This window comes from Coptis chinensis, chromosome 8, assembly GCF_015680905.1.
Source record: "Coptis chinensis isolate HL-2020 chromosome 8, ASM1568090v1, whole genome shotgun sequence".
In the NCBI taxonomy this organism is placed as follows: Eukaryota; Viridiplantae; Streptophyta; class Magnoliopsida; order Ranunculales; family Ranunculaceae; genus Coptis; species Coptis chinensis.
In genome coordinates, this window is record NC_141463.1 from 58,096,852 (window position 1) to 58,150,168 (window position 53,317).

At 35.2% G+C, this 53,317-nt stretch overlaps 4 protein-coding genes and 1 long non-coding RNA gene across 54 annotated transcripts; 3 read left to right on the plus strand and 2 right to left on the minus strand.

Moving 5' to 3' along the window:
- The first annotated feature begins 3,607 nt into the window (after positions 1-3,607).
- On the plus strand, positions 3,608-18,645 carry LOC147482128 (uncharacterized). 50 transcript variants are annotated; one of them, XM_086581064.1, is made up of 16 exons: positions 3,617-3,918; positions 4,744-4,962; positions 5,064-5,145; positions 5,383-5,951; positions 6,515-6,555; positions 7,478-7,643; positions 7,749-9,992; positions 14,452-14,532; positions 14,614-14,674; positions 15,450-15,544; positions 16,317-16,805; positions 16,939-17,013; positions 17,111-17,183; positions 17,286-17,362; positions 17,752-17,830; positions 17,989-18,645. In XM_086581064.1, exons 7-11 carry the CDS (start codon positions 9,032-9,034, stop codon positions 16,343-16,345), a joined length of 1,227 nt encoding a protein of 408 aa, XP_086437190.1. In that variant the 5' UTR covers positions 3,617-3,918; positions 4,744-4,962; positions 5,064-5,145; positions 5,383-5,951; positions 6,515-6,555; positions 7,478-7,643; positions 7,749-9,031; the 3' UTR covers positions 16,346-16,805; positions 16,939-17,013; positions 17,111-17,183; positions 17,286-17,362; positions 17,752-17,830; positions 17,989-18,645. The 50 variants fall into 50 exon arrangements, 27 of the variants coding, with proteins under 27 accessions (XP_086437180.1, XP_086437175.1, XP_086437176.1 ...); XM_086581065.1 differs by having other exon boundaries at positions 16,317-16,411; XM_086581060.1 differs by having other exon boundaries at positions 3,618-3,918; positions 16,342-16,411.
- Positions 18,646-32,909: 14,264 nt separating this feature from the next.
- LOC147482129 (protein FAR1-RELATED SEQUENCE 5-like) lies at positions 32,910-34,583 on the minus strand. Its single transcript, XM_086579209.1, has 4 exons — positions 34,287-34,583; positions 34,074-34,172; positions 33,465-34,013; positions 32,910-32,981 (listed from the first exon to the last, which is right to left on the minus strand). Exons 1-4 carry the CDS (start codon positions 34,581-34,583, stop codon positions 32,910-32,912), a joined length of 1,017 nt encoding a protein of 338 aa, XP_086435335.1.
- A 9-nt stretch (positions 34,584-34,592) lies between these two features.
- On the minus strand, positions 34,593-35,057 carry LOC147482130 (protein FAR1-RELATED SEQUENCE 5-like). Its single transcript, XM_086579210.1, has one exon. The coding sequence runs from the start codon at positions 35,055-35,057 to the stop codon at positions 34,593-34,595; it is 465 nt and encodes a 154-aa protein (XP_086435336.1).
- Positions 35,058-39,258: 4,201 nt separating this feature from the next.
- LOC147482131 (uncharacterized) lies at positions 39,259-40,980 on the plus strand. The gene is made up of 3 exons (XR_015206708.1): positions 39,259-39,622; positions 40,042-40,301; positions 40,537-40,980. It is a non-coding gene; the product is annotated as an uncharacterized LOC147482131 (long non-coding RNA).
- A 10,060-nt stretch (positions 40,981-51,040) lies between these two features.
- Positions 51,041-51,514, plus strand: LOC147482132 (protein S40-4-like). The gene has a single exon (XM_086579211.1). The coding sequence runs from the start codon at positions 51,041-51,043 to the stop codon at positions 51,512-51,514; it is 474 nt and encodes a 157-aa protein (XP_086435337.1).
- The last annotated feature ends 1,803 nt before the right edge of the window (positions 51,515-53,317 follow it).

The window sequence follows — 53,317 nt, forward strand, 5'->3', positions numbered from 1 at the left end:
AAATGGGACAATGTTAGTTGGCAAGGATCTAGAGGTAAATTTTTGCATAAAGGAAATCGGAAGGCAAGTGCATAATTTTTTCTGGCTCTCGGGTTGTATGTTCAACAGCACAACCAACCCTATGATATTAAGAGGTGGCGATTGCAAGACAGACATGGTGCTGCAGCAGTCAGAGTCAAAGAGATTAAACGGGAATCATCGGACCATGAGATAATAAAATAAATCAGTATAGATGGGTCATCAAATGCCAATATAGGCTTAGTAGGTTTTGGAGTGATATATAGAGATCATATCTCTGCAAGAAATGTGAATCAGATTGTTGCAAGTTTTTCTGCCATTGTTTAAAGGCTTTCTATAGCGGGTGGCAGTAATGAAACGTTATACAAAAAGGTTGTCTACGAATGATGATCAACTTTGTTTCATTTCATCACTATTAATCTGTCTAATGGTGAATGCATGTATTTCTGTACATATTTTAGAATGTGCATATGGTTTTATGTTTGGGAGTTTCTTTATTTTTAAGTTTGACAAATCCTCACCATTCACCTGTTCTGTGTTTTTCCACAGATGAAAGAAAACGGTGTCGTCATAGTATACAGGTTTGACTTGATGAGGCATGCAATAAAGTTCTTATTTCCAATGAAGACAAATTCCAGGTCAACAAGCCATTTTAACTATATATGACTACATTTACAAAACTCACCTAAAAATGACAGTCGCTATTGGAAAACACAATAAAGAAAATGTGTCAACTTAACCAAAATGCCTATGTGGTTTTGGCAAACCAAACTAATTTGAGTATTCTAACAATTTACAATTGATAGTGAGCATTGATTAAGTGCTATTTTAAATTCAGAAGATTAGTAAGACAATAATAAAATGTGTTATCGACAATTTCTAGCTTGATGTTACACAAATAATGATTGACATTAATCTTATTGTCTTTATATTGTTTGTAAACAATGATTAAATGTGAACTATTCATTCGTGAGAGTATATTGGATGAAATTGCGTTCAATTCATGATTTCAAATTGGGTTTTTGCATTCATTACCACATATTGTCATCCACAAAATAAACAACAATAGGGAAGTATTCATTACCACATAGGATGTTTGCTACACATATGAAAATACTATGGTGTACCAAGATTAATGCCACAAACAACGTAATAAGTAACTCATAACTGACTGTGTCATAGGCACGGGTAATACCTAGTATATAATAAAGCAGCTTGGTTTTTTATGCTGTTATATCAAGCGGTCTGGAAGAAAGCAGCTTTGGGATGATCCTACGGTGATAAATCAATTTCTTTTAAGAGTCATACTTACTCTAAACTAAAGAGTCATACTTTCTTTTAAGAACCCTACTTACTCGAAACTAAAGAGTCATACTTACTCTAAAAAAACAAATCACCACTCGAAATAAATGAGTCCTACTTACTCTAACTCTAAACTAAAGAGTCGTACTTACTCTAAAAAAACAAATCACCACCCGAAATAAAAACCCTGCCTTTTTTTCCCATCTTCACGGCAAGAAAACCCCTTCCTCTTCACACCCAAAAAAAAAAGAGCTCTCTAGCAAGCTCCACTCAATTCTTCTTTAGTAACCTTCTTCAAACAATAGAGCAAAAAAAAAAAAAAGGCACTCTCTAGCAAGCTTCAATCAATTCTTCTTCGGTAACCTTCTTCAAACAGTGAAGATAATAGGTAGGGAGAAAACAATTTTGGGATTATCCTACAGTGATAAATCAATTTCTTTTAAGAATCCTACTTATTCTAAAAAACTCACCAAAATCACCACCGAAATAAAACTCCTGTTTTTTCCCTCTTCACGACGAGAAAAAACCCCACCTTCCTCTTCTCGCCCAAAAAAAACTGCGCTCTCTAGCAAGCTCCAGGTTCAATTCTTTTTCATTAACCATCTTCAAATAGTGGAGATAAATAGGTACCATCTTTGTTCTTTTTTAATTATAATGGTCCTGAATTATAGATAATTTTTAATGCTTAAGTACTATTTACATGATTTGTTAAGTGCTGAATTGGTTAGATTAGTTTTCTAGAAGTCCCATATATACTACATTGGAAAATCATCTTGGTGAATATGGCATATTCGGGATGTCTAAGAGTATTAATGAATCTATTATTAAATATTTGGATTGGAGAGGGAAAATTAGCATGCATAGACACTTCGATTCCCTTTCAATTCCTAAGATGTGTGCATACTAATCGGTTAATTGTTTTGATAGCAGTAGATATTCATGGGAATTAATTGATAACATGCTTCCACTTCAACTGTCTCTTTTAATTTTCTCTTTGTTTAATCCCTTGGAATTGAAGTAATTGGAATTTAGAGTTTGGTTAGTTGTTATTTCAATATTTTTGACTTAATAAAGTGGACTCGAGAATTAGATTATGGTGTTTACTCAACATGTAGTATGTTGATAATACATACTATAATAGAGGTGTTTCAGTGTCTTTGCTTTAGGAACTTTAAAAACAGTGTTAGACATGTTAGTACTTCAAGCCAGCACATGTATATGACTATGTACATTGATATGCCATAGTGCTTAATCATTTCATATTTACTCTCTCATTAGTCTTTACTCAACGAAGTGCATGTTGATAATACGTACTATAATAGAAGTGTTGATAATAAAGCATTACTTAAAAACATCAGATGGTTCATGTAATAGCATTTTAGTAAGTTGGGAAAGAACCATTTGAATAATTCTTTCTCATTCTTTAGGCTATAGTTTGCATTATGCTTAGTCTCAAAAATTTCTTAATCCCATACTATATTACTTCAATTTACGAAGGGTTTTTTATGAACTGCCTCATAGCCCATATTTGCCTGAGCATGACACGACTTGTAGAATTATATTTGTGACATTTAATTCTTTGTTAGTGTGAGTCCTCTGCGTACACATTGCTGTCCCAGTAGTCAAGCTATTGTTTTCATTCATGGACATTAACACGTAAAGTTTTTTCCAAGTCATTTGTTGTTGATGTTACTGCTTTTGGATGGAAGATCATGATTATCAATGTAGTTGTTTTTCGGCCTAATGATATACTACTTTTAAATTCATATACAAGTTAGAAACATTTTAATTTAGGAATATAAGCATTTAACGCTTTGCATGATGCTGATTACAAGATTTATGAGTGGCTAATAGCTAGGGCGAAGACAAGTGCAAGTATTGGGTGCTTCATAAAAGTTGATGAGATTTCCAAATATTTTGTTGCCACAAGTTAAATCTATACTGCTACTGAACTTCCTTGACATGCTATGGTGAATAAATTATGTAGTAAGACTTAAGAGACTTGAGATGCGCGCTTTAGAGGGAAACCTGAAAGTTATGGTAGGTTTATATTGTAATATTAGTTTTGGTTGTTTAGCATTGAGCGTAGGCTTTCCTATGTATTAGTATAACTCTCTACTTCAATGATATAACTCAAGAAAAAGATCTCTACAATATCATTATCAAAAGAACCAAGGGAAAAATAAAAAGTGTGATATTTGTTGTCTCTAGTGAAGAAATGACACTTTGTGTGTAGTCACAGAAATTTGGGTTTAGAAAGTTAATAATTTGTAGTTGGTCTCCGACGTATACATGCTAAACCAAGATGATTTTTTTATGGGATATTTAGTTAATGCTAAGGTATGATAAGGACAAATAGGTTAAATTTAAATGTAAAAAAATAGTTGGAAAAGTGAGTGCAGAATACTAAATTTACATGTTTCAAATTCTAGTATATCTATATAAAAAGGAATAACTATTGTTGGGTACCGATCCCAAAGTGGGTGCGCCCCCGCCCCAAACAGTTATGCTCGTCTCTCTCGAGTGTTGATGCATCCATCAAACACTATCCCTTGTCTCCTCTGTCACACCCTCACCGACGAAGATGAAATGAACCAGGTACGATACCTCTCTCAATCTCTTGACTTGTTTCTCTCTATTCTACCCAAACCCTAGCTATCGAATTTTTGAGTTTTTTTTTTGTTTTAATTGTGCTCCAAATTAGGTTTATTTAATTGTCTCCCTGATAAATTTTCCGAAATTACGTGTTGTGTGGGAACTGTAACATTAGAATTTGAATTCATGCTCCCATTTGGGATTTGGTTGTCTAGTGAAAATGAAATGGATTTCTTTATTAATTTAATAGCTCTAGTGCAAAGCTTCAGTTTTCCTTGTTTTTATTTCAGTGAAAACCATCTTCAGATTTGGGATATTTTTTTTTTTTGTTAAGAGAACTCTTCAGGACCTTATAAAAAAAGCTTCTGCTTTGAGCCTTGGGCTCTTGGCTGGAAGGATCCCACTCATCTTTCATATATGACGAAGGCAAGCTTTTGAATGCATTTGACTAGTCTGATGTTTAATATTCGGCTTAGTTCATTTTTTGCTCTTCTTTGTTTTTATTATCTTCTGTTCTATTTCTAAGTTTGTTCATACGCGTGCTTATGTCTCACTTCGGTTTTTGGGTCCAGAACATGCTAGAAAGCAACTTGATATATGTATTTTTTGTTCATTTATTTTCTCAGTTAAACTTTGTTAGTTTTTAACATAAAGGGAAGTCCAACAGAAGGTGCACGATCCATTTCTATAAAATGGCTTAATGGTATAGTTGCTCATCTCCTATAAATAACAGATTATATAACTCGTCTCCTCGTCCTTAATTTTGTTAGTGTTGGTCTGATATGTTCATGTGTTCCTTACTGGTCTTGACTTAGTTCCATTTTTTAGTTGATTTAGGTGGCATCATCACCATTTCAAGCAAAATATCGGACTTGATCTGTCTGACGATGATGTGTCCCATCATTAGCCAAATCTGGAGATGACATCCCACCCTCAAGGGACTGTGGTGGCTCCTATATAGGTTTGGTGGTTAAGGTTTTGGCAAAAAATGGAATGAAGATGGTAGAGGGGCAGTCTATCTTGGTGTTGGAAGCCATGACAATGGAGGTTTGTTTTAATTTGGATTTCTCTTCTTCCATTTGTTTGTCACTATAAAAAAAATGTTTCTTAATGGTATATCTCTCTTCCTGTTCAACATGTCGTAAAAGCACCTTCTGTTGGATATGTACGTGGGCTTGAAGTCACTAGAGGCAGCAAGTTTTTGACAACAACATTCTCTTTAGCATCAAGGTGAATCTCGGGTGCTTTTTGTTTGCTGGAGTTTATAATAGATCCTATGATCATTTATAGTAAGCTTTATCTAACAACTATTGCCTTCACACCCAAGAAAACAATGGCTATTACCAATTCCTTGACAAAATGTTAAGATCATGGTTTGATGTAATTTGTTTTAAATGTTTCTTCTGCAAAATTTGCCATGTCCATGCATATACTAACAATATATATCGGAAATTGTGGATATATTAGGTCTTCATAGTGGAGCCACATTTAGAAGTGATGGTTTGGCGCAAAGGTAAGGTTGCTATTGTGATGGGTTCAAATATAAACCATGGAAACATCCTCTCTCTATGCGGGGACAACACTACGTAGATCTGGCCTTTCCCTCGGCCCGAAATTGTGGGAGGCCTTGTTCATTGGGTTTCACCTTTTGATAATAGCCACATTGAGGTCTAGTTTAGGTCCATGCGGCTTGTGAAGGAACAAAAGAAAGATATGTACCATATGCAGAATCCTTATGCAGGAGTAGTTTACTACACTGGTGTGGACAAATGTGTGTTTTTTATAAATACTGTGTTGGTAAGAAATTCAAGCAAAGTCTTCTCCTAGGCACTTCCCATCATACTGTTTTCATCTGTGTAAACCTCCAAGATGTATTGTCAAACCTCCAGGGTACAGAACTGTAGTTGCTTTGATCACACATTACTATTCTGAAGTAGGATCTCAGTTACCTTATTTCTTTTGAGTCCGATTTGCATAACCCATGGGCAGTTGAGCAAAACATCTACTCTAGTTCTTTGAGCGACACGTACAATGAGGTATATACTCCCTCGCCCCCTTTTCATTTTTATGATTTTTAACATATGGCATGTAATTGGCTGTGTTTCTTTTGTGTAATTGGCTTTAATACTTTTGTTTTTTGTCTTGGTACACTTGTCAAATAATTGGTACACTCTATTATTATCATAGAGTTGTTCTCTGGATCCAAAGCATCTAGTTGTGTATCCCTTATACTTTTTATTAGTGTTTGTAACTCATATCCTCTTCAAGAAAGACTTCAGCAAGAAGAAAAGAATAAAAAATTGAGTGTCTAAAAGATTAAAAAAAAATCATCATCAGAATGTTAGTTTTATCATTACTTAGTTATTATTGAATTCTATTGTTTTGCTATATATGGTGTCATTGATTAGTTCTAATTTTAGTCAACTATTAAGTTAAACATGAAAATATACAACTTTAGCTTATTAAAGTGCAAGTGTGCCAGGTTTGTTGTTCCTTTTTAATGGCAACATGGTAGTGTCATTGTGCTAAGTTTTTCAACTTTTTCTATGTCCTTCATTGTCAATTCCATCAAATGCTAACCCGATTCCAATTGATGCAGATTAACCAAAGTGATTAAGCAAGGAGCTAGACCTAACACAGGTATGTGAATCGTATTCTTTATGTGTGAACGTTCATACATATAGTATGTGAATCTAATGAGACAAGTGGGCTTGCATGGCATAAGATACAATATACATATAGACTTTATACATTTGTTTGATACAGTTTTTAGATTTTACGCACCTTACACTAAAAATAAGTTAGAAATGTTTCGCCATGGTGTGGTACCTCTAATATTATAAAATTAATCAAGTTAAACTGAATAGCTTTAGATTTTCATATAATATGTAAGTTTTATTGTGCATTTTCTTTATTGATGAAGGGATTCTCTGATTGTTACTTCTGCGACCCACTTCCATTACAAAGCTACAAGAAGCTATTATCTACAAATCAAAGCTTTGTACTTGAGTTAGGAGATCGACCTGTTTTTTTTAGGTATACTTTGCATATTATATATATTTCATGTAGGACTGTAGTTGCTACCCTGTATACGCACCATTTCTGTTTTGGGTTTTCTTTTTCTAGCAGATCAACTTATTTTTATTGGTTTTTTCTTTTTCTAGTATAGCTAGACTTATTTTTACTACATGATGGTAGTGTCAATTGTAATAACTTTCTCGTTCTTTTGATACCATTTCACTACTAGAAAAAAGACAATAGATAGCTTTTATTTGATTGCTTTTGTAAAAAAACGCTATTAATTTTTTTGACATAGCATTTCAGTCCTCCCCGCAATTGTTTCCACCACGTTTAATTGCGTTTTTAGACATGTACGCAATAATGTGGTACCAAGTAAGTTAACATGTGTGAGTTTTGGTGCTAACACGTGTGAGTGAGGTGTATATTGTTAACATGTGAAACGCATAAAACAAGATCTAAAATAAAACGTAACGTGTTGCCTCTTCTAGTCGGCAGGTATTCCACTTCCAATTATTCAATTTTTGTGGTTTTATTTTTGTAGATAGATTATGAATCAAAAGTTTGGAAATTGGAGTTTAAAATCGTGTGAACCCATCAAAGTGGAGGGATTTGGAATTAGATAAGAAAGTGTTTGGGCTAATAAGCCTACAAACAATGAAGCAAAGTATGAAAGAATATGAACCCTCTGAAAGAAGTATTGATCACAGGTTTGTTTTTTTGTTGATTTGAACCAACTTTTCTATTGAAGATTTATTTTTATCATGTTTTTTTAATTGGGGATTTGCTCCTCTCTTTGTTGGTGTGGAAAACAGTTATCTATTCATCATAAACTTGTTTTGACATTTGAGTGGTGTTTGGTTTCTTTTAGATCAGCTAAGGTAATTCTTTTTGATGGGGTGTCTGATTTACCTGCTTCAGAACATTTTCTTTCTTCTCATTTCTTGTTCAACCTAAGATATGTTTACTTGACAATTTTTATTAATTTTTAGTAAGCATCTTGGTGAGACATCTCCAATGTTTAGTTAATTTATTTGTTTAGTTTAGTAGATTTTAACTTGCCACAATGGAGAATGTGGTGGTAATTGAAGCAAAGAAATTTGTCTTTCGAACCTTGATCAATGGGTGCTCTTTTAGAGTTAGTGAAGAAGGAAGAAGATGGAATACATCGATGGTGTTTAGATTGGATGAAGCTACGTGGATAATACGGTGCCTTCGACATCTAGCTGATGTAGGCACAAACAGTGGTGGGTGGTTCAAAAAGGTGTTTAGGAGAAGGACAATCACCATACAAGAGAAGGAAAATGGGGCTGGGAAGTATGTGGTGATCGTTGGTTTCTTTAAACGGGAGACAGCAAAGAGGGTGGTTGTTCCTGGTGGCAATCAAGGGACTGGCTGGCAGGATTTTGCAGATATCTTTGCAAGAACTACTGCTGGGATTGGGCGACGGGATGAGGATGTAGCGCAAGATCAGCGTTGTCAACAGTTTGTGAGGCCAGATAGATCCTTCGTGGAGGTGGTGACTGAGTGCAGAGCCAATAATTGCTCAGTGGAAGGTGGGTCTGGTGCTTCTTTGAGGTGGATATTGTTATGGGGTCTCAGGTCGGATCTGTGGAACTACCCAATCCTTGCAAAACTCAAGGAAGCCATTAAAGCTTGCTGTGTGGTACCTATTATTTCAAACCAGGTTGGGCTCTTGGCGGCGGTGGAGAGAAACAGTTCAGACCTACCCAGATCTATCATGTTTCAGGTCGGAAATCAAGCTTTTAAGATTTTCTTGGACCTTGATCCTCCTAGTTTCTTCACTAATCTGCTAGATGGTATTGATTGGAATAGAGAAGAAAGAAATGGAGCCGCCGCCAGTGGTGGTGGGGTGGAGACTCAACAAGGCGTTGCCAATCAGAGACCTCGGATAGATGTGGTGGAGAGGAGACCACGCGGCCCAATCAGTGGGAGACAGGTGGATGGTGGAGATAATGCTAGTAGGGGTGGACTGGTTAATAGATCTGGTTCAAATTTGAATCTCACTACTGACAACAACAGACAAAATGAGATAACAGATAACAGGGGTGGATTTGATGTACCGTAGGACAATGGGATGGTGTTGCACAACTCTTTTGAGTCTCTAACTCAACCGTTGGATGGAAGAATCTGTACTGAAAGATCAGATGCTGAAGACCCAAGTTTCTTACCTAGGATGAGGGCCATCAGAGAGAGGAGGCACCAAAGACATGAGGAGAGGAGTGCACTGGATCCAGCTAATGAGAACAGCCAAATTTGTGATGGATCTGCACGACTAAATATGATTGAGACGGCCACTTCCAACATCTTACGTTTTCAAGATTTGGCCCAGAGAATGGAGAGAACCTTAAGAGAGTCTAATAGTGGGCAGGGCCAAGCCCAAACAAGCACTGGGCAAATCCAAATCCATATTCAGCATAATGCACAGGTCCAAGCTCAATCAACAAGTGACGGGCAGGTACAAAATCAAGCCCAAACCCAATTTGGGCTTGCTAGACAGGCCCAAGCCCATAACTCAGGCAGCCAAATTTTTGTATCTCACGGGACTCAAAATCAGGCCCAGGTTAGACTCGGACTTATAGCTAATTTGGGGCAAAACACGAGTAACTCAACTTCTCTTCCTTTAGTCGAACCAGGCGAAATATTTCATCAACAAAGAACAAACTCTCCTCTGTGTCAATCTTATGTGGAGCACAGAAGCAGCTCAGGTTGTACAACCCCCTCAACGATGCGACTGGACGATGTTGAAGGAAGTATACCAACTCAAGCAGTGACGGAAATCAGGGAGGATGCTCAAGTTGATGACGGTGCTAAAATGCCAATGGAGGGTGCAACTAATGGCAGACCTGATGGTCCCTTAACAAACATGGGATCTGCAGAATGTTCTATTGAAAGGAATAATGAGAGGGAGGTGACTGCAAGCAGAACTATAAACCGACATAGCTTGATGACATCGGAAATACTGGTTGAAATTATATGGAAGCGGATAATGGTGGATCTAGATGCAGCTGCTGACAATTTAAGAGAGTCTGGACAAGGTACTCATGACAGTAATAGTCTTTCACTGACAAGGGAACATGGGAGAGTGGAACACAGGAGGATTGTATTCCGAACCATTTCTTTATGTTTCTTCTGGTCCAGGGGTGACAATCTATTTGTTGTGGGTGAGGATAGTCTCCAAAACCAGCATGATACTCTAGTTTGCTTACCACCTTCAGTGGGTGAGGTTTCCTATTCAAGCACGTCTTCGGCCGACAATCTTTTGCCGGTTAATTCAGCGAGGGAGCATCCTTTTGATATGTGCGCAGGGGTCGACATTCTCCCAATGTTTCAAACAGTCGGTAACATCAATACTCCTTCCCTTACAAATTCCTTTATTTATCCGCATGAAATTCCTTTTAATGGGTGTACTTCCTTGACTATATGTGATAGATTTTTACAAATTGAGATGGCAGAAAATGAGGGAAGGAATGAGCTAAGTCTTGTAGTGATTAATGGGGAGACGAGAGAAAGCGAAAGGGGGAGAGATGGGGGCAGTACTAGTTCCCCTAGTAGTCCTAGGATTATTCAGCCTGTAGCTGAGAATCCTGAAGTCATAGCCCTCACAAAGGAGACTTCAAAGTGGTTTAATGATAATGCCAGTACTCTGATGATGGTGGCGGGCCTGAATTGTGCAGGTAGAAAAGAGGAGGCCTTAGAGCTGTTAAGGCCTATCTTTGGGGCAATTGGCAGCTCTCATAAGGGCCACCAAAAGGGTAAAGGAAAGAAAGGTATTAAGAATGGAAAATCAGTTGGGAAAAACGCAATGCAAGGGCATGAAGCTAATAAAAAAGGTAATAGGGAACTATTGAGGCTGGTATCCAATATCAACTTTGGTGAGGAGATTGTGGAAGGGAGTTCTAGGAGAGGGGGAAGAAACCAAATTGTTATACATGGGGCATAAAATCATGTTGTGGAATGTTAGGGGGGCTAGGTAGCAATAAGAAGAGATCTGTTGTTAAAAAGGTCATTAGGAATGAGAAACCTTCAGTTGTGCTACTCCAAGAGACTAAGTTAGATTGTTTTGATCTTAAGGTCTCCCAAGATATTTGGGGAATCAATGAGATGGAGTGGATAGACATACCGGCAGTTGAGTCAGCCGGAGGGATTTGTGTTATATGAGATAAAGAGAGGGTTGAGGCAGTTGACCAACTCATTGGATCCTCTTCCGTGTCCATTTCTTGTACCTTTGACGGTGAGAAAACTCATAAGCTTGTTACTTGCGTTGATGGTCCTTCTAAGAGGGCCGGTTTTCCGAGTTTCTGGGCTGAACTTGACGACATTTATGTTTTTAGTAGAGGGGGTTCTTGGTGTGTGGGTGGTGATTTTAACGTGGTTAGGTTTTCCCACGAGCGGAAAAAGGGAGCTCCTAGTCCCACTATCAGTAGGAGATTTGATGATTTTATTAAGAGATGTGAGTTGGTGGATTTACCTCTTATCGGGGGTAAATTAACGTGGTCCGATAGAAAGGTTGAGCTGATTCTATCTCGTTTGGATCGGTTTCTAGTGAGTACGAAGTGGGAAAAGAGTTGGCCTTCTCTTACCCAGTCGGTTGTTGCTAGCTCAGCTTCTGATCATCACCCTATCTTGTTAACTAGCGAGGTTGAGAGGAGACGCCCGACTCCTTTTCGTTTTGAGAACATGTGGCTAAAGGACAACTAATTTGTGGAGAATGTGAAGCAGTGGTGGAATTGCGAGATTGATGGAGATAAAGCGAGTATTAGACTCGCAAAAAAGCTTCAAATTGTGAAAAATAAAATTAAGGAGTGGAACAAGAATGTTTTTGGGCGCGTGGACAGGAAAAAAGAGAAACTTTTAGAGGATATTAGGAAAGTCGATCTCAAAGAGGAAGAAGGAAACCTCGAGTTAGATGAGAGGATACAAAGCCAAGATTGGAGGGCGGAGTTTGAGAGGGTGGTTTATTTGGAGATGTCCTGGAGACAAAAGGCTAAGGTCAAAGATATCAGGGAGGGGCACTCTAATACAAAAAAAATTCATCAAAGAGCAAGGGCTAGAAATAGAGAGAATATGTTAGAGAGTTTAAGGATTGATGGTGAGGTTATTTGGGGAGAGGATAGCTTGAGAGAGGAGGTGGTTTCTTTTTACTCTAGGCTTTACACCGAGCATGTAGGTAGACGCCCACTTGTAGATGATCTCTTCCTTCCTAGCATTTTGAGAGAGGAGAGTGTGGACATAGAAAGAGAGTTTGAGGAGGAGGAGGTTTGGAGGGCAATTGTCGATCTGGGGAATGATAAGTCTCCGGGACCGGATGGGGATGGGTTCAATACTGAGTTTTTTCGGAAGTTTTGGGATACAGTGAGAGATGATGTCATGGAGACAGTTCGGGAGTTTTGGGAGACATCTTTTCTTTCGAATATCATGAATAACACCTTCATCAAGCTTATCCCTAAAAAGAGAGGAGTTGAGGACATTAGTGATTTGCGTTCTATCAGCTTGGTTGGTAGTGTATATAAGATCATATCCAAGATGCTTTCGATGAGATTGAAAGGGGTGATTTGTAACCTCATTGTGGAGGAGCAATGGTCTTTTGTGAGTGGTTGTCAAATCCTTGATGCGGTATTGGTCACTAATGAGGCGATTGAGGATAGCAACGTTAGTGGGATATCAGGTCTGATTTGTAAGATTGATCTTATCAAAGCTTATGACCATGTGAGTTGGGAGTTTTTGGACTATGTGATGAGACGTATGAGGTTTGGTTGGAAGTGGCGGAAATGGATTAGGCGATGTATCTCATCGTGCTCCTTCTCGATCCTTATTAATGGGTCGCCAGCAGGTTTCTTTAGGAGTTCTAGAGGCATTAGACAGGGTGACACCTTGTCTCCACCTCTTTTTTTGTTAGTAGTGGAGGTTTTGGGTAGAATGATTAGTAGAGTTAATGAGCTCAGGCTTATCGAGGGCTTTAGGGTGGGCCAAGACCGAGTTCTTGTCTCTCATTTGCAATATGCAGATGATATCAGGGTGTTCTTGCGTAGGGACCTCTCACAGCTTAGATTTCTTCATGGGATTCTTTGTTGCTTTGAGGTGATCTCAGGGCTTAGGGTGAATATGGCTAAGAGTAAAGTGTATGGGGTGGTTGACATGAGCGATATTGATAGGATGGCTGGAGCCATTGGGTGCTCTGCTGGATCTTTGCCCTCGAGGTATCTTGGGCTTCCTCTTGGTGCTTGATATAGGTCTGCTACTATGTGGGAACCTGTAGAGCAAAACCTCCGTCAGAAACTTGAAGGGTGGCATGGGCGGTACCTATCAAGAGGGGCGAGAGTGATTTTGATTAAGAGCTCTCTTTCGAGCCTTCCGATTTATGTTGTCTCTTTTTAGGATGCCACAAAGCGTGGTCAAAAGGGTTGAAAGGATCATTAGGAATTTTTTATGGGATGACAAGGAGGAGAATCATAGGTATCATCTTGTTAATTGGAAGATTGTCTATATGTCGAAAAAGAACGGGGGTCTGGGATTGCGAAGGATTTGTGAGTTTAATTCTGCCCTTATGGGCAGATGGCTTTGGAGATTTGGGGAAGAAAGTGAGAGGCTTTGGAGGCGTGTGGTCAAATCTAGATTTGGTGAGTCCAATCTTGGGTGGTATAGCGGGGGGAATTCTAGTCCCTACGGGTGTGGGGTTTGGAAGAGTATTCAGAGAGGTCTCGTGGAGTTTCAGAGAGAGATTACATATGTATTAGGTGACGGGGGTAGAATTAGGTTTTGGGAGGATAGATGGGTAGCAGAGAGACCGTTATTCTTGTCTTTCCTGAGACTTTATGCCATCTCAGTTTTTAAAAATCGCACCATTTGTGATTTCATGCGTCTAAATAATGGTAATGTTGGGTGGGATTTGGGGATTCATGTTCACTTGACTGATCGGGATATTGCGAGCATTGCCACCCTCACGCTTATGCTAGAGGCGATTCCTACTGTGAGACCGGATAGGGATCGTCAGCACTGGACTATAGAAAAGAATGGGAAATTCTCAGCCAAGTCTTTCTACTTTTCTTTGTGTTCTCATCTACCGGTTAACAACCGAGGGGTCATGATTCCAGACTTTCCTAGTTCTTTTATTTGGTCAGCAAAGATTCCTTGTTTTGTTTCTTTTTTCATTTGGTGTGCGACCCATAATAAGATTTTGACCATAGACAATCTTATTAGGAGAAAGAAAATAATCATTAACTTTTGTCCCTTGTGTATGGCTGATGGGGAGTCAGTGAATCACACTCACTACACCAAATTGGCCAAAGAACAACACCCACATGAGGTGATAAACGACGGTTAATAGCTGTTGTAATAGAACAACGGCCAATGGCTGTCATGGTGTAACTCAAAGGCTGTCGAATATCTAAGAAATTCGGCCCATTCGCGCTTAAGACTTAAGTGAAATATTGAGTTGTCCCGCTCGATTTTTCGAGGGCATCTGAAAATTATGGTGAAAACTTCTCAAAATTTCAGTTCTCTCTCTTCACCTCGCATCAAGAGCTACGGTTTTAAGTTCTTTCTCTTCTCCTTCAACATCAAGAACTAGGATTTCAAGTAAGTAATTTCGCGTTCTCTTTGTCTCAAGAACTTGGGTTTCAGGTAATTTATCGTTCTCCTCTCTTTTTATGCTTTCAGTTCTTCACTTGGATTCTGGATCTGGCGGATTTCTCTTTATAATAGTGCGTCCAATTAATAGGTAATTTTTGTCTTATTATTTTATTAATGGCTGTTATTAGTCAAATAATTAATTTTTGTTGTTGTTATGTTTTACTCCGTTGCATGGTTTTTTCAAAAAGGTTGAATTTTTCCTAATAGCTGATAAATTTGATGTTAGATTCATTGTTAGTTTCACAAACAAAATTTTTAGCTTGGTCATAAAACCACATTAGTGTGTTTTAGCTTGAAAAATATTTTGCACCACAAAATTCTGTATAATAGATTTTGATTTCACGTGTTTTATTGTTGTTGGGTTGCATATACATGATTAGTATATTTAGTTTTATTTATCAGCTGAAGGCTATTTGGTGGCTTGTTTTTTGTTCACTGGTTTTTTGTTGGCTCAGTTTGTGTGATGTTTGTGGCTTGAATTTCACTGTTGTTTATCTATTCCTATGTAGTCTATTGCAAGTGATAAGTTTTATATTGGCTCAATTGGTAGCTCAGTTTCACTTCTGTTGTGTAATAATTCACTTTAACATGCTATTGAATGACATGCTATCCATATAAATTAACTTTAGACCTCCTCACTATGAAGTTAAGTAGACCACAACTAGATTTCATCATCTTGGATCTGTATGTAATTTTGTTGGGACTACTTATGAGTATCGAAATTTAGAAAATCCTTAAGTGTTTGTGTTGATATGGGTTATAGCTATTACCACTTAGTTGTGCACTTGTGCATTATTCAATGAATGGGTCATGTTAGTTAAAATATTTAATTTTATTGATGTTAGTAAGACTTATTATCCCAGTTTGTACATGTTCATACAAGTCCATTGTACAAGTCCGTTGAAGAAGAACCACACGCGAAAGGCACGCCGGATCAACTGGGGTAGCAGAAATACGGGTAAGTATGGCGCATTTATTTATGTGAATCTTTGAATATTAACGCATGGACTTGTGCTCTTTTTGTTGTTAGACTTAGTGTGTGCATATGCTAAAATTGTTTATAGATTCTATTGGTCCTGTATATTGAAGTTGTGATGGTTTTGAACTCTCTTGTAGATGTTTGTTTTGTTAAGAGTCCATGTGTCGTTGATACTGAGGGACATGTCAAGTCTTAAATTCTCGCTAAGAGTAATTTGGTAAATTACGCTCGAAACCGGACACATACGTAATTAGCAAGTTGGGTTAACGTTTTAACCTTATGTAACTTAAATAAACTTAACACCAACTTAGAAGCTAAGTTAGTTGAGCAACACACTGACGGAAATTTTAATTTACATATCATTGGTTCCTTAGAATTAATAATTGTCGCATAGTGAAATAAATATATAAATGAATAAATAAGTCTTTGGTCTTTATGCCTTTAGAAACTGGTGTTGATAAGTTAAGGATTTGTCATGTAAATTTCTTAAAGTTAGAACTAGAACTAAAGGACAAAATAAGAGAACTAAAGGACATATTATCAACTGGTTTAGTGTGATATGATTACCTGGGAGAATTTCTGGTATCGACATGGATCAAAATGTGTGGATCTTGTAATTAGTATCAGTGAATGGTGATGACTTGAATGGACAAGATGACCCATGTAATATTGGAACTTTGGGTTCAAAAGCATAATATTATAGAACTGGTCTACTATTATGTGTTGCTAGGCTACTGAAAATTCTGAACAGTTTGCATTGCCTCCATCTCCCAAAGATGATGTCAGACATGACCGATCCAATGGTGGTACATATAAGGAAAGGGTTATTCAAGTTCCCAGGGCCAGGTATTAACATCAGTTCTTTGTTGGGAAAACTCTCTTTATGTGATTTTATTTACAAATATTCAATTTTTATCTGCTATGGACTTGAGCCAGTGATTTAAAGATTGGCTAATGTACAATGTCGCCCCACTTGGTATGTTGGAAACCTGCAAGATTAGTGTGGTTGTCTGAACCAAGTCTTAGTTAATTTGTCTGTGAAAATACCCTGTTATGTCTTGATTCTTCTGTTGAATGAATTGTTGGGTTTCAGAAAAGAAACAAGAACACCGTAGTCACGTAGTACAGGGTTTTTGGGCAGAAAGTGTTGTCTGTGAGTTTGTAGTGGTGCCCTAGGCTTAGGCCTTGTATTCTTTCTTAGGCTTTGAACAAGGACTTGACTTTGGTTCAAGAAAATCAGGTGCTTCTATATCACTTGGTACTTTTTCTTATTATTTTGTTTCTTTTGCTACACATGGCCAGTATCTTATTTCACTGTTTTGTGTTTATATGATTATTCTACTGTAGAATGTTGTTTTATTGTCTTATTTCAGTGGACATCGCCACTAAGCTGATTTTATTAGTCTATCTCAATTCTAGAGTAGGAAGTTACTGGTGCTATTATAGATGTAAGTGATTCTTTTTCTTACTTGTACGATTTTTGCTTGTTTCTATTTATGGCGAGAAACTCATTTTATACTCCATCCTTATATTGTTTTTGTGTAGGATTATTTTATGCGTTGTTTCCATTGTGGTGTTTTGGCGTGGTGGTTAGATATGGGATACTTTTTCTTGTTAGGTGAGACCATATTTACTTTGGAATTAAAATTGTCATTGCTCCTGGAATGAAATATGTATTTTTAAATAGATAGTTCTTATTTTAAGTTTGTTTTGGTTGCAGGAGACATGGAGTTAAAACAGAACAAGTTTTTACCTGCAGAAAACTAGATTATAACTACCAACCCAGATCTAAACATTGTATGTACCATATGTTTGTTTTTTTCTGTAAATGAGGTGGTTCATGATAGGTTTAGTTTATGTTGCTTTTTTCCTTGGGTATATCTTACATTAATAAGAGCTTGTAGCTCATATATTTTCATTTTCATAGCTTCAAATCCTCCATAGCTTGTGCATATACTCGACTTTCTCCTAACCATTTGTCCAAGGGATTCCAATACTTGATATTCTCGTAAGCTTCTGTTTGTTTAATAAATATTTGTAAGTGTGGATGAGTTAAGCACTTAAGCATCAGCCACATGTTGGTAGAGTGAACATGAAGTTGTTTATAAAACACTATTATTGCGTGCCTAATTTCTTATTTCTACCATATGATTCTAACTACATTCTGTTTACACATAAAATTGCAGCAAAAACTAGCACATATGTTCTCCTGCTTAACAAAGATAACTGAGGAGTTCAATGTTGCAGTCTACATGACTAACCAAGGTAACACTATTAATATGAAACTTGAATGTCCATTGGTCTTCAGTGCTTAAATCTTTACTGTCTTTTTGAAGGTTTAAAGTGTTAGTTATCCGGTTACTCCATAACAAGAAACTTAGTTGTAGGAATTCATACTGACTGTTACATGTTTGAATGGTCAGTCATTGCTGATCCAAGTGGTGGTGTGTTCATATCCCGCTGGGAGGGATCCAGGTGGTGGTGTGTTCAGGGAGCTCATGCTGCCACAATTAGGTTAATGCTTAGAAATGGCAAAGGTGAACAACATGTCTGCAAGGTGTTCGACTCTCCAAATCTGCCCGAGTCCGAAGCTATATCCAGACTAACAGGAACACCAAGTGAAACTATTGATAGAAATCATAGTACTCCGTGGCGGTGGCCTTGGTGATCCTTTCTCTCTTGTTATTTGAATATTTGAAGGCTTATATTAAATGTTGCTTTGCTGAAATTGGAGTTAGGCAGTTTGTTTTACATCGTATGGGAGTTCTCTTGTTGGGTTCCCTCGAGTCCATCTCTATATCACGTGAGTCGCAAAGTGTTTGTTGTATAATTCTTGCGTTTTGGAAGACTGCTTGGTGATCGTGAGTGGGTACTGCAAAATGCATACTGGAACCTGGTGGATGAGATTCAAGACCTTAGTGACGTTGAAGCAGATGGTATCGTTCGATGGTTCAAAGCTTATACTCATGTAATTTAAATTTAATTTTCTGTTGTATAAAAGACTTGTATACAAAAATTTTACTTGAGATTGACTTTGGTAGAAGTTAAAGTATTAAATGAAAAATTTTGGTTTTGGTTCAGTAGTACTTGTGTTCTATTTAATTTTATAAAGTTACAATGCACAGTTCGTATTATTGTTAAAAAGACTATCAAGTGGGCACGAGGTACTAAAATGAGCAACTAAAATGAGCAACCAAAAACCTACGAATATAATTATTAATAAATGACGGCCATAGGATGTCGTTAAGGGATTTTAAAATGGGACCATGGACTTGCAAAAAAAAGTGCCAATGACCTTATTTAATAAACAAGTGTTAAAGGTCGTCGTTTTTTTATTTGAAATACAAGTGTGTCGGGCCGTCGTTTTTCAAAAACTACCGTTCTTTTTATGACGGCCCTAACAACAAATGGAAGCACACGTTTTCATCTTAAAATGACAGATAATGGCTGTCGTTTATTGGTTGTTTTTTTTGTAGTGACTCATTCATTGTCCTTTCTCTTGGGAGATATGGAGTTACTTTGTGGGCCACTCTGGGGTGTATTGGGTTGTTCCTCGGTCAGTGAAAGATTTGTTGAGCTCTTGGGTGTTTAATGTCTATTCCTCAAAGGGATGTAGAGTGTGGAACATCTTACTTTTTGTTATCATGTGGCTTTGTGGCTGGAAAAGAACAGGAGAGACTTTGATGGATGTGCGATGACTAGGGAACAGGTGATTGTAGCAATCAAGGGATTCGTCTTTCTCTGGTCAAAGTTCTAGGAAGAGTGGACAGATACATCGTTCGGGGACCTTATATTCAGTTGGCAGTCTTTGCTTGGCCATGCATGATTGCATCCCTTTGTTTGAATTTTCTCTAATAGTCGTAGTTTTTTTTTTCTAGTAGTGATTTTGTATTTGTCTTTTCCTTTGTTGTATCTGAGTGGGATATCTCATCCTACGAATTTTGACTTTATGACTATATATACACATCACATTTTACCGATAAAAAAAAAAAAAAGAAGGTAATGTTTCCATCTCTTTAATTTCAGTCCTTAGTTTACTTATATTTATTAGAATTTCTACGGTATTCATCTCTCTTAAGACCTACAAAAAACTGCTTCAACTAACATCTAACCAGTCCTTAGTGATGGTTGGGCAGTACGTACGTTAGTGTCACCTATCAACTCCATTCATTATTTTTGTCCAAACATTCATGAATCAATCCCAAAGTTCACATTGTTTTGATGCCCTTATTTTTAGTCATTGAAAAACTCTTAGGTTTGATATGTATGCGACTTGGATGTAGTTTTGTTGTAGAAGAGAAACTGAAGTAGTGAGTGCAGATTCTTGTGTCAACTTGGGGCTCTCTCTTTTCTCTATAGGTCGGGTAAATTATCTTATGTTTTGAGTTTAGTATTGTTTTATGAAATGGGTAGCTCCTAATTTATATATTTGGTTAATTTTTGAGCATTTAATTAACATATAGTTGATTTTAGTTCAGTTATTCATAGGTTGCTTTGTACTGAGGTTCATGCATTAGTTTTTTCATTTGATGCTCAATGGTATGAATTATTGATACTACCCAGTTTATGATTTAAGCCTTATTATCGTCAATTTTTTTCATTTTGATATTTTCTGTGATTCCATGGATTATAAATTTATACCTATTTGCAAAAATACCTCGACGATTACCGACCGTTAATACATAGAATCCCATAAGCGCATCTTGAGTTGGTACGGAAATGGGATCTCCAATAGCTAGAGACAAGAGATCCATATGAGAAAATATAAGTAAACAAGCCTCCGCTTTAGCCTCCAAAGATAAGGGTATATAAACAACAGCTTGTTTGTTTTTCCACCTGCCACTAAGCATCTTGTATAAGTTCATGGAAGTGTCTGCAATGGTATACTTCCTTTGATATTCGATAGTTTTAGGTGTTTGGGAATGTGGCAAGCCATTTAATCGATAGTATGAATTACTGAATTCTAACACACTTGAGGTTTATTGTGCTTCTTGAGAGCACGGTTACAAGTGTAAAAAACAAGTTGTCAGTTTATTCTGAGGAACATAGTTCACTTATGCCCAAACTAAGCACATAACAATTAGGTGTACGTATAAAAACTTTCAGGCTTATTGATTTTAGTCATTCGTAAGTACTAGACACATCTTTTGTTATGCTTTGTGGTCTGCCTTTACAGTCCCCTCCTCCACATAGCATCTTGAAACTATCCTCAAATTATGGAGGGACTTAATAAGAAAAATGAGTACAAATCTATGGGAATAGTTGAACACAACCTTCAATTTTATTTTATTTTTTTGGTCCTTTTCCCCTCTCTTGCCTGACAAGTGTTAAAGGGGAACTGAAATGGGAATTCATATTAAGGCAAACTAGACGTGGGTCTGTCCTCTCTAGGTGCAACACTTGTTAATGTTTCTTATTTTCAGGAATATCTTTGGACTAGTTTGTGTTTGAGGTACCCACTACTACAATAAAGTAAAGAATCTTTCTCTGTCGTCATTGGTGGTGATGAAGTGACTTTGGGGAATCCATTTCCAAAAATGTGAGATGCACTACAAAATAATTCTAATTTTTAATATATGAGCTAGGTTCCTTTTCTTATAGAAATGTGAGATGCACTACAAAAGATCTAATTTTGTGTGATTTGTATCTTTGGACTCAAACCTCGAAATTGGGCCTACCTTATGTCAAAATGACCAGATTGGAAAGAGATTTCCAATGGTCTAAGTTGTGACCCAATCAGAGGAGCAAAAGTGAACAAAAAGGCTGTTGATGTCATTTCTAGTTGAAAATCCCTTTGTGGACTGAAGTAATGAGGTTTTAAGCTCGATTTTCTGGCCCAAAACATAGCTCCTCAGCCCATGCACGAATTTGTGGATCTTGTCTCCTCCATATCAAGAGACAAAAGCTTAGCTCTTAAGTTACTTAGTTTTTAATTAGTTTTACTTAGTCTAGATCCAATAGTTAGTTTTAGATCTAGTTAATTAGCATCAAATTAGTGTTTAGAACAAGATTTAGTTTTTAGAATCAATAATTAGTTTGTATTTCAAGTTTTAGTTTCTAATTCAATATTGAATTCATAGATTTAGTTTGTCTTAAATTTATAATTAGTTATTCATAATCTTAGTTCTACATTAGTTGTAATTTCAATTTTAATTCATATTGATTCTTAGACTATTTGTTCTATTCGTTTAATTAAGTTTATTTTAATCAAGTTTAGTTTAATTTAATTATGTCTTTCTATTATTATTTATTGTCAATAAATCCAATGAAACTAGGCTAAAAACTCTATTTGAGGAGGTTAAAGAAGTCATGTGAGGATGATTGCTTGTTAGAATAGTTGTTATTTAGAATAGAATTTCAAGTTCATTATTATGAGTGTTTAGAGATAAACCTCATAATGATGAACTAGAGTTTAGAGCCACCATCAAAGAGATTTGTGGTGGAGCTAAACTCTCATGCTAGTGGAACCTTGATTCGAGAGGACTTGATATTCACTAGAGATCAATATTCGATTCGATGACTAACTAATAGCCAATCGAATTATATGGTGGAATTTCCCCCCTCTATGTTCTTCTAATTCATTAAATTCACCTTTTAATTGCTTAGTTAAATTACTTTAATTTATAATTAGTTTTAGTTTAAATAAAACACAATTCTCATTGTTCTCACCATTATTTCTTTGTGTTTGATTAATTGAATTCGTGTAAGTCTAGATAGATTAAGAGTAGAACGATTCCGTACTCTATATATTGAATGAATATATATGTGAGAGTAGGAATAAATAATTAATACCTTAAGAATAAAGTTAGAGTAATCTAGTTGCAATTTTTACGGGTTATCACTATCCAACATGCATTACACCTTTCTACAACCCAACTGAAGAATTGTAGGGCAAAACTCAGTTCAATTATTCATAATGTGTATGGAACATACCTCCACAACTTTTGATGTTGTTGCAACAAATGGGAGTGGACACAGAGAACCTACCTATCATAAAGCAAGATGAAAGAGATTGTAGTGTCTGGAAGGAGGACCTTAAGGGAAACTTTTCAATCTCTTCAGCCTTTGAAGTCATCCGAGCAAAAAACACGAAAGTGGATTGGCAACAACAAGTTTGGAATGAGTATGTGCATCCTCGATCTGCAGGTACTGCTTGGAAACTTTGTCAAAAGTGTGCGGCAACTAACAAACGCTGCCATGCAACGTAGAGGCTTTCATATGGGTTCCAAACGTTTGGGTTGTCATTTAGAAGAAAACCTCCAGCACATTATATGGGACTGCAGTTTTGCAAAGGAGATATAGGAGTTGTTGCCATGACATTATGGATTCAGAAACTTTACGAACTTAAAGGAGGCTATATCGAGATGTAAACGCGTAAGTACAATCATTGTACATTTGTGGACTGCAGCCATAATGGAGAGTATGGTTCTCATCTGGAAACATAGGAACCTGGTAGTTTTTGACAACAAAAGACCACACTTAATGCAGTGCAAGATAAAGCTCCGAATCCTCATCCATAATGCTTACTTCCTCTCTAAAGAAAGTATGTATGGTGCGGCAGATATGATGGTACTGGAAAAATAGGGATTACAAGCGAGACACCTGAGAGCTCAAAAAATCAAAAATTGTAAGTGGTACCCACTTGACCTCGACATCATTAAGATCAACACAGATGGTGCATCCAAAGGAAACCCCGGTGAAGCTAAGCTAGTTATGGTACAATCTTTAGGAATTCGAACTGCGAAATCCTACAAATTTTGTGCAAGAAAATTGGTGTTAACACTTGCTATATAGCTGAAGTCCTGGGTATTCTTGAGAGTATTGAGGAGGCAGTAAGCAAGGGGTGGAATCAAATTCTACAGCAGCAGTCATGACCTTTGGAGAGGATCAACTTTCTTGGTTCTTAAAACAAAGGTGGAAAAGAGTCCAAAGAAGCTTATCTCACTATCAAATTACAAGCATTTGGCGAGAAGCATGATTTGCAGCTGACTTAACTGCAAATCATGTCTTTCACTCAATTGCACGGATCAAGTTTTGTATAAGGGAAGACCCTACTGGCTTACTAGATAAGAATCTCCCTTGGCAACCTATTATAGATTCGATTAAAAGTGGTTAGGGGTTGTACAAACCCAAACCAACTTTTACGATGTAATTTGTACCTCCTTTTCCCATATTAATATAATTTTGCTATCTTAGACAAACAAAAAAAAAATGAACACTGAGGGGCTCAATAACGCCACGCTTCAACTCTTTCAATATATTTCACAAGCAGTACATTCCACTTACTTTAAGTTGCAGTTTGGAAAAACGAGTCTATTTAGGACTCACTCTAATATCACATCAAATTAGATTATGATTATGCTAATCTATGATGAATAGAGGAGGTTTTGGGTGTTTGTTAATGGCTGCTCTCTTTGGTGGAAGATGTCTACGTATCCGGTTAGAAAAAAGAAGATTTGAAATCAAGCCAATATAGTTCTAGAGTTGGTTATTTTTATAGATCTAGCCGGTGTGAAGGTATGAGTTATGATGACAAAGAATGGGCTTTGATCAGGAGAGTGGTTGAGAAATATGGAATGGCATGGCTGAATAGTGTAGTTGGTGGAAAAATATAGTTGTCTGAAGTATGATGATTATTCTCAGCATGACGGAGGAGTGACAGTTGATGAAGGATTATGACTTGTCCTTTTAGGCGTGTGGAGAAAGGTAACGTTCTAGACTTAGTCGAGGGCGTTCTTTATATGTGGCGTTTTAGGTTGATTGGATGGTCGTCGTACTGGCAGAAGTGCAGAACGGAGTAGGTTATAAAATGTAGTACCTAAGCTGTAGTCCGATTGGTTCGAGCGAGATATTTTCTGTTAGTAGAGCGGTGAAGTATAGAACGTAATACGGATTGTAGCTCGATTGGTCTGAGCGATATATTTTCTGTTAGTAGCGCGATGCTAAGTATAGAACGTAATACATGGATTATAGCCCGATTGGTCTGAGCGATATATCTTCTGCTAGTAGAGCGGTGCCAAGTATAGAGCGTAATACCTAGATTGTAGCCTAGTTGGTCATGAGTATTCTTATACTTGTGTTGATGGCTTGACCTGATGTGCTGCTGACTTGTATTCCACCTGTTTTTCTGTGATTAGTGCTTGATGATGGATTAATATATGTAATTACACAGTTCCTTGTCATATGGCAGGGCAATCTCAGCTCCACGCACCTCCTTTAAGAGCTCAGATAAACTTGCATTAGTATGTATCATATTTGCAATGTATAAAATATTGCTGGTGCCCCTAAAGGGAGCGATTACTTTTTATCGAAAAAAAAAACGGGAGCGATTACAGATCAAGATGAATGCAAGAAGGAAAGTAATTCCAATAGCATTTTAAGTGGAATATTGCATTGAAATGTCCTAAGAATTGCTACTTATTCTATGTACAGCGATTACAGATCAAGGATTGATACATGGAGACTCCTCCTAAAAGAGTAATCTGTGGAACACTAGTGGTGTCACTGTGTAGGATGCCCTAATTTATGATCTCCAATGATATATCAGGCTAACAAAACTTTATGATTAAAGAATCAAAGAAAAGAACTGGTTAGGATAGAGATAGCTTATTACATTAAATACATGTATTACAAACAAACATAAATTATTAGAACACTATTATTGGAAGATAATATATATTTAATCAAGGTTGGATTAGGACTCATAACAAAGCAATAAATATTAACGTTGATGTCAATGGTTTTTGAAGGATACACACGACTTCATCCAATAAAAAGAAGAAAACGAAAGACTAATGGAGTAGTGTAGTTCTCATCAGATGAGATTTTGTCATTTGTAAATGAAGATAAGTTTGTCATTAGTGCTGTGTAAACAAACTTACCTTCATTTATATATATATATATATATATATATATATATATATATATATATATATATATATATATATATATATATATATATATATATATGAGGGATCAATATACCATGATTTTCATACCATGGTCTATACCATTGTCCACAACTTCACCCACGAATTAGAACCTAATTTTTTGTGGATATGTCCAACAAACTATGAAGATCACTTCTACAAATTTTCAGCTCATTTGATAATGTTTAACAATGTCAAAAGATAATTGCAAAATCAAAAAATCTGAGCCGTTAAAAAAAAAAATTAAGTTGTCAATAATTTTTAAATAGATTAGAGATTTCCAAATTAGCCAAATTTTTTTGGAAAATCTATCCATAGTTAGAAGATCATATCCACAAAATATTAGTTTTTAACTCATTTTGTAAAGGGGCGTGGTATAAACCATGGTAAAATGATCCCTCCCCTATCTTTATATATATATTATAGCTCTACCCTCTTCAATTGAGGAAGCGTTTCTAGAGTGTCATAGGAGATAAAATAGGAAATAAATATTTATCGTTATTCTTAGAAAAATATTATAACTATACCCTCACAAAGACTCCAGTTTTTTTTAAACTCTATTACTAAATATAAAAGCAGTTTTTTCTAAACTCTATTACTAAATATAAAAAAATATGATATAAATAAAGAAACAATCTCATCTAGAGTTTCACATACTCTCTAACTTTTTCTAAACACTATAGCTAATTATGAAAAAACAATCACATCTAGAGTTTCACAAAATCTCCAACTTTTCTTAAACAATATAGCTAATTACGAAAAAAAAAATAGTAGACAAAAAACTAGATTGCTAAAAACAATAATTTCCACCGAAAACGATTTTTCTAAAACCCTTTCGATTTGATGCGCCATCTACTGTGTGATTTAGACATTTATTCATAGTTAAGAATTCAAAAAATCACAATTACGACCACAATAATTACGACATATTCCAATTCCATATATATATATATATATATATATATATATATATATATATATATATATATATATATATATATATATTATAGTTAATACCCTCACCAATCTATTTTTTGGAACACTCGTAGGGACTCCAGTTTTTTCTAAACGATATTACTACTTATAAAAAAAGTAGGATATAAATAAGAAAACAATCCTATATAAAGTTTCATAGTCTCTAACTTTTTCTTAACACTATAACTAATTACGAAAAAACAATTCCATCTAGAGTTTCACAAAAACAATTACATCTAGAGTTTCATAGAGTCTCTAACTTTTCCCAAAAAATATAGCTAATTATGAAAAAAAAATATGAGACAGAAAAACTAAATTGCTAAAAACAATTTTCCTAAAACCCTTTCGATTTGATGTGTCATCCACAATGGGATTTAAACATTTATTCATAGTTAAGGATTCCAAAAATTACAATTCTAGTCACAATAATTACGACAGATTCCAATTAAATTTATAAATTTATAAATTTTCAACACTATATATATATATATATATATATATATATATATATATATATATATATATATATATATATATATATATATATATATATATATATAATTCAGCGGAATAACGAGATTCAGTTAAAGTGGATGTTGGGCTTAAATAAATTATATACCAAACCAAAACAAATTACATGTGGAAAATTAAATTATACAAAAAATAACATCACAAAATATATAATAGAAAATGAAAAAAAAAAAATAACGGCAAAGCAATAATGACAAATATTTCAAAACATATATAATACTGAATGAAACTAACGTCAAAGAACAATTAATGGGGAACCAAAAACTAAATGCAAATGCATCGAACTAACCTCAAATAATATTTAATGGGAAATCGGATGTAAATGTATTGAACTAAACCCTAACGAGAAATCGGAAACTAGATGCAACTGTATTGAACTAACCTAAAAAAAACGGGAATCAAAAATTGGATTCAACTGCATTGAACTAACCTCAAAATATAAATAACGGAAAATCAGAAACTGGATGCAAATGCATTGAACTAACCTTAAAACATAGTTAGATTATATGTTGTGAAAATGTCTTGATAAGTATAGTTTTGCATTTAAAATAGTGTTTATCTTATCTCTTTCTGTATGACTGGTAACTCCTTACTATTCAAGTAGCTTCAATATATATAAACTTCGCCTTATTAGACAACCTCACAAAGCTTCAATCAAATTTATATTATTAAACAACAAAATGAAGTTGAAGGGTTTTATCAAAGGTGAGTTTTTTTTTAATGAAGAATGATGTTTTCACGTTATAAGAAATTTGGATGAGTGATCAATATAATATTAATATATAATAGTTATGCATATTTGCAAATATTTTTTAGAATAATTAATATAATAACACCCGTTCGTAGATAATCTTTGCAAATTTCACATAGTGAGTCATGCATAATTTAAAGAATAATTAATAGGAAATCTGGAACTGGATAATCTTTGATGATCCCACATAGTAAATCAAACATAATTTATTTTTTATGTCATGTTTGCAAGGACACTACAGATGGATCAGTAGAAGTTGGTATTACACACCACATTGGATAATTAAAAGAAAATCGAAAATTTGATTCAAATACATAACTGAACTCAAAGAGTAATTAACGGGAAATCGAAAACTTTATGCAAATACAATAAACTAAACTCAAAAAGTAATTAACTAGAAATCGGAAACTGGATGCAATTGCATTAAACTAACATCAGAGAATAACTAACGGAAAATTAGAAATTGGATGCAAATCCTTCAAAAATATTTAACGGAAAATCGTAAACGGTATGCAAATACATCAAACAAATCTCAAATAATAATTAATGGGAAACCAGAAACTGTATGCAAATGCATTGAACTAAACTCAAAAAATAATTAACAGAAAATCAAAAATCGAATGCAACTGCATTGAACTAACCTCATAAAAATAATTGGTGGGAAATCAGAAACTAAATACAAATATGCATTAAAATAACATCAAAGAATAGTTAACGAGAAATCAGAAACCGGATGTAATTGCATCGAACTAACCTCAAAGCATAAATAATCAGAAACTAGATGCAAATGTATTGAACTAACCTTAAAGAATTATTAACGGAAAATTGGAAACTAGATGCAATTGCAATGAACTAATCTTAAAGACTAATTAACAAAATATTGAAAAAGGGATGAAACTACACTGAACTAACCTAAATGAATAATTAACAGGAAATTATAAATTTGATCTAAATGCATTGAACTAACCTCAAAAAATAATTAACAGAAAATCAGAAACTTGATGCAAATGTATTGAACTAACCTAAAAAAATAATTAACATAAAATCGGAAATTGGATACAACTGCATTGAACTAACCTCAAAAAATAATTAACGGAAAATCATAAACTGGATGCAACTGCATTAAACTAAAATTAGAGATTAACTAACGGGAAATCAAAAATTGGATGCAAATGCATTGAAATAACCTCAGAGAATAGTGAGTTGGAAATTGGAAGCCAGATGTAACTGTATCGCACTGACCTCAAAGCATAAATAACTAGAAATTCTAAACTATCGAACTAACCTAGAAAAACAATTAACATGAAATCAGAAACTGGATGTGGATGTATTGAACAAATCACAAAGAGTAATTAACGAAACATAAAAAACTGGATGCAACTGTACTGAATTAACCTTAATGAATAACTAATGGGAAATTATAAAGTGGATGAAATTGCACTAAACTAACCTCAAATAATAATTAACGGGAAATCGAAAACTTGATACAACTACATTGAACTAACCTCAAAGAATAATTAATGAGAAATTGGAAACTGAATGCAACGTACTACATTGAACTAACCTCAAAGAATAATTAATGGAAAATCAGAAACTTGATGCAAATGCATTGAACTAATAACCCTAAAACATGTTTGTATTATATGTAGGGGGATTAAATGTCTCGACAAATATAGTTTTGCATTTTAAGTAGTGTTTATCATAATTTTTTTTATTATGATTAATAATGTTATGTTATTCAAGTAGCTTCAATATTATCTTCGTCACATTGGGCATTCTTACAAAACTTCAATCAAATTTCTATTATTAAACCTAACAACAAAAAGAAGTCAATGAGTTTTATCAAGGTTTGGTGCTTCTTTTTTATAGAGAGTGGCGCAAGAAATTTGAATGACTGATTAATATAATTTTCATATCTCATAGCTATGCATAGTTGCTAATATTTTTTACAATAATTTAATATAACGACACCCATTCGTAGGACGGGTTCGAAAGCTAGTATATATATATAAGGGTAGGTTCCGTTTGCAACACTTTTTATACAACGTTTTATACAATACCCCCCACCGGACTCTTCAAGATATTTTAAAGGCTAATTTTTTGTACATAAGATGTTCTCACCATGGATATATATATATATATATATATATATATATATATATATATATATATATATATATATATATATATATATATATATATATATATATATATATATATATATATATATATATATATATATATATATATATATATATATCGGTTTGGCTAGAGTGACATCCCTTACGTGACATCCTACCGTGACATCCTACTATTTGTGTCCTTAAATCCCAGCCCACGAACTCAACAAAACAAGAAACAGAAATTGAAATACAAATACAAATACCTTCGTGAAACAGTGTCCAATTTTGAATTAAGAATAAAAACACTCCAAACTCCAAAAACTCCAAATTGAAAAACCTACTCCGACATCCCACTCCGACATTTAAGGTCATCGCAAGCTTTAACCCCAGGTTAGTTACTTCCCTTGTTGCCCATTGCATTATTTGTTACTTGTTATTTTTCTGTTATTTGTTACTTGTTACCCTCCTCACAGATTACTTAAAATCAAATGCCCATTCCACTATGCCCATTGCAATAATCAAATAACTATTGCATTACCCATGATTTCAGTTCACTATTCTCCATATTTCATTTAAAATTGATCAACTACTTGCGTATTGTCTGCAACTAGTTATTATCTGTAACTTTCATGTGGAATTGAAAAGTACTTGATCATTTTCCCCAATTTTCCCAAATTGTAATTAGAATGATTAATCCTTTGACCAACTAAGTTGATTACCAATTTCTGATAGAGTCACAAGTTCCAGTGACTTAATGTGAGGAGGACGATTGCATGAAAAGGAAATCAGTCTTTGCTTGTTCGGGTATGGGGATTCTAGAGGGTCCTGTATAGACCATGAAAGTGTATATGAGCACATAGCTCATGGTTATGATGTTATTCAATGTTATGTATATTGAGGTCATAGCTCTGTTCTTGTAGCTTTATACTAGACTTTTTATATACACCCCGTATCAGTGTTTAACTACCAATGTCTGATTTAGAATTTTACAGTAACTGTCTTTTAAACTTTCTGTAGTATTTCTACATCATGAATAAGAGCAAGTGTCTATTATGTGGAAGCACCGTATTGGTGTGTATGCTTTTAGTGGTTATCTGTATTATCAAATACCTAATTAAGGTGATATGGTGCTTTTGATGGTTTTGAAGAGGATGGTATAACTGCTCGGTTATCTGTTAAGAATCTGTTATCTATTGAATTTTTTCGGTTATCTGTTAAGAATCTGTTATGAATTTGTTGAATTTTTTCAATTATCTGTTATGAATCTGTTGAGTGTGTGTTGAATGTGTGATATGAAATTTGCTTGGTACAGGAAAGAAGAGTACTGATTCGGTCTCTTTGCAAACCTTGTGAATGTAGACCGAACATGATACTTGACACTTGCAGCTGGAAAGCTAAAATAGAAATAGAAATACTTGACACTAGTAGATTCTTCCCTTGCCTCCATATTTAAACAGTGTAGACAGAAGTGCAAATGGAAACAAAATAAGTACGAACAAGAGGATGATCGCTATCAGCACTAGAACCTTTAGTACGTTAAGACAAATTGTGCGTATACCACCTGCCAAGATTGAGCTATGTCTAAATAAGTTTGCTCTTATACGCCCCAAATTCAGATTCCAAATTATATGGAAAACCATGGAGAGATATCTAAAGCTAGTGCAGAGAGTTCCTAATATGATACCAAGGATCTGTGTTACAATTATCATCCACATAGACAACCCATAATCAAAAGTTCCTCTACAGAACTTCAGCTCTTCAAAAACTAGAGATCTAAATGCAGCTCGTATAACAATTACCAATGAGAGAAAGCAAAGAATGTCAATGGTAGTACATTGGGGATTTATACATAGTAAAAGTTGAGGATTTGTGTTGTAAGAATACAAGTAACAGAACTTCAGTCATTGTAACAGAGTCCCTTGATACATGATACTCTGACAATAGAAATAGAAATACTTGACACATGATACTCTAACATGATTTTCCAACTACTAATTCAAACGATACAATGCAAAATAACGATGTGTCCTCTGTTAATTCAAACAATGTACATAATCACGAACTAGATTACAATATAGGACAAATCGGACTTTCGAATCAACACGATCGTAATGTGTTGCCATTGCAAACAGCATCTTCAAACCCAAATAATGCAAACTTAATATACAAAAAAAAAAAAGTATCATGTGAAAGGAAACATGAAAATGAATATATTGAAAGCAGGTTCAAGAACAGATTATGAGGCATCAACAGTCACTTGGTTTTTTTTTTTTTTTTTTTTTATCGAATGCACACCGCCAAGAACAAACAAATAGAGTCACACCCGGCCAGCCAGGCATCAGAACTTCACATCTGTTGTCCATGTTCCTTGCACGCTAGGGTGTTTTGTGACATGTCGTGTTTTCAGGTTCAAAACCTTCCTTCCTAGTGCATTAAGTTGTAACAACAGCCAATGCTTATCACTGCTTTAATCTTTTCACAGTCCAAAAATGTCCTGAGTTAATAACAAAACCAACATTTTAGACTTTAAAGTGCACTAGTATACATATGTCAAATAAGGGAATAACCAAGAAACACCAATACAAATGTCCTCACATCTTGCAATCCTTCACTCAAATCCTTTTTAATCTCATCTCTCTGTTCACCAATATCTTCATGTGCTATATTGTTACTTAACGCTTTCAATGTGTCACTTGAGAGAACTTGGAAAGAAACTGTCTGGGGTAAATTCAATTCCTTGGTTCCTGTTTTGATAAGCCAAAGGATCAGAAATCACTATATGAAGAATGCATAAAAGGAAGTTTCTAAAGCTCATGAAAGGAAGTCCAAGGTATATCAAGGCCTCGGACCTATCGATGCGCTCATGGGGCACCCATCGTCTGATAAAACAAGGTTGTCCTTGTTTGTTCATAAACTAAGATATAAGGTTATATTGATTTCTGCATATACCTTGGATTTCCTTAGTACAAATAACATCTCACTATATTTTATGACATACTGAGATTACTCATTTTAGCTGCATAGTGCTCCATAATTCATGCTGCTCTTGCACTAGTAACTGTACTATGATGAGAAGAAGCATCTATTCCAACCACAGATAACTGGTACTGGAAGGTTAATACTTGCACAAGATAATAACAACATCAATTAGACAGTACAGGTGCTTTATATCACAAAGAGTGGACGATGGAAACTAAGGAAAAAAAAAAGCATGCCTCTAATACTTCCATACTTCTAAGATTACATCAAGAAAGTTATACAATAGTGGAAAGTATTGACAACACCAAAAATACTTACATTTCACAGATTACTTGTTATTTTTCTCTAGACAATTTCTCGAGTCATGCTTAGCAATCTTTCCACAGGATCTACACATTCTTCCTTGATTGTTTAGGGCTATCTCCCTGGGAGATTGAAATCTCTCATCGTTCTTCTTCCCCCTCCTTTTTGTTTGAGAAATGTTGGGATTCAAAATCAATATCTAAAATAAAGATCTGAAAATCAAAATAAAAATAACTATTTATATCAAATTAAACATTAAAATCAAATAACATTAAACATTAAAATCAAATAACCTATGAGGTATTAACCGAAGGAATTGAAGGCTCTGCAACTGGAGGAATTGAAGGCTCTGCAACGGGAGGCTCTTCATTATATGCATCTCCTTCGCAAGAAGTTTCATTAAAATTTGAAACTCTAATAGCCATTTCTTCAATCTTTTCTATAAAATATGAATAACCCTCAACAGTATACGATGCAATATAAGCCAGTTGAGAAGCAACCTTGATACAATGAGCCACTCTCAAAGGTTCATGGTATTTATGGCTGGCCACTAATCCAATATCAAACTCCGCTCTATACATGTTTGTCTTTTGCATCCGCCGCTTCAAAAGAAAATGCCTTGGAATCTCTTCAATCTCGTAACGCATAAAAACCTTTAACATATGACCACAAAGCAACCCCATAAACTGAAAGTACTTGCATTCGTAGTCTCCTTCTAAGGTTCCTCTATCGAAACTCACTCTCCAAACAGACTTCTTCAGTGGGTATCTCCATTTCACCATGTAGCTTCTGGCTCTATACCTGTCAATCTGTTCCCCATCAATTTTGTACTTCATCTTTGCCTTCTGGAATTGCTCCTTAAATTTATTGAATATTCTAATCGTATAGACCTTCGCAGCATGCATAAGGAGGAAAACATCTTCAACCACAATTTGTGAACTATGCTTGGTGCGGTAATCAGAATCTCTTTCATTCCTAGCAATCGAAGCCAGAGACTTCTCATTACCATGTACAAACTGCATCAGCGTAGTTCTCGAATTAACAAATTGGTCATAATGAGAATTCATCGATTCACTTCTCCCAGTCGTATGCATACCAGCAAAAAAGGTGTCAGTGAGATAACAAGGAACCCATTTCTCCCGCATATTATATATTTCTATCAACCAATGATTTTCAAACAACTCGTTTTTCTCTATGATTGTACACCATCTTCTTTCAAAATCAGCAATCCTATACGAGAAAGAAATAGTGTTCTTCAGGTCAGTTACCAATATCTCAATTTTAGTAAAGGACAGGTTCTCTTGGAATTTCTGCATAACATGCCAAAGACAGTAATGATGATGAGTATCAGGAAACACTTTAGCAATGGCTGTAGTCATCGCTCTATCCTGGTCAGTGATAATTGCAGTTGTCACGCGACCACCCATGGCTACAAGTCAAGCCTTAAACAGCCATATAAATGTATCTTCTGTCTCATCAAGCAACAACGTGCAACCAAACTGAACCGACTGCAAATGATGGTTGACTTCAGTAGAGGGGGCAAAAGGTATAGAGTATGCATTGGTACGATATGTGGTATCAAAAGAGACAACATCCCCAAAGTATTCATACTGGACTCGAGACCTCCCATCAACCCAGAAAAAGTTTAGTGCAGTCCCAATTTGATCTAGATCAATGGCGTAGTAGAACTGGGGATCCTCCACACTCCTCTGCATAAAATAGTTTAGCACGACTGTTACATCACCTTCTTTAGGCATCTTTCTAGACAAACCGTAATGATGGTTCCAACAATCCTTCTTTGTAAACCCAACTTCCTCTCCATGAAAAGCATATGCCACTTTCCCAACAGGTAAACTGTTCTCACTGAAAATCTCAGTCAAGCTTTTTGCTGCTTCAGGCATATTTTTGTTAATTTTCATGCAAATTCTCTTCGCTGGAGTCACGCAACCGTGGCTATATTCATTATGAGCAATGCTGACATCGTATATCTCTCTTCATGTGGTCTTTTCTTAACACGCATTTTAGCTTCGCAACCACACCGGATAGTCGATGTATTTCTTACTCTCACTGAATCTCTCTTGTTAGGGGCACTTTCACGTGATCAAACAAATAAACAATTAGTAACCACATTCACATCAGTTCCCTCTTTTCTCGTCGTCCGAACACGAGTCTCAAATCCCTTTTGTTGACCATACTCTCTGTAGTAAGTCTTTGCCTCGTCAACACTTCTAAAAGTCATACCTACATACGGAGCAACTAAAATCGGCGTGCTTTGAACAGGAGATTTAGTAGACGAAGAACCAACTACATCTTCTTCGATTTCTATCAGATTCATATCGGCGTCGCATTGAACACCAGCCATTATATCAAGACTATATAAACCTGCAGGACAAATTCATTCACAAAGGTCAATCACCTTTGACAGTATGAGAAAGACGCTACAGCTCTAACTAACAACCAGTTTATATAATCAGCAATTTCTCTATTTATACAATAATTAAAGTATGAATAACTTGGTAATGCAATGGTTATTTGATTATTGCAATGGGCATAGTGGAATGGGCATTTGATTTTAAGTAATCTGTGAGGAGGGTAACAAGTAACAAATAACAAAAAATAACAAGTAACAAATAATGTAATGGGCAACAAGGAAAGTAACTAACTTGGGGTTAAAGTTTGCGATGACCTTGAATGCCAGAGTGGGATGTCGGAGTGGATTTTTCAAGTTGGAGTTTTTGGAGTTTGGAGTGTTTTTATTATTAGTTCAAAATCGGACACTGTTTCACGAAGGTATTTGTATTTGTATTTCAATTTCTATTTCTTGTTTTGTTGAGTTCGTGGGCTGGACTTTAAGGACACAAACAGTAGAATGTAACGGTAGGATGTCACATAAGGGATGTCACTCTAGCCAAACCGTGTATATATCTATTATAATAAAACACAATGACAGGACAAAGAGTGGTCGGGATCGCGTAGGGATCTGAGTTAGGTGTGCATGGGGATCTAAAGAGAGACACATGTATGTCTTATATCATTTTGAAACCGTTTTGAGGCTAATTCTCAATGGCATTTAAAAAGATTTATTTAATGAATTAAATGTTGTAAATGAGTTAAACGAACTATAAAGGGCCATAAATGTGGGTTTGGGTTTCTAAAATAACTAAAAAACAGCAACATGGCGAGAAAATTCACGTTTCGTTCATCTTTACCCTATTTAATTTCCAAATTAAAAATGGCTCCGAGTGCAAGTTTTATTGAAAAAAAAACCCGAACACCCCAATAGACCCACGAACTTTCAACACCAATTAAAACAGCCTAAAACGCCTCTCCCCTCGCCACTCCCCACTCCCCAATGGCAGAACTTTCACATTATTATTCTCATCTCTCCTTTTAGCTCCATAGTTTAATTTCTCAATTACTCCTCCATTAATTCCATCCCCCCGCCTAATCGTCTTCCCCAACCCAAGGTAGCATTTTATCTCTATCTCTCTCGCTGACCAACTCAATTGAAAAAAAACCACACAATTAGAAATGGAAGCCAATTAGAAAAACAAATGTCGACTCTCCTCATTTTTCTGCAAATTAGACAAACTTATTTTCAGTGTTGATTGCTTACGGTTGAAATTTTGTTATGTTACAACGGATCAACTTTGAATGCATCTTTTTTTTTTTGGGTTCTCTCAAGATCAGGTGAGTTCCTCTTTTATTTTCATTTTCTCTTTCTATCAACGTTAATATCTCATTCCCTACTTCAATATTTTCCTATTTTTCCGTTAATTCCATTCCCTACGTTAATATATTTTCCCATTTTTTTGTAAACAAGTTCTTCTTTCTTAGAAAAGTCAATTGGATATCTCAAGGAGACGACATGAGATGGTTTCATATGACAGGTTTAATTAATATTCCTGCTAGACAATCTGCATATCTTCTATTTGCTAATTGAGTTATTTACCATGTATTGATTCTCATGTGGTTTTACTTAAACAATTTGTGTTGAATGTATGTTACTGAAACTCTTCAACTTCCAAATGTCCATTCGTCCCCAGCCAATTACTCTCTGGAAAAGGGGTTTCTCTTGCGCCCTTCTCTTTTTTTCAGCCTTCCTGGCCCGTCTACCATCGCACAAACATGAATCTCATGTACAGTAGGTTATCTCATGAATGTTTATTGTTCTAACTTATTCCTTACTTCTTTGATTTTTGTTCTTTATTTTTTTTTTTGGTTTTTTTGTTAGATTGCAAGTTCATAAACCATTTAATCAACTTTGGGTTCCTAGCATGTAAAAGGTGAAAGCTATTTTTATTAAGCGATCAAAACCAGTTGGGAATACCACCGTAAATCACATATTTTTAGTGTAACCCTCGAGGAATACCAAAGTTCGACAATTGTGCAATGCTTATGATAATTGGTAACGGTTTTGGATATTTACAATACACAGATGTTGCCCTCTTCACTTAGTATTCTGCTTCACTTGCAAGTTACAGCTCCAATCTAACAACAACCTTAAATATGATGGGTACTTTCACAAAAACTGCTTAATCTGATCGGTTAATTTCAAAATGTCAATTGACCAAGCTTAGAAGAGTAGTGTATTGCTTTCGGCAGAAATGGGTATCAGATATATAAATGGTTGTTGCCTAAGCAGTATGTTGCCGTTGATTCAGATATCTATTTTAGAAACACGCCAAACACACAAAATAAAAGAGGTGTTCTGTTAGGGGAGTACATGGAAGTGTCAAATGTGGAAGTAGTGGTAAATGACATTGCTTGAAGAGAAAAGTTTAATTTCATATCAACCATAATGTCAGTTTACTGCGCTTACCTTTGCTTAGTTGCTAACTGCTATTGTGTTTTACGTAGGAAACTAAGAGTGAAGAGATCAATCAATTAAGGTGTTAGCTATAAGTAACAAGGTTGCTGATATACCACCTAATAAGTATTCATGGGGAAGTATGGTCAGAAGCCAATCAAGGGCTCTCCACACACGTACTAGGTATCTCTATTTTAGAAATACATCAATTTTGTCACATTTGAATCCATATTTCCATGTTTAATAGCATAGCAGCTGGATTGTCATTTTTATTAATTTTTAGGTATGCAGCATTTGGTCTTTATTTTTCTAATTGGCTCTGAATATGGGAAATCATGATGGTTTAACTCAATGTCTAGCAGGATTGACAACTCAATGTACACCTCCCTCCTCTCTCTCTTTTATTCTTCTTGCTAATGAAATATGAATAGCTTAATTTAAGCAGTACCATTTATTGAGAGAAAGAATCAATATATGGGTATTTAAAATAGAGTGGAGACTTATTGGCTTGAATCAATATTCGTTTGAATCAATCGGGTGCTTTTGTTGAGCTATTTCTTTGATATTTTGTATACTTGAAGTTATTAGTTGATGCATGGTTTTTTTGGTCATTGTTGAATCAAGGTAAATATCAAATTGATTTGTTTTTAGGCTACCGTTACATCAATATGTATTTCCATAAGATTTAACTTTCTAATATATGAGTATTTCTATTGCTTGATATCTAGGTTTTGTGTGGAAAGAAAACAACAAAGAATAGCTACACTATTAGATTTGTTTTCTTGATTGCTCACCGACATAATGAACATTATAGAGCTTCTACATGCCCCTGGTTCAACAATTAGTTTAGCTGGCAAATTGGCTGAGACTAAACAGAAGTCATAGAAAAGGTAACACGGGTGTGTCATGATTATTGACGACCTTTTGGGATGAATTGATTGGATTGGCTCCAACATCTGTAAACTTTGGTGAAAGAAGCCAATTTGTGCATCTCGATTGCCATACTACATTGACATATATATGAAGTTGTAATATATTGTTCTGCATCTCAATGCACAATAACAATGTGCACTGTGACATTAATGTAGTATTTTATAAGCTTACTGAGAATATCATATTTTGATTAGAAATATATGTAGATAAGGATCTAATTAACTCTATATATTCCATATCCAGAAGGACATCTTCTTTTACATAACACTCTATGTAATTAGTTACTTAACCATGGTATTTCGAGATATTTCACATGTGCAATACCTTTTGTTATTGCAGATGTGAAATATAGTGGTTTTTGTCATCCATCTAGGATTTTTTCAATTTTTCATCGTCTTTTTAGAGTCTAAATTCCAGTTTTCATGTTTCTAATGCACTATAGATCAAGCTCATTAAAGTTTCGATTTTGTTAATGATCACTGATTTAGCTTCTTCTATAAGGAAATGATGGAATTGTTGTACACTTGTACTCAATGATTTCAATCTAAAACCCAAAAATGTTCGTATTTAATACCATGAAGCCCGGCTTGGCAAAGTGCAAACAACAATCTTCCTCACCTCCTCAACTCAAAGTTTGATATTCACTCTATCCATTTATTCGTCTCTTTTCTTATTTGTAGTTGTGCAGGGAATCTCTACCTAAGTGAAATCGTCCCTTCTCAGGTAATCTCACTCTCACGAACTCTTTCCTTCATTTGGTGTATTTTCTCTAGAAGAAATGTAAAATCAATATGCATTTTCATGAGATTTATATTGCATGAATTATAGGGATTTGACCATTTTGAAGTTTATTATTAATGACATTTAAAAGGTGTACTTAATGAATTAACAGTTTTGTAAATGAATAAAATAAATTATTACGTTTTGAATCCCTTGCATGGGGTTCAGCTTCTAAACACCAGTGACAGCATGAAGTCTAAAACGCGCAAATCTCTCACCCTTCCAAAAATTTCATGGCATTTTTTTTTTGTTAGTCAAAGGGAATAAAACCTTTAATTTTGATATTAACATGCAAGTGAAATTTTACGGCAACTCTCCACATTTATTCATCTGTTTGACTATTTGTTTTTTGTGGTGGCCAGGAACCCTCAACCAAAGTGTCGTTGTATTATCTCCGGTAATCTCCCTCTGTTCCCTCATGCTCCATAAATTTGCTAAACTGTTTTGTACAAGCTTTGTATGCTTTTTTGGGGTAATTTTTAGGGCTTTCTTTGTGGAGAAATGGATGATTTCCAAAAAACTTGGGAGTTTGTCGATTGGCGACACATCATTCTGCAAATAATACTGATGGACACTGAATTACTTTGCGAAAGTAGCGACTGACATCCACACTTTGCCAATAGTAGTTACGTTTACCACATATTCAAGTAAACTTCTTTTTGTTTTTATTGTTTATGCCAATGTTAATCGAATTTCTTTTATTGCTTTTGGAATACTAAATGCCTTAATGCCTATCCATTGAACAATTCTTTATACTGATCAATTGGCATTAGATAAAAATTTGGCGAGCTTTCGAAGTCCAAATTGATGCATAATTGAACCATGTTTAGTTTTACTGATTCATGCCATTATTGCAGATAAAGAAAGTATACCATGTGCTTCGACCATTAGCGTAAGGGGCAGAAAGTATACAACTGCTCTGAGAAGAAAGAAAACAAGCGAAGTTGGGTATGAATGTGGTTCTAAAGTCGAGAATTGAAAGTTTTTAATTGGCAGTCAACACCCCACCTTAAACAATGCAATAAAAATATAAAAACCTTTAATTTTGATATTAACATGCAAGTGAACTTTTTACCAGAGCTTTCTCTTGGGTGAACTCACAGGTGACGTGAAGTATAGGCTTGGAAGTGTGAAACATTTCTCAAAGATAACGAATTTTGGTTGCGTGCAGTGGAAAAATGATGATGGCCCGACCAAGATTTTGGAGAACCAAGCTAATGGTGTCTACTGTTCTCTTTCATGGCTAACTTGGTGAAGAGGACTAGCTAGGTTCTGGCGATTGGATGTAAGCTAGAAAGTAGAAACCCTCTATGAGTTCTTAAAATGATTTGATTAAGAAATTTTGATTAAGTTTTATGTTATGAAGCTCTAGATTTCTAAGCTTTTACGTAAAATAAATGTAATGAGTCGAGACTTAGATCGATTTCTAATCTTTGTATGTAGTTTTATTATTTTATGTAGCACAAAGGACCAAGATTTTTAATGGGTCTTGCTAATAAAGGATCAAACTCATCGAAGATTTAAACTTTTGACTTTTCAGTAAGCTCTTCTATGAATTTATATAAAAAGCATAGCAAGGCCATGGTTTTGATTTAGCCAATGATAACGAAGGTGAACTCATATAAAAGTTATAGACCAGGCCATAGTTTGGATTTTTCCACGAAAACAAAGGTCCATAGTTATGTTTTGCAGCAAGTTCATTCTCGGATGTTTTATGTTAAAGTTCTTGGGCTGTTAAGTCTTTGGATTTTTAAAGACTTAAAAAACATATACACAAGGGTGCCATAGGCAGCAATGAAACACATTGAGATGTGCATATGGACGAAATATACTCTTCAAGTGTTCCTACTTGGTAGGTCTCTATGGTTGCGGAATAGTAGTTAATTTCATGGTTGACGGCTTGGGTACATTAGGAATAGCTCTTGCATGAGCTAATAATTTCTAACAGTTAGCTACTCCGAATTGATGGTATACCATACGATGATGCCTGATGGTCCAAGTTTTATTGAGAACTTATAGTGACTTTGATCTACATTTTTTTTCGATGCATACTTCGATCTACATGCCTGCTATAGAATATGCCTTCCTTAAGTCTATTACCATGATTGTCACTGTTTGAACATAATAAAACATGCATATTGATATTCAAATTAAAGTGTGGAGGACATCTTCAAGCGTCATTTTTTCCTCCAACTCCCCACTTTCTCTCCCATTTTTTCCTTCAACTCGAATTTACTCAAACATACTTGTTGTAGCCATCCCCCAAATCTCCAGAAGGATTCTATAAGGTATATATAATACAACAACAATTTCCAATATCATTGTCTAAGTCTTCGCCAATTTCTTGAAACTTTTTTCAGTCATTGTTTATTGGGTGAATCTTGATTCCAATTTCATAATTCAATTAAATTTGGTACTTGAAAAGTTTCTTTTTATTAAGGACACAATTATACAATTCCAATTCATTTGGCACGCAGGTTTTATATTTTCTGATTTCTACAATTGAACAAGATAAACGAATTCGATCACATTTGATAACTTTTCATTTTCATTTCGAATTCAGCTATTTTAGTTTGAATGAAAGTGTGCAAGCCTTATTTCAGGTTGCGAAATGGGTTCAGATTGCGTCGTTCAACTTGGATAACTAATAAATTGAAGCAAATTGTTTTGTGTTTTCTACTTACATACATTTTGTAAAGACCATTATAGGAATCAAAGGTTTCCGTAGATTTTTTGTTTTCGTGGTGTTCTGTCAGTATAATATTGAGAACTGATGATGATGTTTGTGTGCTCCATCTTACTTTTATAAACCACAGGTCACCGAGACATACCTGGCAAGACAAAGAGTGGTCGGGATCGCATGGGGATCTGTGTGATCTCTTTGGAGCTTTAATCATTGATTTAATGCACAATTATGCCTATTCCATACCAATTATACCAAATTAATAAATATTTACATACCTGGGTTGGGCTGGGTTGCGAAACGCCCCAAATTTCTACACGGAATTGCACCGTTTCTCTGCTCGCCTCTCTCCTCCTTCATTTCCATACTAAATATACCAATTTAATAAATATTTATGGATATGGGCTAGGCTGTGAAACGCCCCAAATTTGCTACGCAAAATTGCACCATTGTTGCTCGCCTCTCTCCTCCTTCATTCCCACCTTCCAAGCTCCCAAAGAAATGGAAGGAGTTAATAATGGCAATGAAAGTGACTATCCTCAACAGTGAGTTAAATGTTAGTCATTCAACGTACTACATGCAAACGTTTTATTTCTCGAGCCAACTTTTGACTACCCCAAGAGACAAGAACCACTGAAGCAGTTCTCTTTCTTAATAAGAACTTCAAATCCCATTTTCGTAGCTGCGGGTGTTATTTTTCCGTTACCATTTGGTTATTGGGGTTTTTCAGCCAAAGCAAAACGGCTAGATACTTTGTCACTTTTGCTGCATCTACCGCTGCATCTACCACTTCATTAACTTCTTAAACTGTCCACTCTCCTTAAATCATTCATTCCAAATTCTCTTACAACTTCTTCCCTCCTTTCCATTTGGTATAAATTTCCTTTCAATTGCTTGCTGGAACCTTTCAGAAAAATCTTCAAAAGGTACGAAATAACATGCCCCTATATGTATTTCTTTAGTGGAATGTTCATATTATATTTAACATCTTTATCATCCACCTAAGAAACTCTGTTTACCTGCTTTATTAACGTATTTTCTTGGTATTTGTTTAAGATTTTTGGTAAAAGCTAGGTGTTTGAACCGTCAGTGAGGCATCTTTTCTTCGTCTCTAACCAGCAAAGTCTCAGGTAACTTTTACATTTTGTAGTACTGATTACGTATCCTTCTTCGTCGGCTACGCTTGATGCAAATGAAGTTTTGCTTTGTTTCATACTATTTTTCTTTATGTTGATCAATGTTGTTAGTCCATTTTTCCCATGTCCAGTCAATAATGATTGTCGTCGTGAAACTTTGAGTCCGATGTTGCGAAGTATCTGTGGAAAATGACTATATGGTAGTTGATGCCACTTTCGTTGAAATTTGATTGATCCAATTTGCTTGACCACTAGGAAGATATTTTTTTTTAGTAATGAGCAAGCACTGAGACAGAGAAAAGTCTCTGCGGTGTGTTGTTATGTTTCTACCATTATTTTGGTTAAGGAAAAAGTCATTTTACCTATTGTGATGCTACACTAACTAATGTTATTCTTAATAGGAAATAACTTACCTTTCCTGATGTTATGAACGAAAAAATTGGCTCAGTAAGTATTGCATAGTTGCAGTTCATTAGTGTTTTGATGTGGTCTTATGCTGACAAGTGTTGAGCCTTGAATCTTATATGATATCACCCACGTAAAAACTCTGCCCTTATGCATATTTTTCTGTCTTCCTTTGATACCTTCACAATTTCTATTCCAAGCCCTTGATCAATATCCATAGTTGCTTCAAATTGACCGAAAAAAAGTGTATTTGATAATTTTTTATTTCGCCTTAATGAGAATATCTAATTTTCTGGGTTAGGCTTTACAGTATATTTTCAGTGGAATGAATCTTTTCAGTGGTAATGTAGCATCTATTTCTTTAGAAAATATTATGGCGTGACATAAATATTTGGTCTCAGTTTCTGATGACTTCAATGTACTATGTTCTTTGGGTATGTATATGATTGGCTTTACACATGTCCTCCACTTTAGTTGTGTGTTTTTCTCAATGAAAAATGGAGTTCTATGTTTGAATATAAGTTTGATAAATTTGTTTTATGTTTTTTTTCTCCTAAATAAGTATATTGCTGACTATTATTTGATGTGAGCTTCTAATTCTAGCATGATTGTAATGAGCGAGTTTAATTTGAGAAGTTTATTAAATTAGTGGTGATGTTGAGAGTCACGCATACCCTAGCTACTTTACAAATGTTATGGTTGTAACTCCTCTCTTCGTTTGTCCTTCCAAAATAACCAACTTTGACTACCATTAGAGCAACTATTAAAACAGCAATGAGTTTTTCCTTACGTTGCTCCTCTAATAGTCTTCTACAACACTCAACTCTCAGTATAAAACCTAAATCGCCCTCTCTCTCACAACTCGCTAAACTCTCGCTCCAGATTTCAGGTGTCAGGTTACCGAAATCTTATTGTCAGGATTCAAAAAAGACGTTTTTACATGATTAAATTAGTTTTAATCTCTATTTCTTTAAATCACGATCCATCTTTTCTAACTGTTCATTTCTTTAACTGTTCTCTGTTTGTTTCTCGCTCCAGATTTCCGGCCTCAGCTTACCGAAATCTTACTGACAGGCTTCAAAAAGGTGCTTTTACATGATTAAATATGTTGTCCCTTCAATTAGTTTTCCACCATCTATTTGTTGATTAAGTATGATAACCTTCATGTGTTAAAAACCTCCAATAATTTACGATTGCATGCTATATTTCTTTACTTCAGTTCATAACATGCTCAGTCGGGATTTCTCACTCCACTCAAAAGCTTTATATGCATTCAGCGTTTAGTATAGCCGTTTAGTGATATTGGAATATTGGTGTTACACCTGCTGCCCTGATCTTTCTGTGTGTCTCAGCCGTTAAGGTATTTTTAGTATTTATTTGAATTTGCACAAGAGTTAATTAGGAAAGAGTCTTGGAGCATGGTCTTCAAACTAAATGGGTCGAAGTTCCACTCAGAAGCTTTATATGCATTCAACGTTTAGTATAGCCGTTTAGTGATATTGGAATATTGGTGTTTGGTGTTACACCTGCTGCCCTAATCTTTCTGTGTGTCTAAGCCATTAAGGTCTTTTTAGTATTTCTTTGAATTTGCACAAGAGTTAATTAGGAGAAAGTCCTGGAGCATGGCCTTCAAACTAAATGGGTCGAAGTCGAACCAATACGTACTGAGCATGTTTTAAGACATAGCTGCTTATAAAGCAAATGCCATTTTTGTTGCTAAAAAAACCCGTAAAAAACTATCTGTTTATATTTAACCGAGTATTAAATTGGTATCTTTAATTTATGTTTAAAAAAAACTATATAATTGATGACCCTCCTAATGATCATGATTCTACCACTGGCAAGTGAAGTAGCATCTTTCTTGAAAGTGGAGTAGTATATACTTCAACAACAACATGTTAAAATACCTGATCGAAGTAGCTTAGTTTTCCATCTTTTCTAACTGTTCCTTTCCCAATTCATGTTCTCTGTTTGTTTGTTCTAATTTAGATTGGTTCCTTATAGGACGAACTTTGTCTCACGAGCTCTTACATAAAAGTTGTGAATAGGCGATAAAATATGCTTTGCTACGCCTTCCAACTGTTATGTTATTAGAAGAGAAATAGCGCAATAGAGTTAGTACAAGAGCCTCCAAATCTTTATAATGATGCATGCTACTATACTTAAGACCCTTTAGAGTAACTGTTTTTCCTATTCTTGAAACTTTTACAGTACCAAGACCAAGTTTACAAACTGTCATCCACACTAACGGATGCTCGCCAATAGTCACTCAGTTATTCAAGCAAATGAGGAGGTGAATAAGTGCATATACTTCCTCATCATATAATTTTTTGTACTTATACTCTTTTACTAATATACTTTTTTTAATTCAGAAAAAAACAATTGTAGATCAATTGAATTTCGTAGAATTCATTTTACTAATATATTTGTTTTTTTTAACCATAAGTGTAAATCAAGAAATTCAATGAATGGGGGACATGCATGTGTACGGTAGATATCGTTTTGAAACCCTTTGAGGCTATTTCTCACTAATTCTCATTGACATGTACAGTTGAGGTTTATTTAATAAATTAAATGTTTTGTAAATGAATTAAGAGTTCCCATTAATAAAATGGTTTGTAAATTAAATGAATTATTACATTTGGAATCCCAATAGTTATCTTTAATTAATTGTAGCTCTTTGATCTTGACCTCATAGCAAACTCCCCATTAGCCTGCATCCTCCTCTGTCTTTTTAGTTCATGTTCATTCTATTAGAGTAAAAGTCAAGTCAACAAAAGTACAAGTATATTCGTTGTAGTTTGGTACCTTATGCTTACTCAGTTTGCCGAATTGTTGTGAGGTTTTATTGCACCTTGGTTCATTACAATATTTTGGTCCTGGATATAGGTTAGAGACGTCTTTTTCTTAATTTTCCGATGAATATAGGATTGTGAATATCAAAAAAGGCAATGCCTACTAACTTTTCACCGTGTAATATTTAAACTACATATATATTTCCTATGCTTTCAAATGATATTGAGTTGTAAATTACAATTTGTTTAGACATTAAGTTGTTAAGTCAAGGTCAGGTTAGGTTGACATTTTGTTGGAATGTAGACACGTGTATGGTGGGTATTAAAACACCATTGCGGAGTCGAGCGCATTAAAACCAACATTATGGTGGTTTTCCATTTTTTCACTTTGTGGCTCTTGGGCTTAATGTTTTAAATTTACGTTGTGACTCTTATAAGTGCACGCCATGTTTAGTTAGTTTCTTTGTGATGTTTATGGTGTATGTATTTCATTGATGCTGATAATCTTGACCTCCTAGCAAACTCCCCATTAGCCTGCATCCTCCTCTGTCTTTTCAGTTCATGTTCATCCTATTAGAGTAACAGTCAAGTCAACAAAAGTACAAGTATATTCATTGTGGACTTGTGGTTGGGTACCTTATGCTTACTCAATTTGCCGAATTGTTGTGAGGTTTTATTGCACCTTAGATCATTACAATGTTTTGGTCCTGGACGTAGGTTAGAGACGATGTCTTTTTCTTATTTTTCCCATGAATATATGATTGTGAATATCAAAAAAGGCAATGCTTACTAACTGTTCATTGTGTAATATTTAAACTACATATACATTTCCTATGCTTTCAAATGATATCAAGTTGTAAATTGCAATTTGTTTAGATATCACGTTGTTACGGCAAGGTCAGATTAGGTTGAGATTTTGTTAGAGGGTAGACAAGTGTATTGTGGGTATTGAAACACCATTGCGGAGTCGAGCACATTAAAACCAACATTATGGTGGTTTTCCATTTTTTAACTTTGTGACTCTTGGGATTAATGTTTTAAATTTACGTTGTGACTCTTATAAGTGCACGCCATGTTTAGTTAGTTTCTTTGTAATGTTTATTGTATATGTAATTCATTTATGCATGATCAGTTTGCCGAATAGTTATGAGTTTTAATTGCGCCTTATGCTAATCGTTTATGTAACTGAAATGGATCTTTTTCCTATTGAATTTTAAGGCATTTCGACACGTTTCCCATTTTCCCGGTTTAACATATTTAATTTTCCAAATAATAGCTTCTGGAGAAAATGTCGAATCAAAGAATTCACCGATCTCGACAAACTTCACACTCGACAGACCGGTAGAAAATTAGGGTTCGAGTCACACGGATGTGGAAACCCATTAATTTGAAGAAGAATTGCGCCATTAGCATTGAAATTGTAATGCTCGATTCTAAGGTAATGATTATCCGTTAGACTTGGGTGAAAAAAAAATGAATTTTTCGGAACTGACACATTATGCTTTTTCAGATGTTAAATGATGTGTCCTTTAATAAGCATGTTGTATATACATTTTCCTAAGTTTTCTTTTTCTCTTCTCATTACAACTATTTGAATGCGGCCTATTATTACAGCTAATTGTTCTTATTCTGTACCGGCCTTTGGTGTTGATTTTTCCATATCAATCCTACCCCGTTGAATCGCTATGAGTTTTTTAATTTTATTCGTGTCCATTAATTAGAATCAGTCATTTCATTTTTTCTTTTTTTTTTTCCTCTTTTTTATTTTATCTGATTCCTTTCTATGTTGTCATCGATTGCACCAACATGGGAGGCTGTTGCCCTTGGTTTAGGCCCTCATATTCTTTTAAGTGCTGGACATATATATGATTTGTGCGGAATTGGGTCGTTGTCGAATAGAGTTTTCATTGTGATGTTCAATATATTAATATATCCATTTTGTTATTTATGTTGGTTTCATGTTGTATGGGTGTTTGCACCTTGATTAATTTTCATCATGCGGTCAGGGTTATCAAATCCACGCCATTTTGTTCGAAAAGGACTTCCAGTATTTCGATAGCGTTGTCAGGGAAAACTTCATCTAGGAGGGTAGCATCTACACCTTGGAGAAGTTTGACCGATCGCCCCGTTGAGCATGCTTACAAGATACATTTCAAAGAGGATCCATTTCCCCGTCGAGCAATTCTTATTCCAGTATGGCAAGTCAAAGGACACTTTTTGACATGAGATCACAAGGTGTACATGTCTTTAAAACATAATAAGCAACTCCAACTCCATTCGATATAATTAGCGCCTAATAACCAACTGTGCCTTAGGCACAGGTTATACCTAGTATATATATATATATATATATATAGAAGAATATATATATAAGAATTAGTTCAATGTACGTGCATAACAAAATTAATAACGAAATAGATGAGAATGGTTTATCTGTTTAAATAACGAAGAAGCAACCAATCGACTGTTTTAAAGTTCTACTAGTCATGCAAAGCAGCACTTGCCAAAGTTATTGTGAATGGAAATTGTAATTTCAGAATTACGTAATTACGTAAATGCATTACTGCAGTAGGAAATCAAAATAATTGGGAAGTTATAGTGTTGTATTCTGTTGGGCACCAAATCGTTCAGCGAGTGGTTGATAATTGATACAAATGGCATGGAATGAATTGTGAATTTTGGTGTAGGCTATCAAGATCATCATAACATAAAATCAGCTCCACACTTCGAAACTTGCCAAACAACAATAAAGGTTTCATATAAATTTGGCAGCGAAAAACAATTAATTGTTGCTTGTCGCCAGATAAATTTGACGCCGGTCGAAATTTAGAGACTAGCTGATTTTCTTCAATAAGACTATCTCTAATTCTCTATGGTGTTCGACAATGAGAAATGTCCCTAAATCCAAAACCATTTTTCTCGAAATAGGCCCTCACGAATGACGAACACTTTTTGTGTCCAACCAAGTTGTACCTTAGAATCACTAAGAAAACGAGTAATTATATAAAAATCATCTTATTCCGTTGAGAATTGAATTCCAATATCTCCTCTGTGCGTGGAAGAGATAAGTAAATGAGGGTCGCGCTCATGAGAAAGCAGGCAAAGGAATAGAACTAGCTGTCAAGGGCGCGCTAGATCCGAGCGGGGTCCTACTTCACGTGCCATCACGCCCCATTTCGTAAACCACACGATACACCTGGCATTGGAGCAACACTTGGCAACGTCTCTTGGTTAGAGCAAACTGGACCACAATTCCTGTCCTGGAGCAGCTGAACACCAACTAATGTCACGACAAAAACCATGCATTCATAATTCATTGAATCATAACAAAATCACCAATCTGTCCTTACAAAATTATCCACAGTCATATTATTCATATATAATAAGCTATTTTATGGATTTATTGCGTAAAATGAGAAAATCTGAAATAAGATAAAGAACAATTTAATTTTTTTTCACTATAGAATATTTTTGAAGGTGGGCAGTGTGTCTTTTATTTCTTTCGATAAAAACTGTGGAGGTGAAATCTCATTGCATGTGATAAACGTTTTTGTTTATGTTACAAGCTATTTCTATAATTTTTAATGGTAATAATGTAAGAAACTATTTATTGTTCGTCGCGGAAGACAAAACCATTTTCATTGCCCATATATCTAAACAAATAGTTGTGCTGTAATTTAACTAGTCCTAGAATATTTTAAAATAATAATGGATTAGTCTATAAAATCGTTTTATTGACATTTTGTGACAAAATCGCATTTTATATTACTTAGTTAGCCACACAAAATATAAAAATAATTGTGCATTGACCTACAAAATCATGCAATTCTGCAATGACAATCTATAAAATCGACGTGATACGGCCAAATATTCATATTCATAGTGAAAGTGTGTGAGCATCTCAACGTATTATAGTCGAATTCAATACCCAGGCCAAAAGAGAAGAAGAAAATCAAGCAAGCAAATCCAATAGTTAAACGGTTTAAACCTTAAATTTCGAAAATTAGGAAATGTTAGTTGGAAACTGTAGTTGATCGACACCAAGTAGTACTTTGGATAAAATAATTAAAGATAAGTTGTCCTTAGATAGGTAAAAAAGAGACGTAAAACCATTAAATTTGACAATATCCACAATGCAACGTGTCAATAATTTAAAAGTCCAAGGACACATGAGTAAATACGAACCAGCAAAGAAAGAAAGCTGCATAGAAGAAAGAGAACATCTTTATGTCCTTATCCATTTAACTCCTTTATAAAAGCAAAGGGAAGAAAGAAAAACTACTCCACTTTCAAAACAACACCACCACCACCACCACCCCAACAGCAAAAAGTTTCATGAACAATGGCTTCATTCAAGAACTATCTTACTAAACCAACTCACCGTGGTCTGATCAACCCAGAACCCATGTTCGAGTTCGACGAATCCGATTTATGGAACTCAAACGAAGTCCCCATCTCAAATGCTGATTTCAAGAAATCACAAATAAGAAGTGGTTCAAAAGTTCCGAAGAAAAAATCGACAAAGTTGGTAGTCGAAAAAGGCGGGCTGACGGCTTCATCTGTACCGATAAATATACCGGATTGGTCTAAAATACTTAAAGATGATTACAATAATCGGAGAGTAGAAAGTGATCATGATGAAGATGTGGATGATGAAGATATGAAAGTTCCCCCGCATGAGTTTCTAGCTAGACAGTTTGCTAGAACAGGAGTGACTTCTTTCTCTGTTCATGAAGGATTTGGAAGAACTTTGAAAGGTAGAGATTTGAGTAGAGTTAGAGATGCTATTTGGAAGCAAACTGGGTTTGAAGATTAATTCATCATCGTGAAGAAAAAAGAAGAGAGAAAATATACATAACAAAATTTTCTCTTACTTTTTTCGTTAATATTTTTCCATTTGTTTTTTGATTGGGGCGTTGGACATTGAATTTGATCGTTGAATTGAATCAATCGCCGGTTGGTTATTGTAATTTATTTTTACAATTTTTCTAACTTTTTTTTTGTTGAATGGAATTTGTGTCCTGAAGTTGACAGGAAACCTCTGGACTGTTTTTTTTTTTTTTTTTTTAATTTGAAGGAACTTTTATTTTATTTGATTTGGAAAGAAAATGGAATTGGGATGATATGGACTAGTTTTTTGTCCGTTTCGTAATGGGGAATACAAAAGATTGCACCACTGCGTCGAGTTGTTGTTATGTACGTTTTGGGTTTGACCCATCACCGTGATGAGCCAGCGAGTTCACCTACTTTTTTCTCCAAAATTTTAAGAAATCTGGTAGTGCTGGATTGCAGAATAATTGAGTGGATAGAATTTGTCGTTTGTTAGCTCAATTACGTAATGGTACAATCTATTCTTGTGTTTTGTTAGTGCAATTGCATCTCTATCCTTCCTCGAAATGGTCAACTGATCCCTGTTACATAACTTTCTTCAGATGATCAGAACAGTTTCCTTGTAAGTAACAGGAAATTTTCATAGATGAGGATGGGGGATTGGACGATGTGTCGCCGATGAAGGCGAAGAATTAGGCGCATTTGAGCTAACACTTGATTTCATCTGAGTCCAACCCTTTGACCTTCTCGGAATTTTCAGATAGATATCATTTTCATGCCACGCAGGTTTGTTTGAGGAAGGTAAAATGACTAAATGAAAAATAATGAACAAAAAGTGGATAAAGCAACTCGTCTCCTTTGAAAAATCACTTTCACCTGGCCGCATTGGATAAGCAACAAGTGTAGAAGTCTCTTTGGGGTCGAGAAATGATGTGCTCTCAGTCAGTATTTAGTTTCTCATCTTTCTCGGCATGTGGATGATTTGGTGTCCACTATTGTACACTTGCACAGTTGCACCTCTTGGGCACATAGATAAGCTCAGTGGAACAGGATTATGGCTTTCGTTATAATATAGGCAATATACCCTCCTAGTCTCCTACTCATAAAACTAAATAGCAAATGCTTCACAATCGATCGATCTCATAGGATTGTATATTTGCATATAGCCATATACTATATAGTACAACGAGGGTTTAGGATCACTATACTTGCTAGGTGATAGATATTTTATAGGTTAATTGTTAAGAGTACAAATTCTTTAGTCGTATGGTTTCGATCGATCAACATGCAGGTATCAGGTTTAAAATGGATTGGGTGAAGATGATCATGTGTCATTGCATGAAGATGATCTATTATTTTCATTTCATAAAGAAATGTTGCGTCATTCTCAAAATGTATTTCCCAGCTAATATCATCGAAAAATGTCGTAATATCCACCTAATTCCCGGTGTCTTACAGTGTCCAATACTCCAATCTCTTCGAGAGTAGGTTTGTGAACAAGGCACAAGGTATTGCCTTGGTATTTAGCGTACGTGATCGCCCAATTTACTATTTTCTCTTCTGGATAGAGCAGACTCAGTGAAAACTTTATAACCCCATTCCCAAGAGCTTACATTTATACTCAATACTAGTATACTACACAATGACAATCACTTAAAAAATGCACCATATATTACGGGGATCCCTATATTACGATATTTGTTTAGCTCTGAATAATTGCATGATACTTTGTAACGCTGCTATATTCATCACGCTGACATTTTTTATTCTGTAGTGTGGCATATTTGCA

Bases quoted from the DNA above. Each gene is read 5' to 3' on its own strand.
- LOC147482128 (XM_086581054.1), top strand. From the start codon at position 9,032: ATGGTGTTGCACAACTCTTTTGAGTCTCTAACTCAACCGTTGGATGGA.
- LOC147482129 (XM_086579209.1), bottom strand. From the start codon at position 34,583: ATGGGTGGTCGCGTGACAACTGCAATTATCACTGACCAGGATAGAGCG. The intron at 34,173-34,286 runs GTTCCTTGTTAT...ACGCTGATGCAG, and splicing joins ATAATATGCGGGAGAAATGG to TTTGTACATGGTAATGAGAA. The intron at 34,014-34,073 runs GTTTTCCTCCTT...AATAAATTTAAG, and splicing joins CACAAATTGTGGTTGAAGAT to GAGCAATTCCAGAAGGCAAA.
- LOC147482130 (XM_086579210.1), bottom strand. From the start codon at position 35,057: ATGCCTGAAGCAGCAAAAAGCTTGACTGAGATTTTCAGTGAGAACAGT.
- LOC147482132 (XM_086579211.1), top strand. From the start codon at position 51,041: ATGGCTTCATTCAAGAACTATCTTACTAAACCAACTCACCGTGGTCTG.